This window comes from Patagioenas fasciata, chromosome 3 (genome assembly GCF_037038585.1).
Source record: "Patagioenas fasciata isolate bPatFas1 chromosome 3, bPatFas1.hap1, whole genome shotgun sequence".
NCBI lineage: Eukaryota > Metazoa > Chordata > Aves > Columbiformes > Columbidae > Patagioenas > Patagioenas fasciata.
The window spans coordinates 20,795,617-20,867,705 of NC_092522.1; the positions used below are offsets into that span (position 1 = coordinate 20,795,617).

The 72,089-nt window shown below is 44.0% G+C and overlaps 2 protein-coding genes across 2 annotated transcripts; one reads left to right on the forward strand and one right to left on the reverse strand.

Moving 5' to 3' along the window:
* Positions 1-5,034: 5,034 nt before the first annotated feature.
* LOC136099668 (TOG array regulator of axonemal microtubules protein 2-like) lies at positions 5,035-32,617 on the reverse strand. Its single transcript, XM_071807268.1, has 15 exons — positions 32,348-32,617; positions 31,260-31,398; positions 30,168-30,323; positions 21,810-21,951; positions 20,087-20,192; positions 18,076-18,311; positions 16,744-16,902; positions 15,568-15,685; positions 14,596-14,638; positions 14,355-14,415; positions 12,960-13,000; positions 12,679-12,866; positions 11,271-11,487; positions 7,698-7,784; positions 5,035-5,447 (listed from the first exon to the last, which is right to left on the reverse strand). Exons 1-15 carry the CDS (start codon positions 32,615-32,617, stop codon positions 5,200-5,202), a joined length of 2,211 nt encoding a protein of 736 aa, XP_071663369.1. The 3' UTR covers positions 5,035-5,199.
* A 23,502-nt stretch (positions 32,618-56,119) lies between these two features.
* On the forward strand, positions 56,120-62,811 carry LOC139827520 (uncharacterized). The gene is made up of 2 exons (XM_071805918.1): positions 56,120-56,793; positions 62,707-62,811. The coding sequence occupies exons 1-2, from the start codon at positions 56,120-56,122 to the stop codon at positions 62,795-62,797; spliced, it is 765 nt and encodes a 254-aa protein (XP_071662019.1). The 3' UTR covers positions 62,798-62,811.
* Positions 62,812-72,089: the final 9,278 nt, after the last annotated feature.

Sequence of the window (72,089 nt, forward strand, 5' to 3'; positions counted from 1 at the left end):
AACAACACTACTGCTGTTCTGGGTAAATGCACATATATCTGCCGTCTGAAAAGCAGGGCATGTTTTCCCCATGAAATACGTTTCCTCTTCTTACATATAAAATTGTGATTGAAGGCAGCTATAAGCCAGAAATTACTCGGATTGCAAATGTGCAAAGCTTTGGGATTTGGGCCAAGTATTCTTCAGGTCTGTTGTGAGCAAAGGATATATCTAGTTAGAAAACTTTATTCTATATAGGACCTTTTGGGTACATTGTCTCCCAAACGTGTAAATAAATGATGCCATTGCAATGCCAAATAATGAAAAGTAGCAGCGGATGACACAAAGAAGCCATGGCAAAAGACAAAGAGGAGGAGAGGGCCACTAAGGAAAGGATACAGTGGGACAGATTTATGCATTGTTGGAAATGCACTAAGGAAGATCTTAGGCCAGCTTTTACTGGGACAAGTGCAATCTGTAATTTTGAAAACAAACAAACAAACAAACAAAAACTATAGCTTCCTACAGGCATGAAACATGAACTACTGTCACCCCTGGGCAGGACCAAAAGAGGGGCACGCTGTTACCATTACCGTCAAATGGAGCATTAATGGCAGGATCACAGGGAGGTCCAGCCTGCAGGGCCACCCACCAGCACCACTGGGCTGAGTTAGCTGGTGGGTGGCCGTTCCCTGAGGAAACAGGAGCATGTTTTGTTTTCACTGAGTGATACTGAAAATAAAAAGCTGCCAGAATAATACAGTAATCAAAGCAATAGAGATCCTGGTACTGGCACAATTATGCACATGTGAAAGTCATCTTATTAGAATAGCCAACTTCCCTTCTTGAAATAACACGTACTACTACTTGTATGTTTGCACTGACAGAAATGTGTCAACACTGAGCAGTTTTATAGTCTGATCTATTATATACGCTGACAGCATGCACAGACGAGGACTATTGTGAAAAGGAAGTGTCTCTACGTATAGATGTGTGCGTACAGATGTGTGTGCATCTGCAGAGGAAGCCCCAGCAGCAGCAGTTGAATCAGAGGGCATGTGACATTTGAGGCCGTGCCCGAGAGCCGGGGCACAGCTGCAGTGCCGGCCGCAGGGCACCGACGACGTCCCTTCCAGGAGCCAGCAGCAGGGAGTGACAGACCTGCACATCCTGCAGCCTTCACCCCAGTCTCCAAAGGGGGCCGAGGTTGTACGTGCTGCTCTCAAATGCAGCAGAGGTGAAACCTGTTAAACCACCATGAAAATAGCACAGCCTTTATTTATCCAGGGCACAGCTATTAGCACAGAGCATGGCTTTTACAGCTCCTTTACCTCTGCCAACTGCATTCAAAGCTGTTGGGGAGCTTTTAAGGAAACACAGGGGCAGTTTGTTGGCCAGAGTTACTGTTTTTTTCAGCTAAAGATATCAAGGCAGAGTGGAGGCTTAATGGTTCGGGTCAACTCTAATTTTAACTAGAGTGGTTTTCTCACCTCTGTCTGTATCAAAGGCAGTATCACAGTATCAGGATTCAGTGTCAGCTGTCAGAGATTTGGTAGCAATGCAACCACTTTTATTCCCATCGTCACTATTTACCAAGGACTAAAATAGCCACCTCAGTGCAAATCCCCTCCCTCTGCTTGAGAGAGGGATTGCAGCACCTGGTTCCCAAGCTCACCTTTAACCTTGGCAAGAGCAAACTCTACCAGAATCACCTTATTATGATCCATGCCCCAGCTGCACCTCAGCAAAAGCAGCTCCCTTCAGGTGCATTCTTTAATTCTTTGGTCCACCTCTCACAGCAGCACCATGAAGCAGAATCAACATTCTTTACAACAGGAGCCTTCAGCCTCTGCACCATGCTTTGGGTCCAGCCTTCCTTCCTTGTCCTCCCAGTTTGCCATTCATTTTTCCATATCCTTCCCAAAGTCTTCTTGGCACTGCCAAGTTCATGCACGTACATTCTGCTGCAGGGGTTTGTGGTTGCACTTCCACAGGCAGATTCAGGGTCCAGCTAACCCATTTGCATGGCACATGCACTCCGAAGAGCGGGTAAGTCATGCCATCAGGTGTGTGCTTTGACTCTCGGTGAGAAGAAAGTGCCCATTTGAGGAAAAGATGAATTTTGCAGGCTGGATTCAGTGTATGTAGCACCAGTCTCTCTGCTCATGCAGCTTCAGAGTTCTAATGCCCCCTTGCACAGGGAGATGGCAAAAGACCACTCCCTACTCTGCAGGGGAATGTAAACTTTCTTCACTCCTTTATGGTAGACACCATATTTACCTTTTCTCCCCTGCCTTCCCTTATGACAACTCTACCTTCATCAAGCAGGAAGAACCATCTGTGACAGCCAGGGTCTGTCCTGGGCCTCTAGAAGGATGTAGGGTAAGAGTAAGCCCATGTACAAAGTTGCCATTCATCTATTTTCCTATCCTAACTTCTATGGTTTAGCAACTGCACTGCACATTAAATGAGTTAAACTGGGCCTGCAAGTGCAGCTTGCAGTTTCCTCTCTGGTGAGACTTCTGTAATAAAATTATAATAAAAATAAGTTTGAGAAGTTAAATATTTAAATTCTTATCAGTGCTGGAAGAAGGTTCAACACTGATTTGCCTTTTGTTTGTGCCATCCAAAAACCTTAGTAGCTTCTTAATGGCTTCTGAGATGTGCCCCTGTGCAAACCTGTGGCAGGAGAGCTCGTCTGAGCTGAATTAACCTTCACCCATTAAACCCTCTGCTTGTCACCAGAGACATTGTCAGCTAGATTTGATCTCACTGTTGTAGGACTGCCCCTCTTACAGGGAAACTGCCTCAGCTGGAGAGTTAAAAAAATAAAACACCTGGACAGAATAGGTACTGGCAGGCAATGCTTTATTCTCACCAGCTGTGAGGAGCAGTATGCATGAAAGCACCACTCAAGGCCAACAGAGAGTTAAGAAACCAGTTACAGGGGTTACATTTCAAACCAACTTTGCAAGTGCTACAGCTAAATGCATGAAAACACGCTCTAGAGACCTCATATCATGTGCACAAAAGCTTTTTTCCCCCCCAAGTGCAGAAGGTTCCCCCCACATTCCCAAAGGCCCAAGCATAGCCAAAGAGAAAGTAAAACTAAAGGACTGTTATTCAGCCCAGCAAAAGCAGCCTGTGCAGGGAGCACTTACGGGGCTCCGGAGGGAGAGACCTGCAGAGGAGGAAAACAGCAAGAATAACTTTTGAGGTAGAGGAAGCAAAACCAGGAGGCCCTCGAGAGATGCCAGTTGCTTAATTAAAACAAAACAAAACAAAAAAGGCAGAAAAGCAACCTGTTGAAATAGATCTCAGGCAGTAGCAAACTGCAGGTGCTTAAGGAAGTGACATAGTTCCAGATCTGCAATTTAAACAAGGGGCAATGGGTACCAACTAGAACACAAGAGGTTCCACTTATATATGAGATCTGCAAGGACTGTGGCTTCCGCTGCAGGATCTCCAGAAACACTGGTGTTTCAGAGCCAGGTCCCTGGCTTAGATCGCATACCAAGACTTCATAGAGATGAGTTCCTGAGTACTCCCTGCTACCAAAAGTTGGGAGTTCAAAAAAAAAAAACAAACAAACAGCAGCACAAAACATTTTAGAAGAGTCTACTAAATAATTTTGCCACTTTAATACTGTACTAAAAAGAGATTCCTTAAGAGGTGCCACAGTGCAACCATTTTATCTGGCAAGTTAGAGTCCTGCATAGCTTCAGACATACTGAACAATGCAGCACATAAACATAAGACCATAAAATTCCTGGAATGGTCAGATCTCCCTGGATTATTCTTTGACCTCCCAGCTTCCTACAAGGTCCTTGTATCTGTCAAGAACCTGTCAAGGCGCTTTTAAACTTCCATGGGCCCAGTGTGTCTCATGCTGTTATTTTCCTGTTTTTTCTTCTCCCCAAAACTTCTATTCTTCTTTCTTTCAAAACCCTGCCAGTATATGGAAGATTATGTGAACACAGATAAGGCTGCTTTGTTTTCATATCTGACTACACAGATGCACCAACATCTGCTGCTTTCAGCCCTTCCACTCTTCTCTCATCACTCCTCCCTCTTGTGCTTCCAAATCTGTGTATGGTGAAGGACTGGCACATCTCCTCCTCACTGTTTCCTGAATCTCAGGTTCAGAAGTGCTTTACTGGTCTGCATAGAAGGCAAATTCTTCACATCTCAAAAGACGGAAAGACATTTAGAAAATCTATATAGTTTTAAAAAAATATACCTTGTCCCACAATGCCTGCACACAGCTTACCTTTGCCCAGGACACCCTCAGCCCACTCACTGCCCAGCCAGCACCCCATGTGCAAGGTGTCACAGCCCCCTGCCACAAACCGCTCTCCTGCCCCTCCCCAGGGGTACCTCAGGGTGCTGGGTGGCAGTCAGATGGCACCCGTCACCTCACCACATCAGTCCATTGCATGTGGTGCACAGGGGACCACAGACAGGACGCATCCCCTGAAACGGGAAGAAAATTTCAGTGCATCTGGTGAGGTTTCTGCTGTCATTGGACTGGGGCTGTGAGCCTGACCTAGACATCTCAGGCCATTGCACCAGCAGCTACCAGAGACTTGTAAAGGGGCTGCCCGGCAGTTCGGCATCCGCTGCATACACTGGCATATACAGTGAGCTGCACATCCTCCCATAACCCCACTGCGTACCTTCTGGGCAAGCAGGTCCTGGCTTCTCATTCTATGCTTCTGAAATCAAACCATCTCTTCCTACAGTTCTAATGCTTCCAAAGCCCATCTCTTACTTTGTAAGTAAAAATATATGTATGTGCACATCTCTTAATTTCTATGTATATAAATATAGTATTTTCCTTTTTACAGTTACAAATTGCATTTACACACAGGTTTTATTTTTTTGGTATCTGTGCAAACTTCTTAGGGAACATGAGGTCAAGACATAAAACTTTAGAAAAATTCTTTTTTAAAATATTTTTTATTTTTAAAGAATTCTTAAATTTTTTTTATTAAGTTTTTTAAGATTTTTAAGTTTTTTTTAAAGTTTTTTTAAGGTTTGTTTTTTTTTTTTTTTTTTTTTAAACCAACATCAAAATATATTAAGTAAATGTGTAACTATAAACTCTATCAGGTAAATCCTCTTCTTCAAACACACGGAATAAAACGAATGCCACCACCACATCCACCTTTGCCTCCAGCTGTCCCACTCCACACCCCTCCTTCTGTTTCCTGGAGCACATCAAGCCTTCACATTCAGGTTCAAAAGATCCCAGAGGTTTCTTGTCACATACTGAGGCTGGTTGGTGGCATACTTCTTCAGGCTGGGGCCCATCACTTCGTCAAGGCTCTTTGCAAGCTTGGTGAGCACAGCCCTGACACTGCCGCTTCGGACAGGCAGGGCCTTGTTTCCCAAAAGGAACCAGAGCGCAGGCAGGACATAGCGGTGGACGAATTGAGGTTTCCGGGGATAAACAGTGGCCACAAGCACTGCCAGGTGAGAGAGACAAACAGATTAACAGCCGTAATGTAAACAAGTACGTTCCTTGTACCTACAAGTACCTACAAGTTTTGGTTCTTGGAAGGCTTTTCTGGCTAATATCAACAAGCACAAAGGGCCCAATGGTCCAGAAACAGGCAACAGTGGCTGATCATCCACTGAACAGCATAACCAACCTCTGAGGACCTTAATTTCTCCAAATCAGAGGCTTTGTATCCATGATAGACTTATCAAAGTGAATAATACACATTTTGTAAATAATTTCACTATCTGCTTCTGCATTACAAATGCCAAAAATGGCAAATCGCTGTTTATTTCTGTTAAGAAGTTGTCTAAACCAGCTGCTGAAGATTTTGAAATGCAGCTCAGAGAGGTAATTGAAAGATTTCTAACAAAAGGATGATTACTTTTTTTGTGACCTTTGACAAAGAATGACAGAAGTCCCATGTGGCTGTTCCTTTTGCTTAGTGGCACACAGCAAACAGCAGTATGACACCACACTTCAAAACTTCAGCCCAGAAAAGATGTGTGTTGCTTGACAGTTTTCTTACAAACATCAGTGACTAACTGAGGTCTGTGACAGAAGGGTCCAAACTGAGGTTTTTTCCCCTCATACTTAGTGGCTTCTAATGAACAGCTGTTTCAAACTTCAGAATGTCTTAGATAATTACCCAAACCCCATTGCCATGGCATTTGAGCATCTCACGAGTTTAATGGCAATTGCCCTCACAACATTCCCTAAAATAGGGGAACAGAGAAAAATCTTACACAGGCGCCTGATATTTAACGCATTCTGCACATTCTCTCTGACGTCTGTTCTCAGCTCATTTTCTGAACTGAGCTCTATTAAATACAAACAAAAATTTACTATCAATAAGCTCCTTGCATGGCAGATTTTGCTGAGAGATCAAAATCTGAAATGGTCTGAAGAGAGCTTTGTTATCTTCTGTTCAGTAGAAACGTTATGCAGTAACTATTTATTATTTTGTAGTGGAAGGACCTTCATTTCCTCTATGCTGTTAATCTAGCATCAGTCATCAACATTTAAACGGCTCCTGACAGTACCTAAAACCAACTCTAGTAAGCAGGAAAAGGGTACCTATTTTAAAATAGGAGTTAATTTATGTTTAAATGCTATTAAACACAGTGGTCACTATGGAGCTTCAGAACAAAAAGAGCTGTCTGTTCCCACTGAATCCCAGAGAGAACATCTGCGCTTTCTAAAGTAGTTCCAATTTATGTTCAAATGCTGTATTTGAAAAAGAGATTAAAATAACTGTAAAAGTAAATTTTATGTTTACAGAGATTTACTTTATCCAAATTATCTTTAAAGGCCCTTTTATATTTGTTATGGCTAAACATGCCCTTTTGAGATTCATAATGAAGAAGCAAAGTGTATTAAACCTTGGATTAAAAGATGCTGGCATAACTAGAAGTGGATTTAGTCCTAATTAAAGCAAGGCTATAAATACTCTTCTCTAGTATATATTGAGATTATAATTTTTTCCATTCATTGGCTATTGCTGGACAGAGCAAGCTACTATTATAAATCAATTATCAGCTGTACTTCCAGTGTGTTGCACACTGCTGATACAGTAGACTGTTTGTACATCCTGAAATGAGTCCATATGATATCTGCAATACAGGCAGGGAGCCTCAGTGGGTTGGGCTGAACTGCCTCCTTCTGCCCCTAAATCCTGCCTTGCACAAAGTCCTTGCCTGTAATATGTGTGTTGAGTTTTCACCTACACTGTGACCCCCCAGGCTCTGCAGGACTCCGCCTCAAAAGTTTCCAACAGGACAACAAGAATCCTATGATGACAAAACAAACCGATCCTCAGAAATACCAGTTGCCACAATTTTTTTTCTAAAGGATGTTGGTTCGCTGTAGAACAGGGACCTCTTAGAGACCTCCATGACCTTTACTGTACTGTACTTCAAAGAGAGAAGTCAGCCAGGGTATTTTTAGGCCTTCTCTTTCCTGGAGGCGGGTCCTGAGATGCCTCAGTGAGAGCTCAGCGCTGGAGCCCAAGCGCTGTTCTTCTCTCACACACTGCAAGCCTCTGCAGAGGCCAGGCAAACCCCTGCCAAATACACCAAGTACAAGTATTTTGCAGGAGGAACAAGCTCAGGACCTTCTGGTGTTTGATAAGCGACTGCACTGTCTATTCTGAGGTATTCCCTCTAAATATTCCCTCTGAAGACTTCAAGAAGTGGAGATTAGTTGAAGAAGGCAATACCTGTGAGACGTTCAATGACATCCAGCAGAGCTTTGCCGCTGAGGTAACGCGCTCGGTGGGCAAAGATTTGCAGCAGCAATGTGTTATCTGAAAGAGAAACATGTATTTCTGCTCACTCTTCCGAGGTTATAAGAAAAAAAAAATAGTTAAAAAGGGAAGGAGGGGAAAAGGCAGAGGTAACTGCATTTTGTAAAATGAAGGAAATTTATGCCAGTTTCTGAGTCCTTTACTTCTTTCCTTCAGCTTACTTGGGAGGATTTTAAATTCAAAAAGAAAAGTTCTCATTTCACATTTGTAAATCCAGAGTTAACTGCTGTACAATGAGCTGTGTTAAAGCTTCCACATCAGGGCCCTCAAAATTTAAATCACCTGTAAGCAATGAAAATGTTTTGCATCCTGGAGCTTTGCAGAAGTGACCTCCTCCCTTGTCTAAGGAAAAGGATGAGAAGGCTCAAGAGTCCACGCATCCATTCACACTTTAAGGATAAGCTGGTGTTAAATCTTTAAACTACCTGTTGGGATCTATGGACAACACTCCAAGTTACTCTTACAAGAGATAATTGCTGCTCATTGCCAACACCATCCACTCTCAGGTGCTCTTATACTATCTCTGAAATCAGATCTCGGTAGAGAGACTGAAAAACAACCTGATTTCCCAATACTTGACTGCCATATATATTTTAACATCTCCTGTGCTGCCTGTTTTGGATTTGAGGTCTTGTTTTAATTAATAAACTGCTGCCTGAATTGGTCTGCAAGCCTCCAGTCTCACTGCTTTGATAAGCCAAGCAAAGCTTTTCTTGGAGGTAGAATGTTTGTGGGATGCACTACGATACCTCGCAGTGTCACCGGGAGTGGCACCAATAGGTAGAGTAAGCAACCTGCTTCTTTGTGAACCACTACAGAGTCAAATCCCAAAGGGGTTTTAAGTAGTACTGTGCTATTAAGTGCTCCGTTTTGCCTGAGATATAAAAAAGGTAGTCCCTAACAATCTCCTTGTGAGTGTGCAGTAATGAATCCGTTCTGCTACGCTAATTAAGCTTCTGCTTTGGTAATTACACTCTTCTCATTCATCTTTTCAAACAGACACTTCACTTTTTGTCCCACCCTCTTGCAGTATTGTCAGATGCTGTTTCACATTTGCTCTTCCTCCCCAGGGAGTTACCTTACAGCTGCTGCTTTGAAAAAAGATCTGGAGGTCTTGTGGAAGCACAAAATGTTAATTTGTCATTAATATTGGTATCTACATAGATTTTCAGGGGAACACTTGGGTTTGGGATGGGTGAGGGGGAGCTGCTTGTTTTCTTGTTTTTGTAGGAAGATAAGTATGTTAGCAGTATTCAACTTTCACTTTGAGAGTTTCAAATGCTCGGTACATTTTGAAACATTAAAGCTCAAGTAAATAACAAATTCACCCAGCAGTTACTTTTGCTGCCTTGAGAGACCTAAAGACAGAGGAGCTTTTAATAGCTACTAGAGAAAACAAGGCAACAGGCAGTCTGGTTCTTACTAACCCAGCTTTAATTCCCTGTACTACGTATCAGCTAAACCTGCTGGCCACAGGACAGGCAGCCCCGCAGTTGCTGTATTGAGCAGAGGAATCTGCTTCTCCGCACTCTCATTTTCACTGCGTTCCCCTCTTTGCTATGTTGACAACTACAGGGAAATTCCCCCTCCCCTCTCTCAGAGTGATGGTTCCTCTGGGAACCATCTGGGGCTGCTGGTCTGACTCCATGCCCTGGTGTCAGGCAGTGGCCATCTGAAGGGCATTTCTTTCATGACAGAGAACAGGGCAGGACAGATGTCAGAGGAGACAGCAAGATGTCTTGGTCCCATTGCAGTTGAGCTTGATTTGCTGATTCACCTCCACCTACAAGGTGGCTCCCTTGAGTGGGATTATGGTCCCAGGTCACAGCTAATGAATGTGTGTGGTCTTCAGCTGGGGACATCCAAACCAATGCCAGGGTTAAGGTAAACAAACTATTCAGGCACTATTGGGAAGCAAATTAGTTTGGTTTTAGGTAGAATTTTGGTCTAACAGATGGGGGGGGGTGTTTTATGTTCTTTATTTGTTTGTATGTCATTTGGGGTTTTTTTGTTTCACATCAAGTGATCAAACAATTTTCTAACCAGCTTGCATTTTTGCATGGATCATTAAAGGTGGCAGATGAGGAAGTCTCACCTAAAGCTCAGAATATGAGGCATGTCAACACAGAGCCTCGGTGCAATAGCTGGGCTCTTAGCTATTAAACTCATAGGAGCAATGGGGCAAGAGGTTGTGCTCTCTTACTCTTTGCTAGGAGCATTGAACAATCCTTTAGCGTTCTGGGGTGGTTTTGTCACTTTATAGCATATGGTATGGTTTTGCTCATGCATTTTTCCAGTAGAGCCTTCCTTCCCCCAGTAAAGCCCTAGGGTCTTGAATTTTGAAATATCTGTGATTCAGTTACCTGTTTGAACTTTTACAAATGTCCACAAAAATGAGCAGAACAAAAAATATATATCCCACCTTGTTTGCTTGAGAACCTGTCTCTGAGTAAAGCCACTGTGATAAGAGACAGATGCACCTTGCTCCTGTTCTAGCATCTGCCAGCATGGAAAATTTACAGTGACCTCTTAGAATTGGTGAGAGGGGAATGACGGAAAGCTTCATACAAAACCCTGAAGGGATCTATTTGCCACATCCTCTCTTAGCAGGATTCTGCAACTTTTCCCACACCTTCTCCCACGCACCACAAAAAAATCAGTAAGGGCCAAGAGCAGTAAAGGTCTCACCCTCCTCTCCTGCTTCATGATTAGGAACAACCCAATACTTGGAATACAGAAAGGCAGCAGGTCAGCAGATTCACTGAGTTTGCAAAGCAGCTGATGTGGAGAAGTTGTTAATTTCACTTTAACACCTGCCTCTTCAACACTGAATTTTTCAGGCATATTCACCCAGTGCTGCATTTTCACAGCTGACATAAGTCTGTGTGGCAAGAGAATTTACAGCAGACCTTGGCTATAGCAATCTTGCCCCATGCAGAACAACGTTTGGAATAAGCCATCATTTACAGCTTGATTTATCTTGATTTATACTTGTTTATTCTAAAGAAGTGGGAAAGAAGCCCAGCAAGAGCAAAGAGCCTCCACCACACTTCCCCCTATGTGTTTCAAGGAAAAAGCACATTCCTTTCATCTTGTTTTAGTGGTTGTAAACTTAACAGAGTGCACATATTAGAAATCCAATTCAATAAAAACAAAATGCATGCAGTTTCCCAGGAAAAACAGTCATGACAGATGCTAGTCACTTCCCTCATGCTCTTATAGTGGAAACTTAAAATAATCCCTAGAATGTCCTCTCTGTAATAATCAGATCTATGACCCAGGTGATAAGCAGTGTCCATTCAGCTACACATCCCAACATGATACAACCGATTGGAATAAAAAGAATGCAGGCAGGACTTCATACACATCTTGCAGCAGCTGGATGTTCCCACAGACAACAACAGCCATCCACAGACTTAGCACTCACTTGGCTCTGAGATGGAGGAGCCGCAGCTGGGGAGAGTCAGTGTCAGAGGTCAGCCTTACCTAGGTGATCAATGCATGCTTCCAGCACCTTCACAGCTGCAGCATAAATCCCCAAGTGCTTTGAGTTCAGGTTCTCAGTGACTGCTGCTATCAGAGAGGTCAGGACTGGGTATAAGGCATCTCCAAGTATGGGTGTCATCAAAGCCAGTGCCTCCAGCGCCTGCTGGTTCACTTTCTTGTTGCAATCCTGAAGTCTCAGGACAAAAGCGTCAAAAATCTGTTAAGAAAACAAAGGACAGGAAATCTGGATTAAAATGTTCTTGTTTCAAGGAGAGATGTAGAAACAAGCACCCAGAAATGTAAAATATAATGTTTTCTGTTAGGTCAGCACTTACTAGCACAATTTCACTGTTTTCTTATGGGCTACTCACTGTAGTGGTTGCACCTAATGGTGGTTGGAAAGATCTTCATATTTTATTAAGAGGTTTGAGTGCAGACAGGATAGTTCATATGGTGTTTCTCTCTATATTATTTACATTATTATTTACATAAATCATCGCTACAAATCATTAAATTAATCCCATTTTAATAATGCAATATCTTTGGTGCAGAGGTATGAAAACAGGTATTTATGATACCCATTTTTCCATAAAGTTGCCTCAAGTACTGAGGGCAGTATTGATTTTGCCAAAACTGTGGCTGGATGTGATCCAAGTTTTGTTTTTATCTGTCTCAGAACCTGCATCTGGAGGAGTGCAGGGCTCTGATGAACTCTTCAGTACCCAGACCATTTGTCTAGCTAACAGGTAGACTTCTGAACTTTAATGTGTTGTGTAGTTCTCATTAGAGCAGGTTCAGTCCCTAGACAGCCACATTATCAGGCACCATTTGCTGGAAAAGGGGAAAAAAAACAGCTGCTGGGAGGAAAAGGAAGAGATCTGTCTCTAGCCATTGTCTTCCTCTTTCCAAAGGGAAAAAAGGGCCCACAGGAAGGGTGAGAATGGTCCCAATCAGGAAAGGGATGAGGATAGAAGTAAATAGGCAGAGTTGTGTCTGCAATAGAAGAGAAAGTTTACAGGAGTATCCTTTAATTTTTGGTTTTTTTAATCAATGCATCCTGATACTTCTCCTCCACCCCAACTGATTTCTCTTCTAGGGAATAATTTCCAGCCTTTCAGTGGCTGTATTTCCTTTGTTTTAACCTAACTGGTAGTAAGATACAGCAAAAGCTACAGCAACAGGAAATTCTGTCTCATGAACAGCACCAAGAGACACCTACCAGAGAAATACAGTTGGACTGAAATTGCTTGCCCTGATGCCTGGAGTTGAATGAAATTATTTGGGGTGAGAAGAGACCAGCCTGTCCCAGACAGCTAGTAGGTAACATAAGACGCACTGTTTTAACTTTACTGGTACAGGCTTGGGAAGGGACCTAACAGGAAAGGAGCGATGGAGATGCCCTACCTACCTGGGAAATGTTAGTGGAGATGAGCTGGGGTTTGTTTTTGCAGTGGTCAAGGAGGAGCAGCACTCCCTCCATTCTTGTCTGAAAGTCCTTAGCTGTCAGGAGCTTGCAAAGCTCCTGGCGCTGTTCAGTCTCTTCCTGTGATGGGCGACGGGCTGTCTGACGGGCTGTCTGACGGACTGTCTGACGGACTGTCTGACGGACTGTCTGGCGGACTGTCTGGCAGGCTGTCTGGCGGGCTGTCTGGCAGGCTGTCTGGCGGGCTGTCTGACGGACTGTCTGACGGGCTGTCTGAGAGGGTGGCATGGGTACATAAGAGACAGACCTTAAAATGGAAAATAAAAACAAAGTTAGACCTTTTGGTGATAATATCTCCCTTTGGTTAATTGTGAGGAATGCAACTTGAGAAGACTTCCTAATGATGTGATTTCAGCTAGATCTTTATCTGAAAAGCAGCTTTGATCTCATGACAATCATTACAGGAGACAATCTGGACTTAACATTATCACTAGTGCTTACTGAGGAAAACCAAGGCACCAAGGATGGGATGCATCTCATTTATCTTCAGGTGTCTTCCCAGGTACTCATCCAGCTTCCCTATGTGTGGAAAAGTAGGCACTACAAAGTCTAAATGCCTCATCTTATGGCAGGTGTCTGTATTATAAGGAAATTAATTGTCCTGGAGAAGTGCCTCTACAACAGGTATGGGAATCTGGATAAATAGCTCAGATGCATCTGAACAGATGAATCCTACCCAGACAGATCAAGGGGCATAACTGAAGGGATCCAGAGGATCAGTAACAGAGGCAAAAACTGAAGCCAGCCATCCCGCTACTGCGCTCACATTATTGCTTCCTTAGCAGCTGGATCCACAGCTTGACAAACCCAATGGGAACAATTCTCTTGGATCAGCCTCTCTCTGCCATGAGCACGAGAAGCTCCTAACCCCACTACTGAGGTGTGCGGTGATCTTCCTGCCACTGCTGAGCACAACAGAGCTAAATAAATCCACTCTGTTATCAGAGAAGGGCAGGTACAGGTAGCTCTCTCACCAGCATGGGGAGACAGCAAGGACCAAACTCCTATCTTGAATGCTGACTGAGGCACAAGGGAAAAAAATATGCTGTCCATCAACCAACCAATAATGGGTCTCAATGACATGAATAGCTACAGAGTCCACATTGATATGTCTCTTGACCAGAACTACCAGTACTGTTTTTGAGTCAGAAAGCAATGACTCAGACAGGCCAAACAAAATGCATAGGAAGTGCTATTTTTGGGAATGGCATCTTGGTTCTAGAATGGGACTTCTCATCAAATCACCCATCTCAAAAAGACTCCACTGAGATAATAATACCCTGATTGAAATTACTTGTCCCAAACCAAACAGCAGAGAAATGGCCCTCTCGCAGCCTCCACAACACTGTCCTCGCCACCGCACTGGATTTTCTGAACTAAAACTGGTGGGTGTCTCTTCCTCTCTCTCAATTTTTGTGGAAAACCCTCCAGAGAACTTGTGTTCAGCCTAATGTAGAAGTAGACATTTTTGATCACGAAATATTTGTGGGGCAAGGAAACAATCTCTGGTACCCCTTGTCTCCACCAGAAAGATTTTTTTGAGGAAGAGACATGCAAAGCTTGTCATGTGCTTTGTCAGATATAACAGAAGTGCTCAGTACCCTTCATTAGAAGGCAAGTTGTCCTGGGGCATCATCAAGCCATTTTTCTTAGACTCCTTGGCAGAAGGAGGTTTCTTAGACTCCTTGGCAGAAGGAGGTTCCTTAGACTCCTTGGCAGAAGGAGGTTCCTTAGACTCCTTGGCAGAAGGAGGTTCCTTAGATTCCTTGGCAGAAGGAGGTTCCTTAGACTCCTTGGCAGAAGGAGGTTCCTTAGACTCCTTGTCAGAAGGAGATTCCTCAGACTCCTTGGCAGAAGGAGGTTCACATTCATGGTCTTCTGTCCCCTACACAAATATATAAAAAAACATGAATCTATAGAAGATAAAAGAGGAAATTATTTGTTTAAAACACAAATTATAACCAGGAAGGATCACTGCTACCAAGAAAGGCTTAGGAAAACATTTCCTAACTTAGAGAGGGAGATGGGCCAGAGATCCAGTGATGTCTACTATTTGTTTTCAATAACATAAGGTAGGTTATAGGTGCTACCATAATGGGCAGCAATACAAAATCCAGAATTCATTAGTCTTGTGCACAAGAATAATGCAAACTGTTAAGGAAACAAACTGGTGGGAAACATTTGGACTTTCTGGAGGGTGGCCCATTGTGTTGGGAGTTAATTTGGTTTACGCTCATTCTCCCTATCCCCGACAAAGGCACATGCCTGTCTAGAATGTAAATGAAAAGGAATGAAAAAAAATAGGGATGATTTTCCATGGGATGCTGAATTCATGAAGCTTCCTCCGGCTTCAGAGAGCATAACAGCAGGGCAGTGTTCCCAGAATACACACAATATGCGTACTAATTATGATTGCCTTGTGCATCTTTTGTATATTTGGAAATTTTTTTGGCACTAATACTTCATCTGTTGCAAAGACTCTATTACCTTCAGAAGCACTATTCTCCCTTCCTTGCTTTATTGGGGGGTGTGGGGAGTAGCATTGGGTTTTTTTAATGCTTGATGGTAGAACCATTTTCTCCTACTTTCCTTTCCTGTTTGTGGCTGATATTCAAAATACACCCACTTTCTTTCTAACTATACTAGTTCATTCACTGTCTGAAGATAAACAGGCTAAGGATCAACAGCTCATTCCCAGGAGCAAAATGATTCAGCAGAAGAAGAATGAGGTAAAGAAAGATTATATATGTTTAATCTCATATTAGCAATCTCAGTACTAGCATAAAGAAGACATTTCTCCTGCCAAGCACTTACCTTCCGCTTAATCATTGCCATAACAGCTTCCAAGTCCCGTGAGGGGGCAGACTTTTTCAAATAACTATCAAATTTTGGATGACTCATCAATAAATTCAGCATCTTCCGTCCATAATATCTAACATAGGAAAAAGAGAAATTAATACAGACTACTACTGTCTTTTCTCCCTGGCCTTGTGAATAAAGGAAGGAAAAGCGTTAATAAACTGATATTTTAAACTCATCATGTGTAATACCTGCATGAGGAGGTATTACCTCTTCAGCAAAGAGATTTACCTCCTCTTACTGCAACTGCACAATGCTACCAGCTGAACACAAGAGGAGAACATAGGGTAACAGGAAAATACAATTTCACTCTGAAACTGAGGGTATGCTTCTGTGGAAGCGGAAGATCCCATGGGACAAGTGAAGACCACCTCCTGCTTGGATGTCATGGCTTATTTGCAGTGTCTTGCTGCCATTGCACAATAATTTACTTCCCCTTAACTGACAGAGAATCTAGGACAGATGACCTCATGCTTACTATTTATTATTCTATACGACATGTATGCACATGGGCAGCTAATTGATCATGTGTTCTTCACATCTATTAATGGGAATATAATTAATAATCAGACTAATGGTTTGGTTTGGTTTTTGGTTAGTTGTTTTGGTTTTGCTACTATGAAACTTCAGCTACTGTGAAGAGGAAATTTGGACGTCATTCAGCCACAGCCAACAACATTATACAATGATTGGGAAGAAAAATTTGTGACTACAATAGGCAATTAAATCTGCAGAAGGGATTTAGAATGATTGAATATATCACTTGAAAACAGCTGGATTTTTTCTAGGACAGTCTTAACCTTCCCAGAAATAGATGTTTGGGACCATTCAGTGACGAACAGTGGCCAATGCTTCAGCTTTACATTGCACACGTAAGGTGAAACAGAATTATTTGACTGCCTAATCTGAGCTCAGCTGATCTGAATAAAGAATCATTCAAGTCACAGGAATTTGTCAATGGCCTCTCTTGCTGGACAACCTCATCTTACTCAGTACAGTCATCTCCCCAGACGTTATCCACACTGTGAAGTAACTTTTTAAATTTTACCTTCCACTCTTTTGTGGTTTTATAATTTATAGCCAGGCATCAAACAGTTTTCAAATTTTAGGAGGTGAAATGAAGATCATCACCTTGTGTCCTGATGACAGTCCAGAGCAAGATTCACCAGCGTGTGCACCAGCACCTCAGTACTGGTAACTATGCCCGAGAGGAGTTTATTGGCTCCAGTTCGCTCCATCGCAGTCAGTAGGTGTTCGGCTGCAGTCTTGCGCACCAGGACATTGCGGTGTCTGCAAACAAGGCAACAAAGACTGGGGTAGGGGGAAAAAGAGGGCCAGAAGCACAGGCCTCGGTCACAGCATGGTCCCTGTCATTGCTAGGGAAAGGACACACAAGTTCTCACTGCCATTTTAGCCACCTGTAGGTGATTTGTCCTCAGATAAACACAAAATTGGCATTGTACAGAGAGGCTACCTGCAAGTAAGAGGAAGGAATTCTACCTCCCTGGACTATTTGATACTTAATTTCTTTCCTGAAATTTAGTCTAGGAAAGAGGGAAATGAAAGACAATTTTTACTGACTCATCAGAGGGCTCCACTACACAAACAGAACTGTAGCAGTCCTGGGGCTTATTCCACCTGTTTATCTCCAAATCTGCAGAGGGAAATTTTTCACAATGAGAACAATCAGTCATTGGAATAATCTCCCCAGGGAAGTGAGTTTCAGCTGGACAGGGTGCTGAGCCACATTGTCTAGACTGCACTTCTGCCAAGTAAGGTTGGACCAGATGGTCCAGGTGGTCCCTTCCAATCTGGTACTCTGTGATTCTATGATTTAAGGCAGCATTTGCTTCAGTTATCCTATGGGAGTCAGCCTGTGAAGGCACCTATAAAGCTGCTCACTATCTCAAGGCTGACTTGCAACATCAATTTGAATAGAAAGTAGAGATCTAAGGACATGACGGTCAGACAGAGCCCACTTAGTAGGAGCTGTGCCTGCTGAGCCGCACCCAGCACGTTCTCCCCAGTGTGCTCCATGTGTTAGCAATTAGCCTCCTTATTTCTCAAGTTAATGGCATAATGATGATGCATGGCTTTTCTCAGTGCCTCTGTGGTTAGCGTTGTGAAATATCAAAAGGCACTCACTGCTAGAATAGCTATTGTCCCTCTTCCTGCAAAGCCACAAGACTATACCACCACGCATTGCAGGAACTTTTGCTTCCCCATCATTCACCACATCTCACCAGCATTGACATATTGTGGGAACAAATAGGCTGCAGGAGGGCAGAAGTAGATGCAAGAGGAAGGGAGAGAGGTTTATGATCAGAGAATCTAATCACCGAGTTCACAGAAGATGCAGGAGACAGGACCCTTCCCTCCCATCAATTCCCTTCTGCCTCCCATCCCTTCCCTCTACCGACACAATTCAAGGTGAAGGATAGCACTAAGAAAAGAATGACGTACTGGACTCCACTAGCCATGAGAGCAGTCATTGCTCGTGCAGGAGTCACACTCCCCGCCATGAGCCCCAGGGATTCATTGGCTGCTGTCTGAATGAAGTCGTTGGAGTCCCCCATCTTCTGCAGCAAGACCCGAGCAATCTCATCCACCTTGTGGTCCATGTCCTTCTTCATGGTCCTGAAGAGATCTCCAAGAGTGTTGATTGCACAGCAACACACCTTTGAGCGGAGATTGTTCACCTGGGGAAGTCATGAGGGGAAATGTAAGAACCACCCTGTAGAGAAAATCAATTCTCCAGGTGAAAGTCCCATGAAACAACATGACTTCTCACTGTGTCCAGATGGAATATAAGAGCACAGTAAGAGCAGAGGACCACAAGTACAGGAACACACTTACTCTGACGCCAACTTCTTCTCTCTCAGGCCCACTTATACAATTTTAATGAGACTGAAGGCCTAAAAATATTGTTTAATCTAGAACTAAGTGTGCTACTCAACCCATAATGTGCACTGCTTTGATTTTAGACCTTAAAAAAAAATAAAGGCAATGGCTGTTTTTAAACTATAAAGGTACAATTCATAAAGACAAGACAGAGGAAAAGTAGTACTTTCTTCCTGTCCAAAATCGCAGCACTGGCAGTTTGAGCACTCAACGAGGAAACTGAAAATGCAGGCTCAAGTGTACAATCAGGCTAATATGCAGCATGGACTTGAAGTCCATCTACTGCTCTGCCTGGTCAGGAGAACCCCAGCTGTTGAACTCAAGGTACTCAAGCATTTTGGAGGTCACATATAATTACAGCTGCAACCCATGGGGTTTTGCAGCATTCAGGGCTGTTCTTGGGTGACCCTTGCTTCCAAAAGTCTCTCCCATAAGGGTAAGGAAGAAATAACTGAGAGTCACGTGCTTCATTTGAAAAATACTTTGAAGGACAGACCAGTATTTCTTTCTGCCAGAATTAGTTGTGCCTCTTAATAAAAGAAAACCATATAAGTGCTAGAAGTGCTTGTGAAAGCAAAATCTGGGACTGGAGTGAAACAAAAGCTGAAAGATGTCTCTGTGCATGATCGTAGAAGAGAGAGGAGGAAATTTCCTCAGAAATATAAAAGTGATATAAAAATCAGATGAGCTAAGCTGAAAGGGCTTCTTGCCCTAAGCCAGATCTCACAGGGGTAGAATCTGAGTCCTGCATATCTAAACAGAAGGGTTTAAAGAGTCCAACAACACAAGGAACATTCAAGCTTCCAATGTCATTAAATATTGGAGAGGAGGAGTTGCTTTCATGGAAATAAGCTGTCCTACTGTCTTCTGCAAGCAAAGGAAAATTTAATATATTTGGCAATCATGCAGTAAGAGTACAAGTCTGTGGCCTGAACTGGCTGCTAAGTGCCAAGTTGGAAATACAGCCACAGATGTTATTAATTAGCTTAGGGTGAGACCTCTGTGTTCACTGAGAGATGAGACAGTGAAGCTGTGTGTGACTGCCTTGCTCACCCCACAGCCAGGCTGGTCTAAGCACCCAGTTGCTGCTGTGCAAAATTCCACAGGCACACAGAGTCAGCAGTTTAGTGGAAAGGGCAAATTGCCAAAAAGCAAGCAGAAAGGAAGGAGGAAAAAACATCATCAGGAAACACAGGAAAATAAATACCTGCAGTCACTCACCCAGGTTGCTGAGGAGGAGGAAGAAGTGGGAGGAAGCTGGGAGGCAAAAGCTGCAGTGTTTAATTACAGCTTGGCAGAGACTTGGGCTGTGGCAAATCACCTGCAGTTTCTGTATTTGTATATTGCATGAGAATGACACCTACCTCAAAGAGAAGAGACACAGAAGCCCTGCATGCCTGTAAATACAGCTATATTGTGCAGACAGATCATATAGATAGGTGACATAGCCCTTAGAAAAACAGTGAATAAAATAGTGATGAAGGCAGACACCCACGTAAATGAAGAAGCACGTATCAACTCTATGCTCTCATGTACGAGGTGCATAGGACACAATCGAACATAACATTCTTACCTCTTTGATAACTACCAAGGAAACATCATGAAGTTTAGAAAGAAGGACTTCTGAGTGGGAGACAGCCAGGCGTCTGATGCTGGTGAGTCCCTTCACTTTCTCCTCCCTGAAAGGCAATTACCAAAAAGATCGACTTTTCTCACCACCCAAGAACTTGGCAGCACCCTCTAAAATTACCAGGGTGTCAGCTCAAACAAGCACAGGGAGGTGCTTCTTATACAGCACTTAATTAAATTGTGGACTCGTTGCTACAGGATGCGGTCGTGTTCAAAAGCACACATAAATGCAAAAGGCAAATAGATGGTTTCAGAATGGCTGGGTTAATTTGCAGCTGTTAAACAAGACACCCTTCCTGAAATCACTGGCACACAAAGTCTCTATGTCACTGCTTCCTAGAAGCTGGAAGACTGTGCCATGTTTCTGTTTCTTGCATCCTCCCTGTACCCTGTGTCTGAGAAACAGTCCCGTCTGGCTGTTACTGGGGCGTTTTCCCTCTTCGCCATCCCCATAGGGCAATGCAGGAGGGAGAGCCTTCACTGCCACTCCATAGCTTGAGTTTGCACTCTACAATTTAGTCTTGTTCCCCACAGCCTCGCCCTCCCCTCCCCCAAAAAAGACAGCATGTCATAAAATACTCCATACCTGGGCAAGAATAGACAAAAAGCTGGATTTTCCAGAAAATCCCTACTTAAAATAACACCTACAACAGCAACATGTTATTTAAAAGTAGTAAAAACCCACCTCTTTCAGCATTTTCTTAGTGAAGGACCTGAGCTACATGAAGACATGTTACAGTCACTGGTTCACCAGGGCGGCAGGGCAGGGCTGGGCATCCACCCCCACTGGGGTCCCTGAGTGTAACCCAGACCCTGCAGCAGCTCCCTGCACCTCACAGGGCATCAAACAGGAGTGGGAAAGAGAAAGGAGAGAGGGGCAAAACAAAGTGATATTGCACAAGGAGGTACATCATGGAAGACTTTTCATGGTTATCCCAGTGTGAATGGAGCCTTAGTGCACATATGCTGACTCAGAAATCAAAGGGAAAACCAATATCACCTGAAATTTGCTGAGTCTCCTCCTGTCTGTGTTCAATTTCAGGACACACTGTGATTATCAACAAAAACATCTTTGGCCCATATTAAGCAGTGAAGAAGAAAAAGTTTCATTCTAAAAGTGCAAGATTCCTGAAGGATTTTTTTTTTTCTTTTTACTTGTCTTCTGCCACAAGGCTTTCAGGGGAAATGACAGGCTGAGAAACTCCGTACCACATCTCAGTCCATTTCTCAGAAATAGGAACTCCCCATAGGTGCTTCTGGAACTTAGCTGCGGGAGGACCAGAGATAAATCCTTACTCAGTCCCACCCGGGCCAGTGACCTGAGGCACCCAAATCTGTAAACTCAAGACCACTTCCATCCTGCTTCTGGCTTCAGCCAGCAAATCATCTTGTTGTCAACTTTCTCTCTTCCCTGAAGGTTTCATTTGCAGCTACGTGGAGCAAAAAACCAACCTAGGAAACAGCAGGGACCTGCTGTGGCTCTAAGACTGCTATGGACCAAGGCAAATAAAAGGCTGCTCTCACATCTTTATATTGTGATTACTTTGGAGTGGTTTCAGTAGTTCCCTTGGGACATCTGGGATGTCTGGGCTCAGAGGCACTAGAAAAAAGGTTCTAACTTACCTTTACACTGAGAGGGAGAAAGACTGAACAGGGGGCTTTCTTACCAGTCATCGCTGCTGAGCCATGTGAGAGCATTGAGCAGCACCTGCTGTGCATTAGGGTAGGGTTTGGCTTCCCGGGCGTCCCCGCACTCTGGCTCATCTCTCCCCTTGGAGGAGTCCAGAGCAATGGGCGACAGTGAGTTCACTGTAAGGAGAGTGTCAGACATCAGCATTGCGTACCCCAGGGTGAGGCACCCTGCCACCGAGCAGATGGCAACCCAGTCCCCAGCCAAGATTACATATGCGCGCAAACTGGCATTGATTCAGTGGCTTCCCTGCTGTCTGGTTCATTTTTCCAGCACCCAACCATCTCACATTCATCCCCAGTTGGGCATCAGCTCCTTGTGTGAACCTGAAAATTGCACACACTGAGCCAGCTCCCACATCTGGATGGGTACCACAGCCAGCTTGCAGATTGATAGTGCTGCAGGGCTTACACTCACCAGGAGCCAGTGCTGCTCAGCAGGACTTGCTACCCCAGGAGTAAGCTCCTGAGATGTGCACATACCTCCCTGTATCACCTGCTGTGACCTGAGGCAGTGAGGACAGAGGGACCCTGTAACTTTCTGAGGAAACATCTCCAGCTGTCCCCAGCGAGCACCAAGCCTGAACAACCAAGTCCTGCTGGGCTTGGTCAAATCCACAAGGAGCAAGTGCCAGGGAATAGTGATACATGACCTGCTGAGCCTGACAGCACCTCTGTTCCCATTTATCTCAACTATTCTGGACAGCAGGCAGCTAAGTGCACATACATTTTAGCATACCATTGGGAAAGTAGTAGTTTATGGATTTCACTATTTTCCGAGCATGAGGAATATTTACTATTTCAGAGGTACCCATTGGCTGTATTTTGAAGATGCTGAGGTGAAATTTATTTGTCATCAAATGTATTTGTTTGCAAACTATGCAATGCCTAAGCTTTCTCTTGTGGAAAAAGGCAATTCCTAGTCTTGATAGTTGTGACAAAAAAAAAGCCTTCCAAATGTGAACTGAGAATAAAAATATGTAAATATAGATGCAAATTGTTGGCAAATACAGTTTCTTGATGATAAATATACCAGGTATAAGAACATTCAGATGACAAATGCATTTGTTATGAAACCTATTTATCATCAAAAGCATTGTAGGTCAAAAACTTCATGCATTGCCTGCAAAAGCTCATTTCCTAAAGTGTAGACGTAAACATCTGAGCTGTCTAAAAGTACTGAGTATAAATATTACATAGAATCTAGGCACTACTATGGACTCTGTAGTGTTTTTATGCTACCTTACGTGTTCTATGAAGTATGGAGGAACTGTAAAATCAAAAATATTCAGATGGGTACTAATTTGGATGTTACCAATACTACTATCACTGACATCAGTGACATATGTACATATGCACAAGTATGTGCATATACACAACTATATTCGAGGTGAACGGAGAGCCATGTCAGGCTATGTGGAGAGTCTCTGGCTGTGTGCTGTGAACAAGCCAGGGCTTGATGCGGCTGTGCTGCACGGAAGGATTTCCCTGAGACACCAGAGACAAAAGGACAGTAAACAGAAGCCGGTCTGCCCTCGACCCAGGCTGCAGGAGGGGCGTTGCCGCTGCCCATGAACAGTCTGTGAACAGTGCCCTGCAGCCAATCACCATAGTGGGGGGGGATGAGTGACTGTGAGTGTAACCAATTGTAGCCTGCGCTTGCCGCATGGCCTTTTGGTAGAGAGTATATAAGGCTTGGAAAAACGTGGTCTCGGGGACATTGATATTCAGTGTTGTTTAAGAGTTCATTAAAGAGTACGGATGGTAAATTCACATTGAATTAGACTCCTTACTCTCGCCCGGCCCGCCCGTTCGATCAAAGAGCTTATGCCGGCGTCTGGATTCGTCGAATTTGCTACCGCCACAATTGGTAGCAGAGGATGGTTCGTTAGCAGAGCATAACGCTTCGGATCTACATATGGTAGCAGATGGATGGATCGTTAGCAAAGCATATCGCTCCGGATCGAAATTACTGCGGTGAGCAGCGTTCATAAAAACGGAGCCAAGCCGGGGTGTGGGATAGTGTGCTTAGTCCGGTATCAAAAGACGGGCACCAGTCGAGCTGGCCACTCGCATCCTACGTTAAGACCGCGCTGATAAGATAATGGATATTGAAACAGCCGCGGCACTGCTGACGACTATTCTCTCTAAGAGAGGTATTGAATCGTCACAGGAAAAGCTAATCACATTGATTTTTTTAGCTCAGAAGTGGGGACACTTTGGGGAAGTTCCACTTTTGTTTTCCCCAACAGAATGGAGATCAGTGGGGGACACTATGTGGGACAAAACTATCAGAGGGGAAGAAGAGAAAGAAATTAAATCTGTGAGAGAATTGTGGAAAACCGTATTAGAATCATTAGAAATTATGAAATCGGAACAACGTGCCGCCCTAAGAGCCGCGGAGGCGCTTGTCCCAGAACAAACCTGGACTGATAAAACTTGTCGTCCAAAAGAAAAGAGGGGCCTGTGGGCTACTCTGTGGGGTCTGCCTGCCGTTCGGGGTGGTCGCGGGGTCCCGGCTCAGCCAATACTTTCACAATCCGATCTGCAACGCGGATTAGAAACTGCGCGGCTCGTAAACAAAGAACCGGAAGTTTCCCCCTCCGAGTCTCTGGGGCAATGTCCCAAGAAGGCGGAAGTGCAACTAGTCGACTGTCCGGATGTGGGAGGCCCTGAGTGCCGCCCTCCTCCTACCGCTCCGCCTCTGCCCTGCCCCGAGCCGGACGCCCCCCCCCACTCCGAGAAAAGCGTGGAGGCCGGGCCGGCGCCGTCGCCGGGGCCGGGGCCGCCTCAAACTTTGCCTCCGCAAGCACCCGCGGAAGTTTTTTGTGAGCCTCCTCCTACATCATTGGGCTCACCCCAAGCAGTAGAGCAGTTACTGCAAGTCATTACCAACAAGCTTGAACAACTCAAGAGTGTCAAATGTAGAGAAAAATAAGGAACAAATTGAGTTTCAAAAACCAGCTTGCCCTTCACAAACAATGCAATCAAAAGTACCTATAGATTCTACTGACCAGCCACAGCCCCGACGTGGCAGATGGTCAGAGGTCATCAAAGATGCCATCCTAGAAGGTGATTGGTCTCCAGCAAAATTAGCCCTACCGGTAATTCAAAATATGAACACTCAGACAACGGTATGGGAATCACATGATTGGAAAATTTTGCAGCAAGCAAAACAAACAATCACCAACTATGGTATACGTTCAGCAGCTACCAGACACAAAGAACATCTCCGAACCTGTATCCCAATCAGCAACCAACCGTGAACCAGGCTTCTTTCACCTCAACAAGCCAAGCACCGCAGGAAGCCTCGGAGTTGATGTGGAGACAGCAGTAGATATAACATTGACCAATACTGCAATTCACAGAATACCAACGAATGCTAAAGGACCTTTATTTCGACAAGATAGTCTCATTGGAGGCCTATTGATTGGCCGTTCTTCTGCTAGTATCAAAGGTCTTATAGTAATACCAGGTATAATTGATGCAGATTTCACAGGAACTGTTCAAATCCTGGCCTACACTCTGCATCCGCCAATTTTTATTCCTTCTGGGAGTAGAATAGCTCAGGTAGTAGCACTGGAAAACTGCCTACCAATGCTGCCAGGAGTTCCTCCAGCATCCTCAACACAAAGGCATGATAAAGGATTTGGATCGACAGGTCCTGCAGTTTGCTTCACCTCATCAATGACTCAGCGTCCCATGTTACGTGTGCAACTATTTCAATCTGATTCTACTGTTGTTGTAGAGGTAAATGCAATGCTTGATACTGGAGCTGATGTCTCCATCATTAGTCAATTCAAATGGCCACGAAATTGGAAACTTCAAAAATCAATCTCTTCCACTGTAGCTGGAGTAGGGGGTCAAACTACTCCAAATATAAGTGTTGATCCCATTTCAATTAGTTTCCCTGAAGGTCAATGTGTTACCCTTAGGGTGTATGTAATGGAATTGCCAAGCAGCCTTGAGGCGCTTATCGGCCGTGATGTCTTGGGGCAACTTGGTGCTGTGTTAACTACTTCACCTTTTCCTTAGTGGTCACTGGAAAGCAGTTGCCCAACCCTCCATTGACCTGGTTAACAGATAGCCCAGTTTGGGTTGACCAGTGGCCATTAACAGAAGAGCGACTGCAAAAGGCACGTGAATTAGTAGAAGAGCAATTAGTTGCAGGCCATATCAAGCCTTCTACTAGTCCATGGAATACCCCAATTTTTGTAATACCAAAAAAGAGTGGAAAGTGGCGATTATTACATGACTTGCGAAAGGTAAATGATCAAATGCAAGCCATGGGTGCTTTACAGCCTGGATTACCATCACCTGTAATGTTACCAGAAAATTGGCATATTCTAATTATAGATTTAAAGGATTGTTTCTTTACCATTCCTTTACATGAGCAAGATACACAGCGTTTTGCATTTACACTGCCTTCAGTAAACAAAGCGGAACCAGCTAAAAGGTATGAGTGGGTAGTGCTACCGCAAGGTATGAAAAATTCTCCTACACTGTGCCAAATGTATGTTGCATGGGCACTTCAACCTATTCGTGCATCATGGAAACAAACAATTATTTATCATTATATGGATGATATTCTGTTCTGTCAACAAGCTGAGTTCACAGAAAATTCCATAGTCCAAATTACAATCAAACTCAAAGAAAAGGGGTTGGTCATAGCTCCAGAGAAAGTTCAAAAGTCTGCACCTTGGAAATACCTTGGTTGGTCCATTTGTGATGCACAGATTCGTCCACAAAAAATTGAATTACATACTGATTTACAGACATTAAATGATGTCCAAAAATTATTAGGGGACATACAATGGATTAGAAATTGCGTAGGCATTACTAACAATGATATAGCACCTCTTACGTCACTTCTAAAAGGAGGTGATCCAGCTAAGAAAATAAGCTTAGAGTCCGTGCATCTCAAATGTCTTTCTGATATTATACAAAAAGTACAGACAAATTGGTCTAGCCGAAGACTTTCTGATCGACCAATTTCCCTCCTTATTAGCAATCTAGAACATCCGTGTGCAATCATCTGCCAGTGGCAAAACAAAAACGGGGAATTCCCCATAGATGTTGCTACAGATTCTTCCTTTTGTGCCACTGTCAGATTGAAAACAGAAAATGATTTGCGATTATCAGAGTGGATTTTTCTCAGTGTCCAACCAAAATTCAGTATTCAAACGAGACCAGAAGCAATTGGAGAATTGATTCGAAAAGGAAGATCTCGAATATTAGAAATTAGCGGTCAGGAACCAGATGACATCAGTATTCCGATAAATGGAGCCGATTTAGAATGGTGGCTGAGACATTCGATGCCTATACAGAATGCATTATTAGGATTTATAGGCAAGGTACATTCACGACAACCAAAAGGTAAACTATGGCAATTCCTTAGAACAAATCAGTGGTTAGAGAGAAGCAAAGTAAAAGCAAAACCTGTTGAAGGCCTTACAGTATATACAGATGCAGGAAAACGAAGACACCAGGCAGCATGTGTCTGGCAAGAGAATAGTCAATGGAAACGGCATTTAATTGAAGGTTCAAAAGAGGATTCATTGCAGACTTTAGAGCTCACGGCAGTAATATGGGCCTTAAATAATTGGCTGAAATCTGCTTTAAATGTTGTCACAGATTCTTTGTATGTAGCAGGTGTAATACCCAGAATGGAAAATGCCCTGTTAAGACAATCGAATAATCCTCGATTAGGAAAATTGTTTGTACAATTGAGAGCTATTTTAAATCAAAGAAAAGAACCCTGTTGTGTGATTCACATCCGCAGTCATCAATGGAATCTTGGTCTAGGTGAAGGAAATCAAATTGCAGATAGTTTAGTAAGTTCAGTACAGCACATGCCTCCAACAGATAAATTCCAACAAGCGAGACAAAGTCATGAGAGCTTTCATCAGAATGCCAGAGGTCTCCAAAGACAATTCGATTTAACTTTAAATGAAGCAAGAAGTATTGTACAGGCATGTCCTCAGTGTGGAAGCCAGATGTTAGGTATAGGAATCGGTGTCAATCCTCGAGGTTTAAAAGCCTTAGAATTATGGCAAATGGATGTGACACATGTGCCAGAATTTGGAAGACTTAAATATGTGCATGTCACAATTGATACTTTTTCAAAAATGATATGGGCTACTGCTTTACCAGGAGAAAAAGCACTACATGTATGTAAACATCTTACAGCTTGTTTTGCTGTAATGGGTGTCCCAGAAAAGATTAAGACAGACAATGGCCCTGCCTATGTTAGCCAGAAAGTTAGAACTTTTCTAATGAAATGGGCAGTGAAACACGTCACAGGTATACCTCATTCCCCAACAGGCCAAGGAATCATCGAGAGAGCACATCAAATGATTAAAGGGTATTTGAGCAAACAGAAGCAGGAAGAGTTAGATTGTCAACAGCGTTTAGCAAAGGTGTTGTTTACCTTGAATTATTTATGTCTAACTGGAGATCATGAGGAGCCTCCTGTGATCATTCATCATTATCAGATCAGACTAGGAAGGAAAAACACTTTACCGGAATTCATGGTGAGATATCGTGATCCCACCACTGGATTGTGGAAGGGACCAGTACCTGTTATTTTTAATGGTAGAGGGTATATGTGTCTCTCCACAGATCAAGGTCCATTGTGGGTTCCAAGCCGAGCAGTAAAGCCGGAGTTGAAACAAACTCAACCAAATCAACTCCCTGCAGCAGAACCTTCGGAGGTCACAGAGTGAGGTGTAACCTTTGCATTGATTTAGCTGTGACATGTATGCATACTATAGTTATATAAGTAGATCTTTAAACACCACTACCTCTTGAGTAAGTTTATCAACACCCAGCACATCGTTTGTTATAAGTTGAGTATCTTTAAACCAAAGTTCTTGGAATTTGTTTAATCAATCCATTGCGATATTTAAATGGCAATGGAACACCTCAGGTTTATTGCAAAGTGCACTGTTTACGTTGATTGTTGTTGTTATTTATATGTTATGTATAAGTTGTTTTTTATCACATATCAAAAAAGGATTAGAACACACAGCTAATCAATCCTGGCTTGTCCAAAAAGAAAAAAAAAGGAGGAATTGTGGAGAGTCTCTGGCTGTGTGCTGTGAACAAGCCAGGGCTTGATGCGGCTGTGCTGCACGGAAGGATTTCCCTGAGACACCAGAGACAAAAGGACAGTAAACAGAAGCCGGTCTGCCCTCGACCCAGGCTGCAGGAGGGGCGTTGCCGCTGCGCATGAACAGTCTGTGAACAGTGCCCTGCAGCCAATCACCATAGTGGGGGGGGATGAGTGACTGTGAGTGTAACCAATTGTAGCCTGCGCTTGCCGCATGGCCTTTTGGTAGAGAGTATATAAGGCTTGGAAAAACGTGGTCTCGGGGACATTGATATTCAGTGCTGTTTAAGAGTTCATTAAAGAGTACGGATGGTAAATTCACATTGAATTAGACTCCTTACTCTCGCCCGGCCCGCCCGTTCGATCAAAGAGCTTATGCCGGCGTCTGGATTCGTCGAATTTGCTACCGCCACAAGGCTAGTTCTGATCAGTTTTGAAAACTGGAGTAGCATCACTAGGAAGGAGCATTCAAAATATCATTCTTAGTTCCCTTTTTCCTAACTCTTGGTGCTCAGGATCATAACACAAGGTAGGCCACCCACAAAGGAGAGCTGAGAATCAGTATGCTCACTATCTGCTGCATATTTGCTGCAGGGAGTGAGCAGCCTGGGAGCACCAGTAACCTCTCATGTACGTCTTCTGCTACAGAGAGCCACTGTATTTGGGTGGGCTGACCAAAATACAGTCGGAAATACAGGCACTGCTTGTTCCCAGTTTGCATTGCAGGCAGTGGGATGAGAGATGCTACAAGTCGTTAAGCACTTCTAGATGCAATAGAATGAATGTATCACTTCTCTAATTTCCATGAAGAGGCAGCCCTTGCTGCGATAGTAGAAAAACTGGCTGCAGAGCCAGACAGCAGCACAGGCTAACTGACCATGGTGGTACACATATGTGCATGGTGAGCACACCCTGCCAGACAGTACTGGAGCTCAGTCCTGCAGTTACAGCTGCTTCCCAGCACCAGTGTTATGTTTTGGACTATCAGTACTGGCAAAAGCTATAGCTTAAGGCTTTACCCCTACTTCATGCAGCTCAACTTCCCAGTGGATCTGTAAGCACCAACTGCTCCAGTATCACTGAGCTGGAATGGATCCAAAGGAGGTTTGCTCTCAGTCCTCTGAACAGGCTTTGGACCTGAGATCTTACCTGTGGTTGAGGAGTGAGGCAGTTTGTGCTCCTTGTGCTACGTACTGGTGTGGGGGCTGCAGGGGAGCAGGCTCACCTGAGGAGTTGCGTGGGACGCTGCTGTTCTTGTTGATGACAGGCATGCTGGGCAGTGCGGGCCTGTTGAACCGCTTCCTCAAAGCAGTACCAGTGCTCTCTTTGCCTGTATTGCGCATGCTGGGAGCTGTCCCATTGACAGGTGGTGGGCCAAAGCCTGCAGAGACCAAAAAGGATCTTGTTAAGAGGAAACATCTGAACAGGGTGGACTATCCCTCAACAGGGGGCTTGGAAAGGGCTAGAAGTCTTGCTGGAGCTGGGTAACATCTCTTTGTTATCCCAGACAATGATCACACAATGTGGTGATGCTTTCCGTAAGAAATGAGGAAAACTCAGTGCTGCTTTTCTTTTGCTTTCTTGTTTCAGAGGCTGGATAGGGAAGTTACATTCTAGAGGTTCCCACCTCAGCACTCCTCACTAGTACTTCACAAAATAATAGCAAGAAAAAGAGCAGAGAACCTTGTCTGATGCCCTTGGGCTGAGTGCTGACACTTAAGTTTGCTGCTGCTGTGCTCAAGGTAGTGCGTGCAGCTGTACAATCAGAGTCTGTCAGCTGCAATTAAGTCAGCAATGCTGCTTGCTCATGTGGGTGAAACGCAAGCTCTGGCTAAGGGCTCCAGCACAGCTCTATAGTGTGAGCTCCTCAGCAAGGAGTGGGGTGAGCAGGATAATCTGTCCTATCATGTGAGCAAGATATTTTGTGTTTTAATTAGATACAGTTTGATTTTGTTTCTTCCAGGGGCACCTTGGTTGAAAAGCCTTCTTTTGGACTCACCCATTCACCTTTCCTGGAGGCTACTCTCAATTAGAGAGTCTGAATCCCCAGTGTAGTTTGCAAGACAGAATTATCCAGTCTGAAAGACTTCATAGGAGAAGTGGGGAAAGTGATTTACTGTGACTGACTCAGTATGGGCCGGGAGCAAGACACATCATGCCTCTGTATTTTTCTTTGAAAAGTGGAAATAAGTCCTGTGTAAGCTTCCACTCAGATGCAAGTTTAACAGCCTTCCAGTCCAATTTCATAGACATTTGCAACACTATGTAAGTAGCAAGCAAGCAAACAAAAAGGCTCACAACTATTGCAACCACTTACTTTTGTTGGCTGCATCCCTGGGGTCAGTGTTCAGTGCAGGGAGCTGCAAGGGCTTTTCTGTCTCTTCCTCCCTCTCCCTAAGCACAATCTTCCTCTCTCTCATTTTATTGTAAGCTGACTTGCACAAGACAACGCGGATCTAGTTGCAATGGAAATAAATCATAGCACATGAAAAAAGATGCACAAACCACACACAACACCTCATCAGGAACACAGTGGTAGCGTGTCATCTTCTTTACTGCAGCTCCATATACATCTCAATAGTTTCAGAAGAATTCCTCCTTCCCTCACCTTGGCAGACAATTACAGCTAGTGATATGTAACACTCCATTGCCATAACCTTCTACTGGCCCAAGATGCTGTTTCTCAATCTATGTCAAGAAGACCTGCTTGAACCAAGAGAGTCATAGCAGCGCTCCAAGACAGATTAAGAGCTCACCTTACTGTGAGCAGGTGGTTCAGTTCCTACAGGCTATGGCAGGGGAACAAAACCCATCTGCAATAACCAGCAATGAGAGGTAATTTGCTGTTTCTTAACAGTCATGGCCAGTAATTGCAGTTGCTTCTCACTTCCTTGCTTCTGAATGACTCAGCTGCTCTCTGAGAACCCAGAGTCCAAAAAAGGAGTCATGTGAAAACAAGTTGGAGGAACATTGGTCTTATTGAATAGAAAAACTGTGAATGAGATGGCTGTGAGATACAGCAAGAAAGGTAACTAAGGAAAAGCAAGGTCTTCTATTTTATTCTGCAGCCTTCCTTGCATTCAACATTATAATCTTTGCTTCTGTGCTTCCAAGCATGCACTGTGCACATGTTCACTGATGTGTAACTTGCCCTGCCATTCAGATCTGCTCTAAATCGGCCTCCGCACATAAAGAATGCTTTTTGCCTAACCTTAGCACCGCCTCTCAACCAGTGACTTCTGCACCAGGGAAAATACTCAAGTAATTGCTCTGTAGTTGTCAAATGTATTCCAAATAGAATCTGCTCCGCAAGAGGGGAAGATTATGATTTTCAGTGACATTTTGTGCTAAGCACTGAACAGTCATTGAAAAGGAAGCCTGCTCACCCCTGTCCTTAGCCATTACCTTTTCATTGCTGATCTTGAAGTCATCGACACTCAGAAGGCGAGGCCTCTCATGATGGTTTGTCTCCTTGGCCTGTCTGAGTGGAAGGCTTGGCAATGGGACCACAGGTTCACGCAAACGTCTGGCAGACTTCACATCACGAGCAACGCGATGCTTGATAGGAGGCAAAATGGGTTCCAAAGTCTGGACCTCTGATAAGACAAGGATATAGATCGTGTATGATAACAGTAAGGAAGATAGCACCTTTCCAAACAGATGGCGTACTACCATATTGCACTGGCAGCAGAAATGACATTGCTTTGTTGGCCACCAGACTCAAACCTACTGTGCGATAAAGGCCTCAGCCCTTGGATTCTGGTGAGCAGCTGTGTTTGATAGAGAAGAACAGAGAGATGGAGATTGCTCTTGCCAAAAGGGTTTGTCTCTGTTCCTATCCATTTTGATTTTAGTAAACATCCTCTTTTCCCCAGTTACTAAAGAACTACTGGGTTTTAATAGCTATATTTAATAGTCTTTGTAGAGGTAAGAATTAACATTTCCTCCTCTTTGCTGGAATATTTTAGAGGGCATTAAAAGAAAAGCTTAGGATTGCTAGAGTGTTACCAAAAGCAGAATTGTGCTCTTGAAGCCAGAATTCATTTTCCCCAAGGGGTTTCATTCTAAATTGCAGTAGGTCAGCCCACTTTCTGGGCAGACTCACCAAAGGCTGATTTTCTTAATGGGAATAGCACAGTACAGCTCATTCTGAAATACTCTCCAAAAAGAGCTATTAAAACTCGGAGAACTAATCATTCCTTACATGGCTTCACAGATGATAAAATCATGTGATAGCCAAGCAGTAAAAAAGGAATAACTTTCTTAAATCAGGAATTTTTTCCCTGCAGAATGGTCAGGTCAATAACAAAAGAGAGAGAAAGATGGTTTAATGATATATCTCATTTCTAGTCTATAATGTATCCATCAAAAATGTCACATTACTTGCTCAGCAATAGTTCTCCCTAGTTGCACCCAGCATCCTAGCTGCATATCAGCAATAAAGGAATCATTCCTATTGGGAATGCCCATTATTTGTCAGGACTAATACTGAGCTGAGGGACCAGTGGATCTTATTGCTTCTTCTGCATCAGCACAATTGTTTCTCAAATTCCCATCTCTCCTATTGCTACAAACCCACAGACGGCAAAGGGGCAGCAACGGTGTCATTGAGGTTTTCAGGTTAGAAGTACTGGCTGACACAGATGCACCAGACACCAGATTTTGTCTTGCAGAACTCTAATTGCTAGTGACAACGCAAGGCAGGGAGCAGAGGAAAGTCAGTAAGCATCTCCTACCCAGCCTCAGTGTGCAATACTGACATATGCACATAGAGTGGGGGAAGAGATTTGTAATCGTAAACCCAGGATATGTGACTTGGGGTAAATGAGTTGCAACAAGGAAACCTCATTACTCAGCATTGAATTTAGGCTTGTACTTAAAAGGACAGAGAGCTCAGGTCCTGCGTAGGCTGGATCCTTAAGTCTCTTTGTAAAAGGAAAATTCACAAGGACTTGCTATCATACAAGGTTTCACTATTTCTTCCAATGCAAAAATAGGCTCTGCTGATTAATCTACTTCAGATCTGAAAGGGTTCAGTTCAGAAGCTGCTCAAGATAAGGTTTTCTCCTTCAAGTGTTGGAGGAATGAGTGGGCACATTTCTCATTTCATGCAAAATGCCTCATTTTTCTCTAATCTTTGTGACATTAGAGAGCATGCTGGGGGTTAAAAGGTATAAGCATGAGTTAGGGGAACATTTTCTTTTCCTCCTGTGCATTTGCAGGGCCCCAAGGTACTCTTCTAGCTCCTGCCATTCATAACTCCATGCTGGAGTCATTTTCACTGGATCAACAGAGCACATTTCCCAGTGGCTGGTCTCTGAGGAGCCATCTGAGTGCATCAAAGAATGAAAAAGGTTACAGGACAGTTTTCAGCTGAATTTTCACATTGCCATCCATGAGTCACCTATGTTCTTTTTAGGGCAACCATGCCCTGTACCCACCTTGAGATTTAAATGTCTTCTCTTCACTTCTGCTGCCTGATCTTGACCTTAAGAAAATTGAGGACAAAATAATATATGAGGATACAGAAGGAGAGGCAAACTTCCTTAGCAAGATCCATCTGATGAAGGAGAAAATGCAACCCATAAAACCAACAATACACAAAGGTGATTAATTGTCACTAAATTTTCAGCTGCTGGAGTCACACAGAACTGGTCAAGCTCCAGCTGAAACACAGGATTTCAATTTGGGCCTTAACTATCCAATTCTGCTGTCTCTGCTTTCGGAGTTGAGTGGCTCTCACTGTTCATGCATCCTTTCTGAATCAGCAAGAGATGTTAAGCCAGCCATAAGTCTGTATTGAGTGCAGCTACCTTTATAGTGCTGTAGAAGCCTAACATTGCTTGGCCATGCCTTAAACTGATGGCAGTACCTTGTTACACGTGGAAATACAACTGCTGTCTCCTGAGAATAATCTTACACCTCCCTGTTCTTTTTAGAAGAAGGGTTTTTCCAACTCAGCTGGTAGGTAAGTATACTCAGATTGCACTGTAAAAGCTATGCTGAAGCTTTTGAATTGGAACTATATTTCTATGACTCCTTATTTATTGTTATAACTAGGATAAAGCTGACAGCTAGATTTCCTCACGCATATCGAAGCAAACATCTTTCCATCAGTTACAGCCCCATAACTGTTCTCTAGTACTTTCCACCCTTTGATCTTAAAACCATATGCAAATATTAGGCATCTATAGAATTAGACATCTATAAACAGAGATTTATCTGGGCTTCCATTTTACAGTGAAGGCCCAGACACAGAGAAGTTATAATTGATGTTTACAGAAGCAGCATCTGAATTTACAGACAGCTCTACAATAGTCAATATTTGCCCTAACATAACTTTGCAGGTACAGGTATTGGCAAAGATCACACACAAAACCAGATGCTGTATTCAGATCCATGCAATACAGTTCCCAAAGGGTGCCACAAAGATTACAGAGTGAATCAGTATCAGAGTTCAGCAGAGGACTTGCTTTTAAGTTCCTCTTAAGTCCTGCCTCCTCCTGTGCCCCACTACCCAAGATCTTAGAGGTGGCTTTGAGTTGATCTTAGAGTTGGTGAGAGTTGGTTGAGTTGCTTAGAGCCAATCTTAGATGTTGGCTTTGACACAGTGCTGGTCACCAGAGATACAGAAAGTGGTGAAAGTACAGAAGTTTGCATAAATATATTGAAGAACTGACCGTGGAAAACAATCTCACAAGATGAGAAGTGTGAGATGAAAAACATATTGGAGAAGCGCACACTTTGGCTTACCTCATCTCTGGGGCCTCTTCGAAATCCGCATTCTGAGAGCCTGCAGCACTGTCAGGAGTCCCATCAGAAGATGTTGCTGACTCGGGGATCGGGGAAAGCAAAGCCATTCCCCGTGGCTTGTTCCCATTTTCACCACTGCAATACGAATGCAGCAGGGAAGCCTGGAAATAGTAGAACAGTGCTCAGCTGGAGCATCCAGCGTTCCCCGTTGATGCCAGAAGTAGTTTAGCCATGCTCTTAGCTAGGACATACCAGGAAAAAAAAAGTCAAACTGGTGGAGCAACTTGACCTAGGATGGGCGATGTAAAGGGAAGTGATGAGGGAGAGACAATGTCCCCATGCTGTTGCCAGCTCTCTCCTCTCACTCACCTCTCTAGCAGTGGCTGCTTTCCCACCTGGTATCCATCTGCTCGACGTAAGGATGTTCTGCATGCCATTGCTTCTATAAGCCTTTCTGATGGTAAGGGAATGGGCTTAGATCACTAGCCTCTCGTCCCTAAAGCACCTACCAGGCATTGTTGAACTCCAGCCAAGTCCCCACGTAGTCATTCTGCAGGCTGACAAAACCTGCTTTCCTCAAGCCCATCTTTTTTTTTCTGCTTTCTGCCTTTCCCCTACTAGCCCTTTGGCCCAGATTCTACTGTGCTCTCTGGATACTTGGTGCTCTCCAGCTCCCACACAGTTAATTTCAGGCTCACCATCATTTTCTGAAGTTCAGCAGAGCTCCCACCCTGCAGCTCTGTGTCTCTGCCTGCTGAAATTACTTCAGGCTCTCCCTGCCATGGCTAGGAAGGGGATGGAGGGAGTGGAGGCAGACATGCACCCTTCCTTAGTATCCCATCATTCTTGTCACAGATAAAGAGCCAAATCAAGACCTGTTCAAATTCCAGTGAAACCAACAGAGCGAATGTCAGGGATACAGTCGGCCCTGTATCTGCAAGGCTGAAATCAAATACATTAGCCTTTTATTGGTTATCCAGTTTACAAAAATTGTTTTTCATCTGCCTTCTCCTTACCACCACAGCAAACCCAAAACAACTGCAGCTTCTATCCATCCTGAAAAAGTGGATGGAGTCTGGACTCCATTACCCATGGCCAGAGTTGGCAGTTCCCTTCACCTATCCCTGGGCAGAACCATGGGAGATAATGAAGCTGCACGGAAGCCACTGAACTCTAAAAACATTATTAGAGATAACCCTGTAGAAGGACGTGGCTGTATAACTCAAAAACTGAGAGAACCTAGAGCAAAAACCAGCAAACATCTGTTTCTGTCTAAACCAGACAGAGCTGATATAAAAAGCCACAAAGACACTGGTGTGTCTGCAACAGTAACTATTATACCATGTATACAGAAACGTGGATTTTACTAACTGTAGAAGAACATGCTTGACCACGTGAGACACATTTAGTTGCTCTGATTCATTGCTGGTGTGTTCTCAGTCAGAAAACACAGCAGGAGCCACTAGAGAGCACAGAAACTATTCTCCTATTGATACAGACTGAGGACATCAAGTCTGCAGCATGCATGTTGCAGAAACAGCCTGAAGCACAATGTCCAGCTGAGCACTTTCTTGGCTCAGCTGTTTCCCTGGGCTCACCCTGCAGAAAAAGAAGATCTCAGAGCTCTGCCTACTGGAAATAAACTGAAGACCCACTACACATGATTTGGCTTGGTTTCCTTACTTTACATCCTTCACTCTCTGACATCAGCTCCGTGTTATCCTCATCACTGGCATCATAGTCTGTGTCATTTTCCTCATGCTCCTGCTCTCCATCGCTTAACATGCAGGTCTCTGAGGAAATAGGTCTGTTCTGGTTGGGAGACATAGTCTTGGAGGTTTCCAGGAGCTTTGGGGAAGGTGATCCGGAAACTACTGGCTTCAGGGTAACCCCCTCAGGGTCATCACAGTCAGTCAGGCCTGCAAAGCAGAGACACAAAGCATAATAGAAGCAGCACTGCAAACATAAAGCACCTGAAGCTAGATATTTCATTGGACAGATTTATTGGAAACTTCTAAATAGCTGCACAGGGAAACATGCTCATGCTGGCAGCCACTTGAAGCAGGCCAGTGGACAACACTTAGGCACTCCCACAGAGCCACCAGAGGAGCATCCTGGTCCTCTGAGCTCCTGTCGAATAACAGAGAGCCCATGGACCTGTGCATATCCAGAATTATTCACCTGCACATTCACTCTCCTGCTCCTCTCCCTGCCTCACAGTTGTACACCCCTACAGCAACAGGGAAGGTTATTGCAGGGGGCACAACTGTTCCCTGGGAATGTGCACTAGCTTTCTAGGCTGGGAAAAGACCCTTCTTCCCACAGGAGAGCAGGCAGGTTCCCGCCTTACCACTGTATGAGGCTGACAGACCGTCAGACATCCTCCTCATCTTCAGCTTGTCTTTGATCTGGATGGTACCCGGGTCAGCGCTGCTTGCCTCCCTCTCTTGGGGGTCCTGGGTCGAGGCTTGGTGAGAAAGGTGGGGGTGGTCACCTCCTTGCCCAATGCTGAAGTCATGCACATCAGCCTCACTGGCCCAGTCATCCGGGAGAGGATGCCTGATTTATGGCAGTTGGGCCACAATCCCTGTCCTGGCTGGCAGTGGTAGTGATTTGGCTACTGTTGATGAAGGAGAAAGCGTAATGAACTAATGATAGCGAGATGTGATGCCATATGCACCACTGAAGGAGGACAGGATCATCTGCAGCTCTCTGTCAGCCACCTACTCTGATGCAGAGCCAGCACATGAGGACTGACCTCCACGGACCCTTTCTCCCTGATTTTTTATTTTTTTTCATTTGGCTGAGGCGACCATTGCACATTCAACCCCCTTCCATCCTCACCTCCTTCTTCAGTAGTCCAACTGCTGCCACAAAACCGCAAGTTTGAATCAATGCTTCTGCCTCGCAGAGCCTTGTATCTGGGTTTGAATTTGGGAACGCTCCTGTAGTAGACAGCAATTGAGGTGTGGTATTTAGCTTTAAAATAAGAACAGTACAAAAGACTCAAATTCACAACATTTGATATGGAGACAAAAAAAAACCACCAGACACTTTTTTTCACAGAAGATTAACACACTAGTCCTGGCCTCTGGAATGGTCACTGTGATGTGTGCTCTCAACCTACACCCAGCCACACCAGCAGCAATATGGTACAGGCTCCAAAGGAGACAAAGGCCTGAGCTTTAGCCAGGCCAAGAACTTATTTTAGGAAACCCACAAGAAAATAGAATGGCAGAGTGAACAATGATAAGTTGTGGGTGCAAGGAGTCTCATGCAGACCTTTCCCACTGTATGCAATTTGACTTCAAGCCAACCACTTTATTCCATAAATATGACAGCCTGGGTGAGCCTACAGTGAGCTGTCTCTGCTAGACAAGCGTGGCTGTAGGGCAATGATCTTTTACTATTCACTGATCACTGGATAAGCACAAATTTAAGTTTTATACTAATCATTTAGCTCAAGTAAATGCATTTGAAATAGAATTAATCACTAGATTATAAGGTTGTGTAATTTTTAAGATACTGTCTGTCTCACTTTACTTAGTAAGCTAAATTTGCTGAAATCTTAAACTGTATGTTGTAAAGTTCTGCTCATATTCACTGAACTTGTATCTACTTAATGAAAACAAAAGCAGATACAGACAATCATGGACACGTAAGACAAGGCCGGTTTTGTACTTTGCTGAGCGAAAGAGGATTCATTTCAACCAAATAATGCCTTCAAGGCCAGCACAAAGTGGCTATGGACTATAAACATGTCTGCAATTAAACAAAACAAAGGCCTGTCTGAAGACGATGAAAGAATCCAATGAGAAGCAAGAAGACCTCAGATTCAAATAATGCTATTGGACTGAATAATTGCATGAGGGGACATAAGCAGGTTGAGATGCAGAATGGTGAAACTTTTAAATCCTAGGCAAGCAATATAAAGAATTGCATGTGCCCATATAATCCTTTCGCCATAAACACCTATAATCCCTGGCCTGTTTTCCTTTACCCTTTGTGTCTCTTAGACATAAACTGTTGACCTAGTCTGGGGCTAAGTTTGGATCTAGCCACACCTAGACTCCTCTGCAAGAAGGAGTTTAGAAAGCAAGGGGATCCTTTCTGAACCTCATGACTCAACGGGAGGGCCTCCCTCTACCCTTTCACATTTCCTGCCCCCATATGAATCACTCTAAACAACTCTCACCCAATTCTCCTTGATATCTCCTTCACGCAGTAGGTAGCAGAGTACCTTTTGTCGCCTCTTAAGCTGTACTCTAAGTGAGGTAAACACTGCACCGTGGCAAACTGTGGCAGTCACCCACGACAGTAACCTCAAATGATTCCGTTGGTTGGTGCACTTGCATTCCAGCATTGTGACAGCTCAACATTCTACATATTTGCATATGATTTGCTAGTTGTCCATCCATGACTGCAGGATTTCTTTCCTCTCCTTTCAAAGTGTAGACAACCCACAATGGTCTCTAGAGTTTGGCAATGTCTAATAAGTAGATACTTTCTGAAGTTATAATAGTTTGAAAGTCCTTCGTTCCTGTAATTCCCACTCCATTTTGGATTGAGTTTTGATTTGGTTTAGTTTTAGATTTCTCTTCACAACAAAGAAAATACTAGGACACAAACAATTAATCACTAGGTATCATAACTAAAAGAAGGTTTGCACTCTGCATTAGATGTCCCCATTGGCGTATTTGATTATTGTATCTGCAGGACACAAACTGTCCATCCAAATCTTCTCCTTTGTTCTGCTTCACCATTACAGGGCTTTACTCCCTGCTTTCTTTACTGCAGAGACACCCAAAAGCAACAAAAACATAGCCTGCCCCCCAAAATTTCTGATATTGGCTGTTCCTGAAAATTCAAGATTATACACAGCATGTTTCCCTGCCTCATGTCCTGTTCAATGTCTTCCCCATTCCCCAGCCTCTAAGGCTGGCCTCTCACTTGTACAGCATGAAGAATAGCTGCTGCAGTTGCCAGCATCTCCAGGGTCTCATGATCAGCACTTTGAATGCAGCTTTTGTAACACGCTCTTCCTCCCTGAGCTGAGCAGCATTCCTGGGCACTGGCACTGCCGCTGCAGACAAACATCCTCCAGGCAAAAGCTGCAGAAACAGGATTGCAACAAGCCCAACTGAAGGAGTCTCCAGTCTGCTGCAGCCCTTTACCTGCTGTGAAATCATCTTGTGTGGCCATGGTGGGGGGGAGCAATGGATTCTTTGCAGATGAAACTCTACTTGATGTGCTGCTGGTCGGTGGGCCTGATACAGCTGCTGATGGGTTCCCCTGCAGCATCAGGAACCTGGATGGAAAAATAACACTGCTAGTGCAAGTGACAGCCACCGATTCCTGGCATTGCCTTGCCTACAGGGTTCCTGCGTACAAAACAACATTAAGATATATTCAAGCTACATTTTCCACGTTCTGTCAAAATCATAGCCATAAAGTACAAACGCTGGACAAAGACTACTGTAACGTAACTCTACCCCAGCAGCTGCTCTCCCCATGGCTGTATGGGCACGGCAGCAGAGGCAAGTCTCTCACCAGGCCCAGTGCTGTTGGGCCCAGCACAGTGTCTCAGGGTTGTTCCCACTGACCTCAGTGCTGCTGCCACTGCAGCAGGAGCATCGTTTCACACATTTGGTACAAAGAGCTGTAATGTCATGCTGGACTTACCCCAAGAACAACTGGAAAAATGGGGGATAGAATAGTTTGCTCTTTTTTAATACAAATGTACTTGGATTTTAGGGGGTTTACAAGGCTGATGATAGTGGAGACTGGTGTGTAACTCATATCTGTAGCACTTTCCACCAGTCTGCAAGACTCCTTTTCTGCAGAAAGGGGTAGGTAAGATTTTCTGACACATCCATGAGTAATTCTGAGCCACAACTCAAACCACAAGCCAAATACTTCCAAATCTGCCACTCCTTGGGAAAGGAAGAAGAAAAGCAGCTGAAACAACTGCTGTTGTAGCTGAATTGCCTACATTTATAGCGTTGCTGAGGTATCTATCATGCTTGCAGCACCTCAGCAAGCCTGAGGCTACAGCACAACCCATAGTCAGGGCTGCTAGCTATCCAGAAACTACCTGCCATTCTCACATCAGCAAGCACACATCCCAAGGGGCTCGAGGAGTTGTAGGCAGTGTTATAGTGCACAGGGTATATGAGAGTAAAGGAAGTTTATGCTTAGCCCTTCAGGTTAGTGCTACAGCAAAATGTGACATTTTTCAGCCTCAGTCTCTGCAGTCCGTTTCCTTAACAGTTTGGTTGCTTTCACTTCGAAACTCTAGAGATTTCTTTTCACCTTCTGATAGGTACTTCAGTCACCATACAGGGCTTTTGCTTCCTTAAATGGATTAACCCGTTTCTTATGGCCTAAATGAGAGGTAAGAGGGGATTTTGCTGAGTGTACCTTAGGATAAGAGGTCAGGATGATAAACCAGCAGTAAAATTCCTACAAACGTCAGTGAGTATAGAAGGATGCCAATGTGAGCTGCTTTTGAAAATCCACTCATAGGTGCCTCTAAAGGTCTGCAAACAGAACAACTATCACATGCTAGCTAAGTGCAGCCAGAAGGATCAATCACAGAACAGTTCAGTTAAATTATTACAGAAGGAAAAATGCCTCTGCACTAGATGGAAGAAGCAAAGGCAGGTTCCTATTAATGTATTCTGTAAGCTTCAAACAAATAACGAAGAATGCCTGTACAGAGACTTTAGGTACCCTCCTATCAGTCAAACTTATAGTCAGATAAAATGCTATCCTCAAGCAAATTTCAACAGAAATTGTTCATATTGCAGCAAGGCCTTGTACTCCTCCACCTCCTACTCAAGAGATTTAACTCTGCTCAAAAGCTGTCAAAGTGTTCATCTGGAATAAAGCAAGTGATTTCAGAAAGGCTGGAGTCAACTGACACAGTCAGGCCAGTTCTGGCTTTCACCCTTATTTTGTTAGTGTTGATAAATTCACAGAGACAGCTTAAGGTCAAGGAATGAAGGTGCTTAGAGGGTTTTTAGAGGCTAATTCCCATTATTTTAAATGGAAGGCAGGGACGAAATACCTTTAAAAATAGAGATGTAGGTCTATTTGGACTGCGTACTTTAAAACAAGCAATGGAGTTATAATTGTGAGTTGGACTAGGGCATAAAGCAGGGATTAAGGTATATTTTCTTTCATCTCACTGCATAGGATAAATACCTAAGAAACATGCCAGTGGCAATTTTGGCTGATTAAGATCACCTCATAAAAGAAGCTGAGGATGCCACATTTCTGAAGGTATTTCAAATGCCCAAGATAAAGTTGTAAGTACCAGGATGAGTGTATTCTGTAGCTAGGGGAGAAGGCTGCCTCTGCCACTGATTTACCCTGCACCACAAAGCCAGGCTCTCCATGCCTCAGGTCTGTTCCTCTGCCAGGCTGTCCTACCTAAATGCTAACACACTGTAAGTGCAACTAAGAAAGGCATTACTTACAACACCTCTGTGGCCTCCACAGGGTTAATTGCCTAAATTCAGGGCATAATTCCTAATTCAGACCAGGTACATGATATGGAAAACCCAAAATGTACAGCTATGCAGGGCAACCCCTTTCTCCCTTGCACTGAAACCACTGTAACCGGAATTATCATTAGGCAGAGCAATTTGTCTGCAGCCTGGGGGAAGTGTTGGGTGTGCAGGACTCATCTTCTGCCACTACTGATAGGAGATCGGAAAACAAGCTGGTGCCATTCTCTGTACAGAGGAGAACGGTGGCAGAGGTTCCCTACAAAGCGAAAAAGTGTTTGAAAATGGCTTTCTGGAGAGGAAAAAATGGAATACAACTGCATTTGAACAGCTCCAGGCCCTGTGATGTTACAGTCAACAGTAAATGTGCTCCCTGTCATCCTTCTGCTGGGTTAATCGAAAGGAAATGCATCCTCTGGGATTTTCAGCTTCTTTGGATCATTAGTAACCAGTAAATTCAAACAGAGATTATTTAATGCTACCATTACTTTCTTTCCCACCTAACAAGCTGTTTCTCTGGTAGTTTCCTAGAGCAGTAAACATACAGTAGCATTACGTGAGACATGCTGATACCAACAACCCTGCAGAGTCCATCAGGATTGGAGCCACTGTGGCAGTTGAATCAAATATCTCACCAGCCAGAGAGTTGTTGTTAGGATAAAATTAACTTGGAGTGATGACAGTTGTTTGGGGTTTCAGTGGATTTCAGCTTACAGGGCCCTAATGCATCTTTAACATGAAGTTTTTACATGGAGTAAACAGCCATCGCCCGGTGGCACTGGGCAGCTTCCCCAGACCTGTGGGAGAATTGCGAGTCAGATCCCTGGGCTACTAATTGTATCTCTCACCCTTTTTCTATGTTCTTCGTGTCAAAGCTGCTTAGGTTAGAGGCACAGCTCTCAGGAAGTGCTCCTGTATCTTTCCTCTGCATGATGGTGCAAGTAGGATTACACATTCAAAATCTCCTTTCACTTACCGTTGAACTTACTGTTTTGAGGAATTTCTGAACCAGCAAACTGCTTTCTCAAATATTTACTAACAATTGTTACTAATTTTGCTTAATTTGTTAGCAATATTAACCAATTGGCACACACCAAAGATGTAATGTTAAAAGCATCACCCACATGATGCTTTTTTTATAAGTTCTGCCCTCAGCTTTCATTCAGAAGATCTTAAAAGTTTAATGCCCCTATTGAAAATTCCTTTAATGGCTGCCTCTCAGCAGAGCGGGCCTGCTCAACCATGAAACAAGAGTTACCACAAGCAGCAGCTTACCCAGGGCAGCAAATCAAGAGTTAGGAATAAGCTGATCTGAATGCCAAACCTCATTAGCTCCTTCAAAAAGCACTTGAGCAATCCCTCATGCCAGCTCTAATGAGCTGTTGTGCTGGACACCACGGTTATTTGAGTACTGTACACAAGTTTGCTCCCACTGAGCACTGCGACGGTCTCTGTTGGAGATGTGGCCTAGGGCGGTCATTCCCCAAAGGTGGGTGATCGATTGCTCTGTGGGCTCCTGTGACTGCATGACACAATGAGACGAGAAAGAGCCAAGTACACTGACACACCTTTGCTTTGAGTGTAACCCAACCTCGACCAAAAGCGTCGAAACATTTCCCCTCCTCACCTAGACATTTTGAAGAAAACCTTCAAAAAGTGAGATCCGGAGCCCATGCAGGGTTTTGCAGAGCATCTCATGCAGAGAGGTCCTCACTGCAGGGGCTAGTGCTAGAAAAAGCATGCAACAATCAGCTGCTGCGTCTCTTCTGAGAGCGGGTCTTCATGGCACATAGGATTTCTGCCGTGGATGAAGGCCCTAGATGCCCAACACTCAAGGATTGGGTACAGAAGCAGTCACAATCAGCACCTTGAACTAGATGCATCCTCATATTAAGTCCAACCAGTGGCCCATGTCTTGAAATGTTAGATCAGCTGTTTCTCAGGTCACGTCTGTTTCTTCTAAAAGCATTTTCCTTAGAAATATTTGGCTCGTCTTCATCAGTGCCTTCCTCTCAGTAGCCTCGGGGAAAGGGATCTCCTGCCTCGTACTCCTGTGTGAAGCCATCTCTCAGGGCTACTAAAATACATTCCCTGGACAGTAGTTTTCTCCTGGTAGGGCCCTGAATAGTGTTCCACACATCTTTCATACAAGCACGGAACAATGCCAAGCATGCTAACTACAGCAGGTTTCCACAAACAGCTGCATAAATCCAAGATAACTGCAAGTGAGCATTCTAAGGGCCCTGCTGGTTTGACTGAAAATGGGTAAATTTTCTTCATGCATTTAGAAACCGTTCTTTTTTTATAACTAGCATGTTCATTATTTGGACTTAGTTTGAGAGCAAGAGATAACACCCCAGGACAGAGTTAATGTTTTTAATTGCTCTGGGCTGAGAGCCAAGGACACTCTGAGCTCTGCCCACAGGTGTGAGGCAGTGAGGAAGGGGGCAGAGATGGGGCAGAGCTTGACTGACATCCACACCGATCAATAAGAGTATTCCATCGCACTAGCATCTTGCCACATATTTAAGAAAAGTCAGGATCTTCCGGGTTGCGGGCTCTTCTGCTCTTTCTCTCTGGTGCTTTCTCTTGCACACGTTGGGTTTTTTCGTACTCTCTTTTTTTTTTTTTTCGGAGCCGGGGGAGTTTTTGGTGCAGGATGTTTAGTTCAGCTTTTTGCCATTTTGCAGAGACCTCTGAGCTTTTCTGCCTTTGTTCCTCTTTCTTCTCTCTCTGTGAACAGGTGCTGTTTCCTAGGAGTGGCTGCTTGGTGTCTTCCTGAGGAATTGCCTTGAGTATCTTTTATTTCTATTATATGTATATATATATATATACACACATTTACTAGTAGTGTGTTACTATTTTGTTATTTTATTAAACTGTGTTTATCTCAACCCAAGTTTCTCTCTTCCCTTTTGATTCTCTCCTCTGTTGGGGGGGAGAGGGAGGGGGTGAGTGAGTGGCTATCACGGTTGAACCATGACAGGGCTCTGTCCTGTTCCTGTGTAATCATCAGGCAGGGAAATTCTCAATGATCTGAAGCAATTTCGTTCAGTTGCAGCATGGGATCTGAGGTCTGTATTGAAATTTTTCATTATGAGTAACAAGCATTGGGAGCATGAGGTGCAGGGCTGACATACTAAAACAAGACCATATCCTGTAACAAGACCAGCTTAATTGTCCGTTTTATTGCTTTTACATCTATTCCACTGAAATCCCAGTACTGTTCTTAGTGCCGTATGAACCTTGAAATACAACAGTTCCCACTGTTACAGTATTCAAGCACCTCTGTCTTGTTCAGGTCCTAAGTCCACCATTCAGGTATCACTGAAATAGTTAAAATCTCCATTCTTCTGACCTACAAGGCATCACCTAACTCCACAGGCATTTAAATCCCTGGAGTGCCCAAGTGTCCACGGGTTGATGCCTGCTAAACACAGGGGCTTTCTTGCATCTGATCTGCTGCTCAGAGCCCCACACCACGGTGACCAGGGGACCCAAAGCAGGACCTTCAGTCAAGGTGGACAAATGTTTATTTTCCAATACCTGCCAGCTGGCAGCATCTACCTTGCATGAGCCCGAGGCCACTAAGAGGCCAAGGAGTAATAGCCTGTCTCTGCAACAAACCGCAGAACTTACAGGGAAGAGGATAAAAAGGAGCTGCCAGAGCTGGACATGCAACGCTGTAGAGTTGGCTGACGAAACTTGCAATGGTTGGGTTTACTAACCTGGGAGAAAACACCATGTTTCCCAACTGCCATCACTTCCAATGTCCGAAAGTGAGCGAAGCCAAGGAACGGCATGACAAGTGGAAGAATGCAGAGGCAGGGCTTGCTCTGCTGACGATTCATTCACTGGCCTGCAGAGAAAAAGAAGGCTCAGAAACATAAATCTTAGGGCCAGAAAACTGTTAGGAGCTTATAAATGTGACCTCTGCAGGACACAGATTTTTAAAATGTCAGCTTTAGTTTCTTACATATCCTCCAACAGAAAATAGCAAATGATGCCTGGAAGCTTTGCAAAGCTCTCAAAGGCCCTGGGATGATGGATATTACGCTAATATGAGCAGTTACTGTTGTCATTATAGCAGTGGTCTCTGCAGCAGAGCCCCAGCTAGCTAATTGTTAGGTGTATTACCAAGAAGAAATAGAATGAAAAAAAAAAGTGAAGCAAAGGCATTGTCTCTGGAGAAAGAAAGAGAGAAGCAGAGGGAGAAAGTAACCAGCAAACACTTTGATAATGAGCAGGGTCCCTATATCTCAATCCTTCAGAGAGTTTGGTTTGTCGTCCCTCTGCTGCTGTGGCAGGCTGACATCTCTGCACCCCAGAAGCAATTTGAGATGTGTCATACTCTGGATCTTCCCTCCTCATCCTCCTCCTACATCTTTCCCAGATCAAATTTTCAGAGGTTTATACTTTAAGTAATAAAGAGCTTTGAAAACAGAAGCTAACCTGGAGGCAAGTTTGTTGATCAGAGTGATATTGCTTTGGGACTAGGCATTTACGTATCAGAGAGCCTGTAAGCTCACTAAGGTTCACTTCTCTCTTTGCTTGGAGTAAAAAGATTCCACTTTTCCCCCACATCCTTTGAAGCAAATCACCAAGGTTAAACTTCGTGAAACACAACAGTTTAAACCATTGGCAAGAGCAGACTCGATTACCATCCTGCACAGATGAACCAGCACCCCAGAAGCCATAAACAGTGACCTAATCTTTAGCAGGGGCTGAGTCAGAAAGTTGATTTGATTTTAACTTTCCTCAATTCTACCTGGAAAATAAAAGTATGAGCCAGGAAGGACAAACAGTGCAGTTTTTGCTTTTTGGCCCCAGTCAGAGCAAGGGGAGTTGGAGCAGGAGCTGAGCGGAGACCTGCCCATTTGCCCACACATACCAGCAAAGGGAGCCCTGGAGCAGCACCTGAGCCCAGGTGGAAGCTCCTGCTCTGCTCCCCATTGCGTGGCAGAGGCCAGGCTGTTGCTCTTCTTATGAAGAGGAGCTTCCCTGTCAACAAACCACCGCATCTGCACTGCAGCTCCCACCTGTCCTCTCCCCTCCTTCCATCTGCCACCCCAAGCATCGCTCTCCTTCCACACTTCCCAGGACTGTGTCTCTTTTAACTGACACCCAAACTCTCTGTCACACAGCAACAGTTTCAAGAATTTTTGAAATAATTTGTTGAAAAGAGAAGGAATAAAGAAAAAATCATCAACTCTTTTTCCCAGAGTTTATTGCTTTCTGGGAAAGATGCTTGCACCAAGCAACCTCTACCAGAGCAGAGTAAAAGCAACCCCTCTGCCTGGCTCCTGCCAGCCCCCCTGGAGCACCACCTTGCTGAGAAACCAATAGCACAGGAGACAGGGCTGTCCACCAACCTCCTTCACAAACACACATGTCCTTCACTTTGGAAATCTTGCTCCACGTTCTTAAGCTTGCAATGCCCTCAGGAGCTGTAAAGCCCTGCTGCGGATTGCCACCCACAAGGGAACGAGGATTTCTTCTGCTCCAGACCCTGTGTTTCCAAAACTGGAAGCAGGGATGGCCATTTGTCAAGCTGGACCCCTTCTCCAGGAGGACAGCAGGCTCCCCCTTCCAGGTGTACAAGCTCAGCAAGCAAACAGTGTCACATACCAGGAATAAACAAGGCTGCATAGCAACCCCTTCTCTGAAGAAATCTTGAGCGTGAGATGCAAGGAATATGTTTTGCCTGCAGGGCTGGCAGGCAGGTCCCTGAGTGCTGCAGCCAAAAGCACCCAAGGGACCTCAGCAGCACCCAGAGCTTCAGGCAGGGACACGCTCTGAACCACATTGTGCTCCTGGTCCCTCCCTGCCTACCTACAACCACTGTGTGAGAATCATCCCTAAAGCTTTGCACAGCGTGCGAGCAAACAGCAAAGTCTGCAGCTGCTGGAAACTGATAAAAGGGAGGGGGATGTTTCCAGCCCCCTTGCTGCAGGATTTGATGACATCTCTGCATGGCAAATGGCTCAGCTGGGCAGTGTGAGTTTGAAGCCCCTCTCAGATCGTGTTAAGTCCATACCAGCCCTACAGAAAGCATTGTATTCAGGCAAGATTAGGAAAAGCGGAGAAATTATTCCTTCAGCCTGGCCCTCTCCAATGTGTCATGGCCACATTCACTGCAGTCTCCACTAAAAGCTGCCAAACAGCAATTCTCCACCACCCCCATTACAAATATTTTATGCCTATCCCCTCTGCTGTGGATAATTGTGCAATAGGCAATGCAGAACAGAAATTTAGCTTTGCTGTAGTTATGCTCACTCAGAAGATACTTTCAAATGTAAAAATTATAATATTTTCATAATGTCCATGTTGAGTTTGGATATCGTCCACAACAAGGTTGCTTCTGGCTGTATTTAAAAACCCCATGTATACAAAAAGAGAAGGAAATTTTGTGCAGAAGTACAAGGGCACACCTGAGGTTCTCTGTTAACCATGAGGAGCAGCAGCTCAACCTGTCTTTACAATTATTTGTATGGAAAGTGTCCCCATGAGTGTTATGAGAAAAGGAATTCAGACAGTAAGCAGCGAGTCTCAAGCCAGTGTACCCAACCTGTAAGCCAACAGATAAGTAGGGAAGGATAATTAGCTGTAAAAATGCACAATAATTCAGCTACTACAGGAGAAAAAAACCCACAGAAAACCATCTGCAGGAGTTAACAATCCTTCTCCAACTAGCACAGGCAGCACACACACCCTGTTGCGATTTGAGGAGGTGACTGTCACATCACTTGGTAAAAGCAGCAGCAAAGCCAAAGGGAACTATCTTCTAGTCACTGCCAAGCCACCCTGTTGTTACCAGCACTGTAGGAGTAAAGGATTCCGCCTTACAATGAGTCACCTTAAACCACACCATTCTCTCAGCTTCTCCAAGGCTGAGTAATCACATATATGAGAAAATAACAACCCTATATATATTGTAGAATGGCAGAAAATGAACTGACTGCAGCAAATGGGTCTCCAAATCTGCCATCTCCTGCATGAAACAGGAGAATTCTCCCGAAAGACTTCTTGCTTTTGCTACAAACAAGAGGCAGAGGACTGCCCTCAGACTCCTGCACTGCTTTAGACCTTAGCAGACGCAAGAAAAATTCTGCCTCAGCCGTGTTGCAGGCTTCAGGTAAGACTTAATCTGCTCCAGCCTCTGTCTGCAAAGCAAGCATAGCAGAAATGCTGCTTGTTCACCTTTCTCCGTGTTTTCTTTTAAGGCAATAAACCCTTTAAGGGAGGGAATTGTCTCTTCCTAAACATGTGTGCATCATCTAACAGAGCTGGCGCAGCAGTCAGCTAGAGGCGTTACCATAAAATAGTGGTGTGTAGTGGTAGTAAATTCGACGAATCCAGACGCCGGCATAAGCTCTTTGATCGAACGGGCGGGCCGGGCGAGAGTAAGGAGTCTAATTCAATGTGAATTTACCATCCATACTCTTCAATGAACTCTTAAACAACACTGAATATCAATGTCCCCGAGACCACGTTTTTCCAAGCCTTATATACTCTATACCAAAAGGCCATGCGGCAAGTGCAGGCTACAATTGGTTACACTCACAGTCACTCATCCCCCCCCACTATGGTGATTGGCTGCAGGGCACTGTTCACAGACTGTTCATGCGCAGCGGCAACGCCCCTCCTGCAGCCTGGGTCGAGGGCAGAGCAGCTTCTGTTTACTTTCCTTTTGTCTCTGGTGTCTCAGGGAAATCCTTCCGTGTAGCACAGCCGCATCAAGCCCTGGCTTGTTCACAGCACACAGCCAGAGACTCTCCACAATTCCTCCTTTTTTTTTTTCTTTTTGGACAAGCCAGGATTGATTAGCTGTGTGTTCTAATCCTTCTTTGATATGTGATAAAAAACAACTTATACATAACATATAAATAACAATAACAATCAACATAAACAGTGCACTTTGCAATAAACCTGAGGTATTCCATTGCCATTTAAATATCGCAATGGATTGATTAAACAAATTCCAAGAACTTTGGTTTAAAGATACTCAACTTATAACAAACGATGTGCTGGGTGTTGATAAACTTACTCAAGAGGTAGTGGTGTTTAAAGATCTACTTATATAACTATAGTACGCATACATGTCACAGCTAAATCAATGCAAAGGTTACACCTCACTCTGTGACCTCCGAGGGTTCTGCTGCAGGGAGTTGACTTGGTTGAGTTTGTTTCAACTCCGGCTTTACTGCTCGGCTTGGAACCCACAATGGACCTTGATCTGTGGAGAGACACATATACCCTCTACCATTAAAAATAACAGGTACTGGTCCTTTCCACAATCCAGTGGTGGGATCACGATATCTCACCATGAATTCCGGTAAAGTGTTTTTCCTTCCTAGTCTGATCTGATAATGATGAATGATCACAGGAGGCTCCTCATGGTCTCCAGTTAAACATAAATAATTCAAGGTAAACAACACCTTTGCTAAACGCTGTTGACAATCTAACTCTTCCTGCTTCTGTTTGCTCAAATACCCTTTAATCATTTGATGTGCTCTCTCGATGATTCCTTGGCCTGTTGGGGAATGAGGTATACCTGTAACGTGTTTCACTCCCCATTTCATTAGAAGAGTTCTAACTTTCTGGCTAACATAGGCAGGGCCATTGTCTGTCTTAATCTTTTCTGGGACACCCATTACAGCAAAACAAGCTGTGCGATGTTTACATACATGTAGTGCTTTTTCTCCTGGTAAAGCAGTAGCCCATATCATTTTTGAAAAAGTATCAATTGTGACATGCACATATTTAAGTTTTCCAAATTCTGGCACATGTGTCACATCCATTTGCCATACTTCTAAGGCTTTTAAACCTCGAGGATTGACACCGATTCCTATACCTAACATCTGGCTTCCACACTGAGGACATGCCTGTACAATACTTCTTGCTTCATTTAAAGTTAAATCAAATTGTCTTTGGAGACCTCTGGCATTCTGATGAAAGCTCTCATGACTTTGTCTCGCTTGTTGGAATTTATCTGTTGGAGGCATGTGCTGTACTGAACTTACTAAACTATCTGCAATTTGATTTCCTTCACCTAGACCAAGATTCCATTGATGACTGCGGATGTGAATCACACAACAGGGTTCTTTTCTTTGATTTAAAATAGCTCTCAATTGTACAAACAATTTTCCTAATCGAGGATTATTCAATTGTCTTAACAGAGCATTTTCCATTCTGGGTATTACACCTGCTACATACAAAGAATCTGTGACAACATTTAAAGCAGATTTCAGCCAATTATTTAAGGCCCATATTACTGCTGTGAGCTCTAAAGTCTGCAATGAATCCTCTTTTGAACCTTCAGTTAAATGGTGTTTCCATTGACTATTCTCTTGCCAGACACATGCTGCCTGGTGTCTTCGTTTTCCTGCATCTGTATATACTGTAAGGCCTTCAACAGGTTTTGCTTTTACTTTGCTTCTCTCTAACCACTGATTTGTTCTAAGGAATTGCCATAGTTTACCTTTTGGTTGTCGTGAATGTACCTTGCCTATAAATCCTAATAATGCATTCTGTATAGGCATCGAATGTCTCAGCCACCATTCTAAATCGGCTCCATTTATCGGAATACTGATGTCATCTGGTTCCTGACCGCTAATTTCTAATATTCGAGATCTTCCTTTTTGAATCAATTCTCCAATTGCTTCTGGTCTCGTTTGAATACTGAATTTTGGTTGGACACTGAGAAAAATCCACTCTAATAATCGCAAATCATTTTCTGTTTTCAATCTGACAGTGGCACAAAAGGAAGAATCTGTAGCAACATCTATGGGGAATTCCCCGTTTTTGTTTTGCCACTGGCAGATGATTGCACACGGATGTTCTAGATTGCTAATAAGGAGGGAAATTGGTCGATCAGAAAGTCTTCGGCTAGACCAATTTGTCTGTACTTTTTGTGTAATATCAGAAAGACATTTGAGATGCACGGACTCTAAGCTTATTTTCTTAGCTGGATCACCTCCTTTTAGAAGTGAAGTAAGAGGTGCTATATCATTGTTAGTAATGCCTACGCAATTTCTAATCCATTGTATGTCCCCTAACAATTTTTGGACATCATTTAATGTTTGTAAATCAGTATGTAATTCAATTTTTTGTGGACGAATCTGTGCATCACAAATGGACCAACCAAGGTATTTCCAAGGTGCAGACTTTTGAACTTTCTCTGGAGCTATAACCAACCCCTTTTCTTTGAGTTTGATCGTAATTTGGACTATGGAACTTTCTGTGAACTCAGCTTGTTGACAGAACAGAATATCATCCATATAATGATAAATAATTGTTTGTTTCCATGATGCACGAATAGGTTGAAGTGCCCATGCAACATACATTTGGCACAGTGTAGGAGAATTTTTCATACCTTGCGGTAGCACTACCCACTCATACCTTTTAGCTGGTTCCGCTTTGTTTACTGAAGGCAGTGTAAATGCAAAACGCTGTGTATCTTGCTCATGTAAAGGAATGGTAAAGAAACAATCCTTTAAATCTATAATTAGAATATGCCAATTTTCTGGTAACATTACAGGTGATGGTAATCCAGGTTGTAAAGCACCCATGGCTTGCATTTGATCATTTACCTTTCGCAAGTCATGTAATAATCGCCACTTTCCACTCTTTTTTGGTATTACAAAAATTGGGGTATTCCATGGACTAGTAGAAGGCTTGATATGGCCTGCAACTAATTGCTCTTCTACTAATTCACGTGCCTTTTGCAGTCGCTCTTCTGTTAATGGCCACTGGTCAACCCAAACTGGGCTATCTGTTAACCAGGTCAATGGAGGGTTGGGCAACTGCTTTCCAGTGACCACTAAGGAAAAGGTGAAGTAGTTAACACGGCACCAAGTTGCCCCAAGACGTCACGGCCAATAAGCGCCTCAAGGCTGCTTGGCAATTCCATTACATACACCCTAAGGGTAACACACTGACCTTCAGGGAAACTGATGGAAATGGGATCAACACTTATATTTGGAGTAGTTCGACCCCCTACTCCAGCAACAGTGGAAGAGATTGATTTTTGAAGTTTCCAATTTCGTGGCCATTTGAATTGACTAATGATGGAGACATCAGCTCCAGTATCAAGCATTGCATTTACCTCTACAACAACAGTAGAATCAGACTGAAATAGTTGCACACGTAACATGGGACGCTGAGTCATTGATGAGGTGAAGCAAACTGCAGGACCGGTCAATCCAAATCCTTTATCATGCCTTTGTGTTGAGGATGCTGGAGGAACTCCTGGAAGCATTGGTAGGCAGTTTTCCAGTGCTACTACCTGAGCTATTCTACTCCCAGAAGGAATAAAAATTGGTGGATGCAGAGTGTAGGCCAGAATTTGAACAGTTCCTGTGAAATCTGCATCAATTATACCTGGTATTACTAGAAGACCTTTGATACTAGCAGAAGAACGGCCAATCAATAGGCCTCCAATGTGACTATCTTGTCTAAATAAAGGTCCTTTAGCATTAGTTGGTATTCTATGAATTGCAGTATTGGTCAATGTTATATCTACTGCTGTCTCCACATCAACTCCGAGGCTTCCTGCGGTGCTTGGCTTGTTGAGGTGAAAGAAGCCTGGTTCACAGTTGGGTCGCTGATTGTGATACAGGTTCGGAGATGTTCTTTGTGTCTGGTAGCTGCTGAACGTACACCATAGTTTGTGATTATTTGTTTTGCTTGCTGCAAAATTTTCCAATCATGTGGTTCCCATACCGCTGTCTGAGTGTTCATATTTTGAATTACCGGTAGGGCTAATTTTGCTGGAGACCAATCACCTTCTAGGATGGCATCTTTGATGACCCCTGACCATCTGCCACGTCGGGGCTGCGGCTGGTCAGTAGAATCTATAGGCACCTTTGATTGCATTGTTTGTGAAGGGCAAGCTGGTTTTTGAAACTCAATTTGTTCCTTATTTTTCTCTACATTTGACACTCTTAAGTTAAGTTGTTCAAGCTTGTTGGTAATGACTTGCAGTAACTGCTCTACTGCTTGGGGTGAGCCCAATGATGTAGGAGGAGGCTCACAAAAAACTTCCGCGGGTGCTTGCGGAGGCAAAGTCTGAGGCGGCCCCGGCCCCGGCGGCGGCGCCGGCCCGGCCTCCACGCTTTTCTCGGAGGGAGGGGGGGCGTCCGGCTCGGGGCAGGGCAGAGGCGGAGCGGTAGGAGGAGGGCGGCACTCAGGGCCTCCCACATCCGGACAGTCGACCCGTTGCACTTCCGCCTTCTTGGCACATTGCCCCAGAGACTCGGAGGGGGAAACTTCCGGTTCTTTGTTTACGAGCCGCGCAGTTTCTAATCCGCGTTGCAGATCGGATTGTGAAAGTATTGGCTGAGCCGGGACCCCGCGACCACCCCGAACGGCAGGCAGACCCCACAGAGTAGCCCACAGGACCCTCTTTTCTTTTGGACAAGTTTTATCAGTCCAGGTTTGTTCTGGGACAAGCGCCTCCGCGGCTCTTAGGGCGGCACGTTGTTCCGATTTCATAACTTCTAATGATTCTAATACGGTTTTCCACAATTCTCTCACAGATTTAATTTCTTTCTCTTCTTCCCCTCTGATAGTTTTGTCCCACATAGTGTCCCCCACTGATCTCCATTCCGTTGGGGAAAACAAAAGTGGAACTTCTCCAAAGTGTCCCCACTTCTGAGCTAAAAAAATCAATGTGATTAGCTTTTCCTGTGACGATTCAATACCTCTCTTAGAGAGAATAGTCGTCAGCAGTGCCGCGGCTGTTTCAATATCCATTATCTTATCAGCGCGGTCTTAAGAGCCCAATTCACCTGCGACTTTGGTGCAGTACCAGAAGCAAGGTTCTCCTGATTTGCTCAGGAGAAATGAAAAAGGCTCAGCATTTGCCAGGAGGGTCTCCCCAACGAGAACTCCTCCTCCTCCTTCTCCACCAATGGAGAAACGGCTTTTTAGCCCCCCAACACACCACAGACGCTCTCTGCAGGCTTGTAGCAACCCGCAACCAAGCTCACCCACCACGCAAAGGAAACCGAGTCCCCCCGCAAGTCCCAGGGTGCCCAGCCCACCCTCACAGAAGAAGCTGCCTTCTCCACCACCCCAGCGAAAACCGCTCAGCCCTCCCACGGGACACAAGCAAAGCTCGCCAACACCATACCGGATGCTGGGCTCCCCAGCCTACCGCCGAGATGCAAGTCCCCCACCGTTCTCCACCGCTCCTTCCCCACCAACCTCCCCATCCCGCTCCTACAAGGGGCCAAGACCTGGGCTGGATGCTGGAGATGAGCACCAGCTCTTCTCCTCCAAGAGAGGCAGCAATGTTCATTCGATATTTTGCCCAGCCACCTCTTCCTTATTTGAAGCCAGACCTCCACAGGAACCCACCAAACCTTCTGTGGAAGCGACCAGCCAGCCTGAAGCTTCACCGCTTTCCCAAAAGACCAGTCTGCTTTTCCGGCAGCCTGGAGACCGGACCAGAAAGCTATCCCTGAGCGCTGCCAATCCTCAGCCGTTTGTGAGGAGAAGTTTCTCTGACCGCCGACCAGGGGTCCTGTTTCGTCTTCCAGCTGCCGTGACATCTGGCAGTGAACCCGCGCTTAACCACGCAAGGTAAGAAACTTCCCACTCTAGGCCAAGGAAGCGGAAGGGTAGCACTGCATTGGCTTTCTGAGCTCCTGATGAGAATTTAATGTCGTTGAGAGATTTCCCAGAAAAGTGCTCTCTTCATGTGCAGAACAGACAGCTGGGCAAAGATACCATGGCAGTTGCACTAGGTGATTGTTGTAGATCACTTCCAACTGAAATATTCTGTTCTATTTTCTCACCCCAGATTTCAGTCTGCCAGTATGAATACAGGGAGGAGTTAAGCTTCCATGGGTTGCTCAAGCCTTACACTTACATATCTGCTGTGACAGGTACCCCAGGGAAAATTCAGTGTTGGTTTCATGGCACAGAACTTCTCTTATTTGCATGGGGGCTAAAAATAGCCACATTCAATTCTTAAAAGCTCTGAAGTAACCATCAGGTTACACACATCTTTAAATAACCATTAGGAGGTAGGCTTGGACCAAGAGGAAGGGTATCATTCCTAACTTCAGCTTCTAAGCCAGTAAACTGTTCACCTGATATCTCTATTAAAATGTTTCAAATCAGCTGGCAAGAATGACAGATAATGTGAGCTTCTGAGCTTCTCATGTAGGCTTTCAGAACTAGGTGCCAATTTCAAGTCTAATGAGTCCACAGCCCAAGCCCAGTTTTCAAAGTGGAGAAACCTCCCATGGCTACTGAAGATTAATTGCTCTGAAAAAGTCAGTTTAAAGAAATTGAAGCATCAACACACCAGTTCCATGTTTGCAAGCATTGGTGGCCATTTTTAAAAAAATCTGGGCTTACCTTTAAATTCTCTCTACCACTTAAAAAAAAAAAAAACACAAACAAAAACAAACAAACAAAAAAACCCACACAAAACAAAACAAAAACAAAAACAAAACAACAACTCAGAACCAGCTAGGAAACAGAAATGGTATTTGGGAATACTCAAAGATCAGTGTAACAGCCCGGAAGTAAAAAGGGTTGTTATTCTAGTTTCTTAGCATCTTAGGATGTTTAAGTCCATTAAGCTCTAAGCTACGCAAGAGGATTAAGACCCTTCTCAGGCAGCCTTTCCTCATGTGAGGAGTATTTTTACTCTTGCCAGAGAACAGCTGAAATCATGTGAATCATCCCCATGAGCAGAGATTGCAAGACCAACACTAGCAGGAGACAAAACTGCACTTGTAAGTGCACAAGCACTCCGCACATTGTGAATACTGGGACAGTCCTGGATACTGAATGAGTAAAGGGACAGTCATAGGCACTGAAGTAAGGTGTCCAGGAATTCCCTCCCTAGAGACAGAAAAAGGATCAAGTTTCCCACAGGGACAGTAGAGGAAAGTGCTGAACAAAACATGTGAAGAACACGGAGAAATGCAGACCGGTTTGCGTTCGCAGTTCTAATATTGCAATATATTCTGACATTTGAAAGTTTCCTAAAAGTCCTATATGTTGTTGCTGTGTTTTCTGTTGTTGTTGTGTACTATGTGAAGTCAGCTTTGCCTACTCCAGTGCCTGCTAGCAGATATAAATGTTTTCAGAAGAGGCTTTATATCAAACCTTGCAAGACAAAAGCCCTGGCAGTTTTATGGATCAATGTGAAAAACAGTCTTTTATAAATTGTTAGCTAATTTATACTTAAATGGGGTGTATTATCTTTCTATTGTAGTCTGTCAGAGCATAGAGAGTAATATAAAAAAAAACCAAAACAAACCACTGTAAATAAAATCTTCCCTTTCATGAAAAAAATTATATATGCTAGTGTTATGATATACAGCATTTTGGAAGAACGACATATATCCTGAGCCAAATTCAACTTACCATTTATACAAATGGACATCAAAAGTAGTCCTGCTGAGTTAGTCCAAATTTATATCAATATAAGCAAAAGGGAAAATTGGCCCATTAATTGCCACATACAGTGATTTAAAATGCAATACACTACCGTGTGTTTTCTTACATTTAAAATAAGCTGCCTGGAGGAAGCTTTTACAGACCTTACATCAAATGGCCTTATTTGAATATCACAGCAAATACACTGATGGGCAGAGAACTGTTTTAGGAACCAGCATAAGGCAGAAGCTCCAAGAGCTCCTCCCATCACTGCTGCTCATCTCCAGTCACTGGGGACCAGCACGGTTGCCACAGCTGTGAGCGCCACATCCCCATGCACAGATGCCGACCCCTGCTCTTGCAGCAGATGCCATAAGAGACAAACCACCATACCCTGGTCCGTCTTTCTCCTTCAAGTTCATTAAGCATACAAGGCTTCCTCTGCCTTGCCATTCATTCAGCTGACGGAGGGAAATTTCGAAACGTGTCCCCAAACCAGATGTTGTGCTCCTAAACCTCCTCGTTCTGGCCATGTTTGCATCTGGTCTCAAGTTCACAAGCTATTCCCAACCAGCTGTCAGTCTCCTTTCCTTCATTCCTTCCCTTGCTCTACCTCTCCTCTACAAATATAACAATGCCTATTTTTTTGTCTGTGTGGGGGTTTTGTGTGTTATTAGCAGCTCCAAGCACTAGTCACAGGAGGGAGGAGAGGCAGAGGCAAACCTGCAATAGCATCACTCTTTTACAGGTAAAACATTTTGAAAATCAGTGAGTTAGCCAGTTTCTACTATGCTCCCAAACTCAAGGATAGAGTCCTCCAATTTTTCCATGCCCAATTAAAACATCAATTTGCTGAGAAACAGATTGTTTAAGAGAGGAGCTTGTACAAGCAACATGTTTCTCATTAGGCAGCTGAGCATCCTCTCCCACCCACTCCATTTTAGAAGAAACACCAAAAAAGGGGGGTGACTTCCATCTCACTTGCTAACTGGTGTTGCCAGGCATTAAATGTCAGTGCTATACGCAGACTTGCATGTCTCCTGTACACTCGCTGATCCCCTAGAAGGCAAAAAGCATTTCTTTCCCAAGATTGTCTCCTGCCCATCCTGTTCTCTAAGGAGTATCAGGACTTAAGACATCATTAGCCCTAAGGCGGGAGCTAGAGCTTTTGTGTCCAGTCTTAGGGTACTTGATGAGAGTTTCAGGTTTCAGTGCTCAAGTCAGTACAACTGGTTCCCACATGGACAGCCAGTACATGGACAGAATGAGCTGACTTTGCTGGTTTCTAAGCTTGGTCGTTTGACAGCGATCAGCAGCTATTGGCATCTTATCAAGGCATAACATGTACAATCGCTCTGCTCACAGAAATCTTGCTGATCTGTAATAGGATTTCTGTGTGTGCAGTTAAACAAAATAATATTTTATTAAGATTCCTAATCTCCCAAGAGGTAGAACAAAGATAAAAGATTACATGCCTTTAAGATATTGTTCGAGGAGGGCTTGAGGATGGATTGTGTTGACTGAATCAGACCGAAAGCAAGTAGCCCAAGTGAGACCTTCTGCAACTGGGTGATATTTGGGTCTGGATTATTTTCATGACTGGTCACATATCAGAAATCTCTTCCTCAGTTCAAATAATTAAACTCCTAGCAGTCAGAATAGGAACACGACAGCTTGTCTGTAGTTGAAAGCTAATACAGTTTAACAGTTTATATACTTAAAACACAATAATGATTCCCAGATAACTCATGTTGAGCTTAAACCACTTTAATTAGTTACAGCAACACAGGGCACATTTCAGCATGAAGGCCCAAGGCGTGAGACATACATGACTAGCTCCACTGCTATAATAGATCTTGATTCATAAAGTCCCTGTGACCCTAAAGATTGCCAGTGTGACTTCAGGAACATCATTTACACTTTCCGTGTCTCAGTTCTCCTGACTGCAGCATCCCACAGTCATGTTGGCATACTCAGAAATCACTGTAACCTCACTCAACAGATGTGTAACAGAGGTAAGACCTTTCCTCCAGCAGGGTCTGGAACAAGACTTTTTGTGCAAGTCTGTGTCCACCTGCAAGTAAACCCAGATTCATACTGATCCCCGGTTCGACATATGAAACGTTTGCTTCCCAGTAGACTTTTGGGAGGGAACAGTACAGTGCATATACACAGGAGACAGGGAATTACATAGTATTGTGCAGCATCTGTGCTTTGAGGGTTAATGTGGTCTAATCAGTGCTGTTTTAAAAAGTCACAATTCATTAGCCTCTTAACTTAAGCATCTTTCCTTCTGCAGCTTGGAGGAGAGCCCTAGGAAAGCAGGCGACTCTTGGAACAGCCCTTGCGTACCCGAAATCAAAGAGTCCAACAGATACGCGTCCCACCCCGAGCTCTACATCGTGGGCCAGGGGCTGCAGAGGGACTGACAGCAGAAGCACCTGCAAAGAATCAAAGCCAGAGGCCCCAGGGGGCCTTAACCAAACCTCCAAAGCCTGGCTCCATTGTTTTTTTTAGGAAACAATATGACGGCATCACATGGAAAAACCCAGACTGGTCCCAACAATCTAGTGAAATATCAGTAGAGGGGTAGGCAGCTGCTTCTTCTTTGGATTGCATTTCGTGGCGCAACTCGAAGATTTACACTGAGCGAAAGAAATACTTCGCAGTTGGTCAAGTCTGAGGCAATTTGATTTGATAAAGACAGGACCCAGAGAGAAGTCCTTTGTTTCGCTGTTTGGCTAAAGGAGTTCAAAAACTTTCAGAAATTATCAATATTTGACAATTTATTTATTCAGGAGGCACCAAAGTTTCAGTTATGTAAAAAGTGTCTGTTGTGACATTTCCAGGGGGGAGGTAAAATCCTGAACCAATTGATTTTTCTTGCAAAAACATCAATGGCTTCAGCAAAACCACACCTTTACACTGGGTATTTGTCAACATGCAGAAAGAGAATAAGACCAATACAAGTTAAAACAAAATAACCTCTTTTAAAGGACTAAAATTAGGGACCTTATTCCCTCAAAAAAGGCTTTGATCTTCTAAATCACCCTTGATCATCATATAATCTCATCACCTCTAGTTTCCAGGGTACAAGGCTTAATCCTGATTAGAGTAGTTTTGTAATAGCCCAATCAAACATTATGAATCCTGAGGCACCTAAGGACATGTATTTTTTTTCTTTTTTTTAAAGAGAAGAGAATGCTAGCATAGAGAACCCTGCTCTCCCTGAAACAGATTTATATTCTTTCTGATTTATGCCGTTTGAGGGGATTTATTGTCATTTCACTGAAGAGTCTAGACAGATGTTTGTTAATAAAAACACAAGTTCTTTACAGTCGATTAATCCCAGGCTTTTACAGTGGAATACAGTTTCAGAATTTACTGGATCTTGCTCACCTCATTTATCATCACAATTAAGATGCAAATTTGAATTAATGTAATTTTAATTACTTTAATTTGACGTGGTTTTATATGCAACTTCAGCACAGAATGAGATCCAGGAAAAAAAAAAAAGCCATTTGTGGTCCTATTTTGATAGGAATAGTTTAAATTTTTCTTATGGTTTTCATGATAGTGGCATCTGGGCACTCCGCCTTCACACAGGATTTTTAACCTTTCCTGCCACCTTCATGGTGGGAGAACTGAGACTCATGTTGTGCTGTACAAAGGACCGCTTTGGATACTGAACTCCTGAGGTTTTAGTCTGGTGCCTTAATCACAACGATCCTTCTTCAATTATTTCAGTGCCATCTTCTGACACCTTAATTGTCATATTTAAGGTGAGGTATTGAACAGAAAGAAGCAACTCCCGGTAAGCAGATGCTGTGGATCGTCAGGCCTTTGTGAGCTTGAGGTGGTACAGCAGCCTTACCCAGAGTGTACAGCCAGGAGATGTCAACACATCCACCTTGCAGTCACACAGGCAGATGCACCGTCCCCTGTTGAACTGGGAAATCACTGCGGGTACTGCAAAGATCAACAGCAGGGCAAACTGCAGGCTGGCCTTCCCCCTCATCAGAAGTGTAGCTCCCTCCCAGATACACAGAGATACAAATACATTCGCGTGCACTTTGAGTTTGTCTGTTCTGCTGGCAGGAACTACCCAGAATGGAACCAAATCAGGAACATGACAGCAGAAAGTCAGCGCTTTGCATGCCTAAATGTGGCTTTGAAGATGAAAATGTGACAGAGTGGGAGGACAACTTCTGCTCAGGTGCTACAATCATTTTGTCTCTTTATGGTTTCATGCTGAAATGTCCCGGCACCCATGATGGGTGATGAGAGAAAGTATTCATTTATATACCCCAAGCACCAAAATCTGTGGTACAAGAGCTACAGCGGCACATGGAGCAACACTTCAATTCAGCAATCAGGCTGGAAACCTCCTCACACATGTGCCAGCTAGACGTGGAGTCAGCCAAAGCATCTTCCCCCAAAAACCAGGCTCCCCTGAAAACCTGGCACACAAACTGTCATCCGACCACAGCATCTCTCCCAGCTTTGACTAAGCCCATGGTCGTCAGGAGGCTCATTGCAAACACAACCCCACTTGAACACTGCAGCTGCTGAAGGGTTCGGATGCTGCTCTAAGGACGCTGCAGAAAACAGAGAATTATATTCAAGAAACAGAGCTTCTCCAGGAGCGATCTACAACTTTATAATATGAATTTGTGACTACATACAGCTAACAGATTCTCTTCAGTACAGTTAATGTACAGGACTATTGCAAATAAAGTGTTTACCTTCAATTTGTATCGCAAGCATGAGATTAAGAGTAACTATAGTATGGAGGAAATTATAGTTTGGGTGGTCACTTTAAAAAAAAATGTTTATACAGTTTTTTTGGACAACACTTTCATTTTTCATTAATGTAATTTTTCTGGAATACAATTGTTTTATAAGACCATACTCAAATTTAAGATTTATTTTTTACTGATGTAAATAAATCGGAGTTTTTATATGCAAGGTATGAATTGAGCTCTCTTACATTCTGTATGCAAACGGCTTAAATCTTACCCCAATGTTATACTACTGATTTCTTCCTTAGTACGCTAACTAGTGCCCTGTGCTATAAAAAGTCTATTTGCTTCCTCCTCACCACAGTGCAAGCCTGTTTTATGTTTTACTTGTACATCAATTAAGGTTGCATTTCCACTACACAAACGTGCCTTCTTTAGGCTACAAGATCAAGCCTGTACACTGACAGAGCAGAGCAGAGATCAGCTGTGCTTCCACCCTTCCCGTGCCCTGATTTAAGCTTGAGCTACCTGGCAATTTTGTACTCTGTTTAGTAGAGTTCCTGCATGCAACCACGGCTAGTTTGAGCAGAGGGTAGTGGTTTTCCCCTAAGGATTAAAACCAGAGTGCACCTGCTGCAGTGGAGTCTCATTGCAGAGGGGCTGAGCACAGAGTGAAGCAGTATCAGTTTTCCAGCCAGGGCTTCACTGCTGCAAGAACAGTGGCCAACAGCTCTGTGTGGCACTTTATCTGCAGACCTTTAAAAAGCTGGCAGGTGCCCTTGCTTCCAGTGACGCTGCTCACATCTCAGACCTTGCAGGGACTTGTCATTCCATACCCTCAGTATCTGAAGACCACAAGAACATGAAAGCACTACTTATACTCCAGTTACTTCTTTGACAAGAACTACTCCAGATATTAGCAATCTGGTTGACAGCACTACGCAGGTTATCAATAAAACCAGCGTGTCACAGTGTTTGCGTTGCCACACCTCTGAACACCCAAAGCATTTCATAATCATTTATGAAGTTTCGTCATTAAGAGGAATATTCTGAGAAGTTGTTCCCTTTGCTCTATGTAGGAGGGAAAGAAATCTCAGCACAGAGATAGAGTAACCTGTTCTTACTGTCATGTCTCATCAGTAAGGAGCTGCCAACATCTCCTGAAGAGAAATCCTTCTAGATTAGCAGATCATTAATCCATCCACAGCAGATACACTCGGTGCCATCATGACTGCAGTGTGTATAGATGCTTGTTGCAGTTATGAACTTCAAACTCAGATTTTGATCTTCCTGGGCAAGATACTGCAGGTTTCATAATGCTTGCAGTATTGATTAGGGACTCATTTCCATGTTGTCCTCAGACAAATATAAACTCACTACTGTATATTGGATCAACTGAAAGTTTGGAGCAAAGATCCCAACTTTCCATTTCTTGCCCATTTTGGATGAATAATGAAAATGTAAATGTCAAAAAAAAGATGTGCAGATACAGACAGTAGGCACTCAGCTGGACAAGGTGGTCAAGACCCAGGACCACGTTATCCCTCTGATCTCATTTTGGTTCATCTCACATCTGCCTGCCCTGCATATACCCTGTTCCACCACTGCAAGCACAAAATTATCTGCAGCCTTCACCATCCCTAATTGCTCTCCACTTTACTGACATACTGAATTTCAAAATCTGGCCGCTTACCTGTCCTCATCCTTTCTTTAGTAATATTCCACTCTGTGACTGCATTAAGTAATCCTGTGAGGATTTCTGGAGTTAGACTGTATAGAGTACAGCCTTTATCAAGGTTCTTTTAAAGGAGAAAGGGGTTATAAGCCTGTCTTACTCTGTATGAATCCCTCTTGCTTTAATAAAGTTTTCCTTGAGGCATAGATGAATTGATTATATAGCAATTAAGAAGAAACTGAAAGCTTTCAGTGTTAAAGGCTGCTCTTCATTTATTATTACTATTACTAAACCACTGGGTCTTCAGCATATGAATGAATGAAAGCTGAGGCCTAGGGCTGCCAACACAGCAATGTCCTTCACAGTATCACAGTATGTTTGGGATTGGAAGGGACCTCAGAAGATCATCCAGTCCAATCCCCCTGCCGGAGCAGGAACACCCAGATGAGGTCACACAGGAACATGTCCAGGTGGGTTTTGAATGTCTCCAGAGAAGGAGACTCCACAACCTCCCTGGGCAGCCTGTTCCAGTGCTCTGGCACCCTCACTGAGAAGAAGTTTCTCCTCAAATTGAAGTGGAACCTCTTGTGTTCCAGCTCGATCCCATTACCCCTTGTCCTATCATTGTTTGCCACTGAGAAGAGCCTGGCTCCATCCTCACGGCACTCACCTTTTATATACTTATAGACATTAATAAGGTCCCCCCTTAGCCTCCTTTTCTCCAAACTGAAGAGACTCCCCAGGGCAGTGACTGTAAAGCTGGGAACAAAACTTTCCAGGCATTCCAGTAGACACAGAAAGATATATAGCAAGGCTGACATGGCGCTACAGGTAAAACCTAAACCAACAAATTCACTGGCTGCTTGGCTTTTGAGTGTGACTCTAAGAAGTCAGCCTAATGGGGCAATTTGCACCTTGCAGCCTTCCTGCCTCTTGAACCCAATATCAGTGTAAGAGTCTTATATTCAAACTCTAAATTAAACCTGTCGGTATAATACAATTTTTTTTTTTTTTGTTAATATTTTTAATGTTTTCCTCCACTTCGAAGTGTTGTGTCTTTTCTTGTAAATAGAGTTACCATAGACATTGAGGGCACAAGGTAATGCATCTCTCTGGAGTTTTTTAATACTGATGTTTTTTAATCAATAACCTGATATCCAATGCAGATCCTTTCATCCTTATATTTCAGAGAAAACACATGCATATACGTACATGCGTTAATGGCATACCAGTAGGCTTCCATAGCACGCTTTTTCATGTGGATAAACCAGGCAATGGGGAGCATGAGGGCTGCTCGGCTGGCGCTCAGCGCTCTGCAGACAGACACAGGGCTCCTGGTAAGCAGTTACCTAATTCTGAATCTGAGACAAATATAATGTCGATCCACGTATCACATTAACAACAGCTGGTAACAGGATATCTCTAAGGTGCAAAATGAAGAAATAATCTAGAAAGCACCATGGACAGTTGAAATAAAATTACAATGCTACATTCTTCATGTTGAAAACCTCAGGACTTCAGAACTACTTATCCTACCAATAGCCAAGAGTGGGAGAAAGCACGTACTGCACCTCTGAGCTCTGCCAGCCCAGGCGAGGCAACAATTTCCCCATCCAGCCCTGCAGATTTCTCTTGACAGCCAAAGAGCTAGGAAAAGCTTTTCCACAGGGAAATAAAAGAAAAAAAAGCTGCTGGAAACACACAACAAGCGCAGTAGGCATTTAGATGCCCAGTGTATTCCCAACACAACGGCTCAGCAGCCTGTCTGCTCCAGCCACACAGTGAAGTTTGTCGTAACTGCCACAGAGGCTGTTTACAAACCAGCAAAAATAGAAAGGCACTTCTTTAAATAAACAGTGTACTAGTAACTTTAGGAGTCCTTCGATGGGTTTGATTTAGACTCCTTGCAGTGAAAAGGAGACTAGAACTTGTGCGAGCGTCTCTGTTCTTCAGATGATGCTTCCCAGGAGACTGACATGCTCCAGAAGTTCAAGGCAACAGCTCTGGGGCTGAGCATCTCCCACCACCCATTTTGGGATGGCAGGCCAGCCCAGCAAAGAGGTAAGCAGAAAGCTAGCACAGGGCCCAATGGATCCAGTTATCTTGAGGTTTCTATCTCAATTGTTTTTTCCTCCTAAATTTGCATAATACTGAGCCAAGACCTGAGCTATATCTAAATTTAATTTTGTAAGCCAAGCACTTAGCAGTACTCTGAAGCACCATCAGGAGGACCATGCATCATCCACGTTTGTTTATTACCATGTTTGAAGACTAAGAAATGTTTCTGATGTGAAAGAGCAGTGACTTCAAGGAGAGGGAAAAATACTACCCTTCCAACAGCAAGTTTCACTGTCTTTACTACGGTGTTTTAAAAAGATCTGAGAAAATATTAGAGCAGAGAGGGGGGTAAACAGGCAGTCTGTTTCCATGATTTTGTCTCCAAGGAAAACAAAAAAGACATATTCGCTTTGCTGGTAATGGCAACCCTGTAAGCTCACGGACTGTTCTTCCCTCCATCATGCTACCCTGCCTGGGCTTTACTAGGCCAGGATTAGATGATAGCTAAGCAAACACACACAGCCACATAAAATAGATTTTTTTCCTCCAAAAATCCTAATTCATACCTCACACATGCATTTTCTTTTGTAACATCAGAAACTGGCAACCATGCAGAATATGCTGACAGAATGTTATGGTTTGCACTGGGCTGTGAAGTGTTTTTTCCTAAGGCACAGGAATAATGGCAGCTACACGTTAAAATGTAAGTTTAGCAGATTCAAATGATTATGAAACAAAACTGTTAAACAATTTCTTAAGAGGCAGCAATGTCAATGATCACGCAGTTCATCAGGAGTCAGAGCCAAACATAGAAGCGCTTGTTCCAGCTACACAGGAATTCATTACGCTGGGAAGCACTGGCCCATGGCAATGAGTTTGTCACATAGCTCTGGGCTGAACGGCACCCAGGCTGGAGTATAAATAGATTTGTGAAACCCTTCTCACCTGTTGTTGGCCTTATGGTCAGCTCATCCTCTACAACCAAGTTACAAACAACACTACTGCTGTTCTGGGTAAATGCACATATATCTGCCGTCTGAAAAGCAGGGCATGTTTTCCCCATGAAATACGTTTCCTCTTCTTACATATAAAATTGTGATTGAAGGCAGCTATAAGCCAGAAATTACTCGGATTGCAAATGTGCAAAGCTTTGGGATTTGGGCGAAGTATTCTTCAGGTCTGTTGTGAGCAAAGGATATATCTAGTTAGAAAACTTTATTCTATATAGGACCTTTTGGGTACATTGTCTCCCAAACGTGTAAATAAATGATGCCATTGCAATGCCAAATAATGAAAAGTAGCAGCGGATGACACAAAGAAGCCATGGCAAAAGACAAAGAGGAGGAGAGGGCCACTAAGGAAAGGATACAGTGGGACAGATTTATGCATTGTTGGAAATGCACTAAGGAAGATCTTAGGCCAGCTTTTACTGGGACAAGTGCAATCTGTAATTTTGAAAACAAACAAACAAACAAACAAAAACTATAGCTTCCTACAGGCATGAAACATGAACTACTGTCACCCCTGGGCAGGACCAAAAGAGGGGCACGCCGTTACCATTACCGTCAAATGGAGCATTAATGGCAGGATCACAGGGAGGTCCAGCCTGCAGGGCCACCCACCAGCACCACTGGGCTGAGTTAGCTGGTGGGTGGCCGTTCCCTGAGGAAACAGGAGCATGTTTTGTTTTCACTGAGTGATACTGAAAATAAAAAGCTGCCAGAATAATACAGTAATCAAAGCAATAGAGATCCTGGTACTGGCACAATTATGCACATGTGAAAGTCATCTTATTAGAATAGCCAACTTCCCTTCTTGAAATAACACGTACTACTACTTGTATGTTTGCACTGACAGAAATGTGTCAACACTGAGCAGTTTTATAGTCTGATCTATTATATACGCTGACAGCATGCACAGACGAGGACTATTGTGAAAAGGAAGTGTCTCTACGTATAGATGTGTGCGTACAGATGTGTGTGCATCTGCAGAGGAAGCCCCAGCAGCAGCAGTTGAATCAGAGGGCATGTGACATTTGAGGCCGTGCCCGAGAGCCGGGGCACAGCTGCAGTGCCGGCCGCAGGGCACCGACGACGTCCCTTCCAGGAGCCAGCAGCAGGGAGTGACAGACCTGCACATCCTGCAGCCTTCACCCCAGTCTCCAAAGGGGGCCGAGGTTGTACGTGCTGCTCTCAAATGCAGCAGAGGTGAAACCTGTTAAACCACCATGAAAATAGCACAGCCTTTATTTATCCAGGGCACAGCTATTAGCACAGAGCATGGCTTTTACAGCTCCTTTACCTCTGCCAACTGCATTCAAAGCTGTTGGGGGGCTTTTAAGGAAACACAGGGGCAGTTTGTTGGCCAGAGTTACTGTTTTTTTCAGCTAAAGATATCAAGGCAGAGTGGAGGCTTAATGGTTCGGGTCAACTCTAATTTTAACTAGAGTGGTTTTCTCACCTCTGTCTGTATCAAAGGCAGTATCACAGTATCAGGATTCAGTGTCAGCTGTCAGAGATTTGGTAGCAATGCAACCACTTTTATTCCCATCGTCACTATTTACCAAGGACTAAAATAGCCACCTCAGTGCAAATCCCCTCCCTCTGCTTGAGAGAGGGATTGCAGCACCTGGTTCCCAAGCTCACCTTTAACCTTGGCAAGAGCAAACTCTACCAGAATCACCTTATTATGATCCATGCCCCAGCTGCACCTCAGCAAAAGCAGCTCCCTTCAGGTGCATTCTTTAATTCTTTGGTCCACCTCTCACAGCAGCACCATGAAGCAGAATCAACATTCTTTACAACAGGAGCCTTCAGCCTCTGCACCATGCTTTGGGTCCAGCCTTCCTTCCTTGTCCTCCCAGTTTGCCATTCATTTTTCCATATCCTTCCCAAAGTCTTCTTGGCACTGCCAAGTTCATGCACGTACATTCTGCTGCAGGGGTTTGTGGTTGCACTTCCACAGGCAGATTCAGGGTCCAGCTAACCCATTTGCATGGCACATGCACTCCGAAGAGCGGGTAAGTCATGCCATCAGGTGTGTGCTTTGACTCTCAGTGAGAAGAAAGTGCCCATTTGAGGAAAAGATGAATTTTGCAGGCTGGATTCAGTGTATGTAGCACCAGTCTCTCTGCTCATGCAGCTTCAGAGTTCTAATGCCCCCTTGCACAGGGAGATGGCAAAAGACCACTCCCTACTCTGCAGGGGAATGTAAACTTTCTTCACTCCTTTATGGTAGACACCATATTTACCTTTTCTCCCCTGCCTTCCCTTATGACAACTCTACCTTCATCAAGCAGGAAGAACCATCTGTGACAGCCAGGGTCTGTACTGGGCCTCTGGAAGGATGTAGGGTAAGAGTAAGCCCATGTACAAAGTTGCCATTCATCTATTTTCCTATCCTAACTTCTATGGTTTAGCAACTGCACTGCACATTAAATGAGTTAAACTGGGCCTGCAAGTGCAGCTTGCAGTTTCCTCTCTGGTGAGACTTCTGTAATAAAATTATAATAAAAATAAGTTTGAGAAGTTAAATATTTAAATTCTTATCAGTGCTGGAAGAAGGTTCAACACTGATTTGCCTTTTGTTTGTGCCATCCAAAAACCTTAGTAGCTTCTTAATGGCTTCTGAGATGTGCCCCTGTGCAAACCTGTGGCAGGAGAGCTCGTCTGAGCTGAATTAACCTTCACCCATTAAACCCTCTGCTTGTCACCAGAGACATTGTCAGCTAGATTTGATCTCACTGTTGTAGGACTGCCCCTCTTACAGGGAAACTGCCTCAGCTGGAGAGTTAAAAAAATAAAACACCTGGACAGAATAGGTACTGGCAGGCAATGCTTTATTCTCACCAGCTGTGAGGAGCAGTATGCATGAAAGCACCACTCAAGGCCAACAGAGAGTTAAGAAACCAGTTACAGGGGTTACATTTCAAACCAACTTTGCAAGTGCTACAGCTAAATGCATGAAAACACGCTCTAGAGACCTCATATCATGTGCACAAAAGCTTTTTTCCCCCCCAAGTGCAGAAGGTTCCCCCCACATTCCCAAAGGCCCAAGCATAGCCAAAGAGAAAGTAAAACTAAAGGACTGTTATTCAGCCCAGCAAAAGCAGCCTGTGCAGGGAGCACTTACGGGGCTCCGGAGGGAGAGACCTGCAGAGGAGGAAAACAGCAAGAATAACTTTTGAGGTAGAGGAAGCAAAACCAGGAGGCCCTCGAGAGATGCCAGTTGCTTAATTAAAACAAAACAAAACAAAAAAGGCAGAAAAGCAACCTGTTGAAATAGATCTCAGGCAGTAGCAAACTGCAGGTGCTTAAGGAAGTGACATAGTTCCAGATCTGCAATTTAAACAAGGGGCAATGGGTACCAACTAGAACACAAGAGGTTCCACTTATATATGAGATCTGCAAGGACTGTGGCTTCCGCTGCAGGATCTCCAGAAACACTGGTGTTTCAGAGCCAGGTCCCTGGCTTAGATCGCATACCAAGACTTCATAGAGATGAGTTCCTGAGTACTCCCTGCTACCAAAAGTTGGGAGTTCAAAAAAAAAAAACAAACAAACAGCAGCACAAAACATTTTAGAAGAGTCTACTAAATAATTTTGCCACTTTAATACTGTACTAAAAAGAGATTCCTTAAGAGGTGCCACAGTGCAACCATTTTATCTGGCAAGTTAGAGTCCTGCATAGCTTCAGACATACCGAACAATGCAGCACATAAACATAAGACCATAAAATTCCTGGAATGGTCAGATCTCCCTGGATTATTCTTTGACCTCCCAGCTTCCTACAAGGTCCTTGTATCTGTCAAGAACCTGTCAAGGCGCTTTTAAACTTCCATGGGCCCAGTGTGTCTCATGCTGTTATTTTCCTGTTTTTTCTTCTCCCCAAAACTTCTATTCTTCTTTCTTTCAAAACCCTGCCAGTATATGGAAGATTATGTGAACACAGATAAGGCTGCTTTGTTTTCATATCTGACTACACAGATGCACCAACATCTGCTGCTT

Coding starts and splice junctions, on each gene's coding strand:
- LOC136099668 (XM_071807268.1), bottom strand. CDS start 32,617: ATGGTAGTACGCCATCTGTTTGGAAAGGTGCTATCTTCCTTACTGTTA. Junction 31,399..32,347: donor TCAAGATCAGCAATGAAAAG/GTAATGGCTAAG, acceptor CATTGCAACTAG/ATCCGCGTTGTCTTGTGCAA. Junction 13,001..14,354: donor AACTTGCCTTCTAATGAAGG/GTACTGAGCACT, acceptor TTCCATTTTAAG/GTCTGTCTCTTATGTACCCA.
- LOC139827520 (XM_071805918.1), top strand. CDS start 56,120: ATGGAGAAACGGCTTTTTAGCCCCCCAACACACCACAGACGCTCTCTG. Junction 56,794..62,706: donor CCCGCGCTTAACCACGCAAG/GTAAGAAACTTC, acceptor TTCTGCTGGCAG/GAACTACCCAGAATGGAACC.